The following is a 63,481-nucleotide window of genomic DNA, read 5'->3' on the forward strand; positions in this document are numbered from 1 at the left end:
TCAAAAACTTTCTTCACAGTGAAGAATTCCCATCCATACTTGAAATTATAGTCATTAAGTTGTATTTAGAAAACAAATTCTTTTCCATTTAGATTTTTCATTTAATTAATGCATATCAATCAATTCACAATTTTATAGTTAAATTTTGTAAAAGCAGGTCTATAGTACATAAAGCAATATTAAGGACATAATGTGATTGTTCAAGGTTTTCTTTCTTCTTACCTCATTATGAGAGTCGCACATAATTTTGGTTATTTCACTTACGGTTCTTCTGTTGATGTTCATCTCTTCTTGAATTGTCACTTGTGATTTAAATTGTTTTGGCATTTGTACTATTGGTTGGTTACTTTCCACCAGCCCATTATATTACATAAAGATATTACACATAGGATTGTAGAGACGGTAAATACTAAAATACATAAAAAGTGTGAATCCAAAACAAAACACTTACTAATCTTTGAAATTAGCAGTTTTAGGAATTTCCAAATTAATATGAACTCTTGTTCCACTTGTTGAAGATAAGTTATACTCTCCTGCATTTAATATATAAAATTTTATTGCCTTCTACAAAAATTTGTGAAAAATTGTGAACTTACACTTTTTCTAGTATGTAAACTATTCTTTTTCTCTTCCTTATTGATTGTTCATTTGGATTCCAGTTTCATAGTTTCTATCTTTGATATGAAACAATAAATTACTTAATGAAAAATAGAAATCAAACTTAAGTTTAAATTAAAATGAAGAATTAAATCATTTGCATCCTCAATTATCCATTAAATAAATGAAACACAAATTTAAAGAACTACTTAATCAATATTTCAAATAAATTGAAAGAAAACTTTAATGTGTTTTTTGTATCTTCTTCCTTTGTTGCTTCGTAGTAGTAACTGAATATGTCCTTTTGTTTTCCTTGATTACAGATGTTGGTGTGAGTTGCACAACACTTGATAAGTTGTTGTTACATTCATTTGAAGTATCACTAATGTAAGCTTGGCAATAGAACAGGTTGAGAAATGTATTACAACATATAGAAGTTAAAAATTAAATTTGTAATTTTGCTATATTAAAGAATACGTACTTTTGTCGTTTTATCAAGTTGAATTGCTTTGTCAATTTCTTCAAAAGATTCAAAAACTTTCTTCACAGTGAAGAATTCCCATCCATACTTGAAATTATAGTCATTAAGTTGTATTTAGAAAACAAATTCTTTTCCATTTAGATTTTTCATTTAATTAATGCATATCAATCAATTCACAATTTTATAGTTAAATTTTGTAAAAGCAGGTCTATAGTACATAAAGCAATATTAAGGACATAATGTGATTGTTCAAGGTTTTCTTTCTTCTTACCTCATTATGAGAGTCGCACATAATTTTGGTTATTTCACTTACGGTTCTTCTGTTGATGTTCATCTCTTCTTGAATTGTCACTTGTGATTTAAATTGTTTTGGCATTTGTACTATTGGTTGGTTACTTTCCACCAGCCCATTATATTACATAAAGATATTACACATAGGATTGTAGAGACGGTAAATACTAAAATACATAAAAAGTGTGAATCCAAAACAAAGCACTTACTAATCTTTGAAATTAGCAGTTTTAGGAATTTCCAAATTAATATGAACTCTTGTTCCACTTGTTGAAGATAAGTTATACTCTCCTGCATTTAATATATAAAATTTTATTGCCTTCTGATTTCATAATATGGGATGGTCAATTCATCTTATTAACATTTGAATAAACCTGCAACTTTCTATTAACGTGAAGCAAGCAAACACAACCTGTATTAATATTTCTCACTATTCACTAAGTCCTTTTTTAAGAATCTGCCAAATATCTACCAAAACATCCTAAACTTTGCATCAATTCCTAGTACAATGCCAATAACTACCAATTATCACAATACAACTAACACTAAGTTTCTGCATCATCTGCTTTAATCAAACATGAATTCAATTACTTCCTTGAGAGATAAAGAGTGAACCTCCTGAAGAATTCCCATCCATACTTGAGATTATAGTCATTATTCTGCAAGTAAAGGCATCAGTTTTATATAGATAGAATACATAAGTTATATAATGATCGAACAATATTAAAAGCTATAAAAGAAAAACAAACTTGCTCATCAATTAAAATCATATCTAAACTAATAATTTCATTATTTTTTGAGTTGATTGCATCCCACATCCTTGATACTCTGATTTTGACTTTCTAATTTTCTTTCTGTTTGTCTATATAATAATTCAAACTTTCATTTAGATACTCGATAGAATAAATACTACTCTGCAAATGTAACACAACAAAATTGAACCCAAACAAAACAAAGTAATATAACAAAGATACAAAAAAGTAATTAGCTTGTCAAAGATAGAAAACAGTAAATGATGAGAATTTGGAAGCAATTTGGTAGAGAATCATAGTTGTGGTTAGTTCTATGTTCTTTGTTTTAATACTTCTTCATCTAAAGAGTAAAGAAGGTTAGGCATCAAATTTAGCACCAACTTTGATAAGACAATAACAACTATAACAATTACAGCCCATCGTCAAGAAAATTTCCTCAAGAGTAAAATTGTTTTAGAAACCACTTTAAAGAAACTATACAGAGCTTTAATTTTTTTCTTAAATATTCAAGAATGGAGTGACAATATGATCAAATAAAAGATTTATTGCATACATACTAGAAATTATATAACTCAATCACAATATAAGCATTTAAAACCTATAGGGACTTATAAAAAAAAAACTATATGGATTCGCAATGAAATATGTTAACTATATATGGTTTCATATGATCTAAAGGATAGGTGATTAGAGATGGCATCACAAAATTGTCTCTAACAGCCATATATGAAAGAAAAGCCAATAGGCAATAACAAAATGCTATTCTAAAAGAGAACCAAGTAATAGCATTGTTAAATATTATGTAGCATGTCACCATAAAAGTGTTTTTTAGAGCATCTAAATCTATAGTTGATGATGTCTAAGCCCACCAAACTCCGAAATTGAAGCAAAAAATATATATTGATAATTTAAAAAAAAAAAAAAAATATATATATATATATATAGGCAAAGATTCCTTCAGAAAAAATCATTATAGGTTAACACAAAGAATCTTAAAAGAAAGCTAGAAACTATTAAAGGAATTAAAAAGCCTTCCCTCCACAGAGATTCATGTTACTACTTATATAGATTAAGGGAAAATGCCTAATTTACTTTTTCATTCCCACCTGATTTGAATTGCACCTGATTTAAATAAACTCCTGCTTTATTTCAATATTCAAAGTGCCCGAAAGAGACCAAGACTCTCTTAAGTTCTTTAAATCCACTCCTCTGTGTTTTAACCCAGTCACCATAGATAGATAAATATGAACAAATTAACAAAAATAACTAAACTAAATCCAATTTTACTCAAATACCTTAATCAAAACCAAATATAACCTAAAGACCTAAACTGAAACCAATCCATACAAATATCAAAAAACTTGATCATATTTAATGCACAAACCAAAAAGCAAAGAGAAAAACATAAGTCAAAGACCTAAATAGAAACTACTCCAAACAAAGTGGCTAAATCAATTTGGAGAAGGAGATAAACACAATAATAAATAATATAAATGCAAAGCAATTATGAGTGACTTTTACAATATAAATTATGTTACCTCTATTAGTTGGTTCCTTGACTCAGAGATTAGTAAAAACTTCTTTATACACAATATTTTTTGTTTCGGAAATTTTAGTCCATTTCTACTTGTAACCCTAGAAACTTAAATATGCAATCACATTCCAATTTCATATTATTTCTAGAAACATATTACCAATAAATATGCAAGAAATAGTACTGAATAAAGAAGAGACTGGTAAATACCTGACTGTCCTTGTCTTGTAGTCGTATTACCCAATAACCCAGATAACAAAATGCCAAATCCCTACTTGCAAAACAATTAGAATCAATTTTCAGCCAACATTCAAGAAACATTAATAGAAGAGAAATAGTGCAGTGTAGAAAGTTTGAAACGGTGCAGTGTAGTGCAGATTTTTATGAAACTCATTGCATTAATTAGCTGACAAACCACCAGGCGCTATTGAACCACTAAGCTGTCCTTAGCAATGGGTTTGAAATTATGACCATGATACCCAGAAGTCTTCCAATATATATTAAAAAGACAGTTTTATTTATGATCACAATTAAGCTCTTTAAGATACATGATGCACAAATTATTCTAGATAGTGACAATAATAAGTTCTTAATTTTTTTTTTTTGTTCACAATAATAATAATAAAAATATGTGTAATAAGTTTACCTTGATGAAAAGGTTGTATCTTTGACCCCAACTCTGCTATTCTTGATGCAACCTAGTATTGGGAATTTAGCAATTCCCAAGGTCTCAGCCTTCTGTAAGCCAAGAAAACATGATGTGAAATTAGCTGTAATGCAGATATGGTCACGTACACCTTAACCTCGGCACTATATAAAATTGTAACAAAAAAAAACAAATAAATGATTTAAAAAAATAAAAAATAAAATAAATAGAACAAAGCAACACAAAGGTAGGACTAATATAACCAAAGAGAAGACTATGAAATTCTGCATTGATGATGAGAAAGTTAAATATTTCAATTACATCAATAAGATAAGGAAAATCAAGAGAGCCCCATTCAATCTATATATATATATATATATATATATATGCTAGTGTTAGTATAGCCTCGCATGTGGAGCCTTTTCATACATAATTATAAATGTTCATTTAAGAAATCTTCAATTGTTTTGCAGAAGATTTACATATTGATTTTTTTATTTATTTAATTTTTATGTAAGCATGTTTATTTATTTAATCTGTTGAAACCATTATCAATAGTAGTTGTTTCACTTCGTAAACAATTGACATACACTCTTGATCAAAATTAATAGGGTTTTATGAACTTGATTTCATGGCTTCCATCAAATTTAAGAGGGAATCCTCTTTTTAAGTAAAATAATAAAACTTTCAAAAAGCTTTGATTCCTTTGAAGTTATTACGGGTAAAAAACTCTAATCTTAATGCACAAACACACCATGAAATAAATCATTAAAAAAATCAAACCTACTTCTCAGACAGAATCATATCAAAATCTCTTTCAAGACTCCACCAAACCCACATATCTATCATGCTCAAAATTGGGACCATAGGCACCTGAAACACCGACTTGTATTGATCATCCACACATCCAAACTTACATAAACTGAATAATTTCCCACAGCCCTATCAAATTTCTCTACTACTCTTCTAGTCCACAGAAATAGCAGCCCAACAGAGGCCCCTAAAGCTCCAAAGTGACACCAATCCACAAACTAATAATCAATATGGTAAATCATTGTTACAATAGTGCAGCCAAAAAAAAAAAAAAACATTTGTACAATACTATCAACTATTACCAAAACTATCTAAATGTTGTTTTCTACAATATAAACCTATCTCACCATCAATACCAATCCCAATATCTAACATATGAATCATAAAAAATTCAAACCCTTAATCTGTTGAAACCATTATCAATAGTAGTTGTTTCACTTCATAAACAATTGACATACACTCTTGATCAAAATTAAGAGGGTTCTATGAACTTGATCACATGGCTTCCATCAAATTTAAGAGGGAATCCTCTTTTTAAGTAAAATAATAAAACTTTCTAAAAGCTTTGATTCCTTTGAAGTTATTAAGGGTAAAAAACTCTAATCTTAATGCACAAAAACACCATGAAATAAATCATTAAAAAAATCAAACGACTTGTATTGATCATCCACATATCCAAACTTACATAAACTGAATAATTTCCTACAGCCCCATTAAATTTCTCTACTACTCTTCTAGTCCACAGCAATAGCAACCCAACAGAGGCCCCTAGAGCTCCAAAGTGACACCAGTCAACAAACTAATAATCAATATGGTAAATCATTGTTACAATAGTGCAGCCAAAAAAAAAAAAAAAACCATTTGTACAATACTATCAACTATTACCAAAACTATCTAAATGTTGTTTTCTACAATATAAACCTATCCTACCTGACCAATCCCAATATCTAACAAATGAATCATAAAAGAATTTCAAATACACAAACTCAAAGAATTAGAATTTAAAATTCCTAATGAATTTCGAATTTAAATCCCCAAACTATACACTAAAATCAAGTTTTTAAGTAGTAGCCACAAGAACCTAGATAAAAATTCACAAAATTAAATCCATAAAAACTGAAGAATTATAAAGAGAGCAATAAAAATTCAGAATTATAAAGCAAGCAATGTTGTTTTCTACAATATAAACCTATCCCACCATCAATACCAATCCCAATATCTAACATATGAATCATAAAAGAATTTCAAATACACAATCTCAAAGAATTAGAATTTAAAATTCCTAATGAATTTCGAATTTAAATCCCCAAACTATACACTAAAATCAAGTTTTTAAGCAGTAGCCACATGAACCCAGATAAAAATTCACAAAATTAAATCCATAAAAACTGAAGAATTATAAAGAGAGCAATAAAAATTCAGAATTATAAAGCAAGCAAAAAAAAAAAATCAGAAGAGAGGAATGAAAAATACAAATTTTCAGCCGTGAGTTGCATGGTAACAAATAATCCCTAAAAAAAAAAATACTATTTTATTATATAATATAGTATAGGGTTATGGATTCCTAATCAAAATATAATATAGGGTTATGAATTCCTAATCAATTCTAACACATAACTGAATATCCCAAATACAAATAGCTTTATTCGAACACAAAAACTATGATAATTTTTCAATAATGTTATGAAACACCCAGATCGAAAAATTAAACATTTACATTTATTGGGAAAATTATAAAAATAAAATATGTTAATGGTATAGAAAACTATTTACCAGCAGTGGCGGTGTCTGATTTGATTTTCTCTTCAAACTCTGTTGTGGTCCCATCGTCACCTTCGCTTCCGAAAAAACTCTCCAACTGTGAAACCATAGTTGTATGTATCGCCAAAGGATCAAACCATATGGTTGGTGATGCCTTCTTTCTATCTCGGACCTGATAGTGTGGGGATGGCTTCTTGGCAGGATTGATTTTCAGTGTTGGGTTTTAGGGAAGGAGTAGGTAGAGAAATAGAGAAGAGAGAGGAATGGCAGAGCGTGGGTTTATGTTTTGCGCTTATGTTTTTTTATTTTTTGGTTTTTATCGGGTTTAAGAAAAGTTTTTTTTTTTTTTTTTTTTTATAGAAAAGTTTTTTTTTGTTGCGTTTATTTATTTATTTTTTTAATATTGTGCTGATGTGAAAAACTGTAGGAGTTTCAGAGACTTCGGTTTTATAAATATAATTGATGAAACATAAGTTTAACTCACACCCATTATTAATATAGCAAAAGAAGAACAACGGTTAATAACTTGGGAGAAACTATCGCAGCCAGTCACTTAAGAGACTCGTATAATACAACACATATGCAAGGATAGTCATTCTTGTACAGTTTTTATTGGTTAGGAAAGTTCGTGAAATAGCACCAAATAAATTTGCAAAAAAATGGCATTAAGACGATTAATTTAAGTTTAGATGAATTTTGTGTTAGGATGACGTGAGGATTTATATGCAAAAAAGAAAGATATAGCATACAGGTAAAGCAACAGCGAAGTTAGTGTATTCAAAAATGGAAGTTTACTTTACTAGTTTGTTTTGTGTATATATATTTTTTTTCAATTTGATAGTTAAATTGGGAGTTGGAGATTTGAAGTCTAAATTCTATACAAAAACATTGTAATATATTAATTGAGTTATAAATCTTTTGGTCAAGGTTAACTCTAGCATACAAGCGAATAAGACAGTCACTTAAAGACCCCAAATAAAAAAAATGCCCCCTCTAATATTATATTATATTTTTATAAAGACTTATTTGCCCTTTTACCTAGATTAAAAAAAAAAAAATCGAGGCCCATTTTATTAGCTAATAGAATGCATTGTATATTAAAAAAAATTCCATTGTAATTTAAAACAGATAAAACTAGTTTGTACTTTTTTTAAAACACTTTTTTTTAGAAGAAAGTAAGCGAAATTTTGTTAAAAAGATTATGGTTAATCAGATTGGGAGATAGACTCCAAATCACAAGGTAGTTCTTCTACTCATACAATAGTATCTGCAGCAGAAACTGCTCTTCTAGCTAAACCATTGTTAGAACATATGTGAATCATGTTAGGAACATATGTCAGTATAGAATTGACTAATCCTTTGACAAAACGTACTTTACTTGTAATTGGGTAGATTTAGGATGTGTTTAATGCTTCAAGGAACAAGGTTTCAAGTTCAAGTGTTAAAACCATGCAAGTTTATCCAAGAATCAAGTGAAGAAGTGCTAGATTTTAAAGCTCGACAACTAGTATCTATTGAGGTTTAAAAAGGCTGTTTAAGCCCGATGCTCGACAGTTGCTCGATAGATAGGGTATCTGTCGAGGTTTATGAAAATCAATTTTTCAGATTTGATTTCACTCTAATCCGTGAATAGATGTTTGGGTTTTCTTTTCTCACAACTCTAACCATATATAAGGATTGTTTTAAGGGCCGTCACAGCTAATGCACCTCAATGCAAAAGTTTTTCACAAGCATATTGTAAGCTAGAGACATATGCCTTAGTTCATCTTTCTATTCAAGAAGCTGTTGTGTTTGTACATCGTAGGGTTTTGTAACCAAGGAGTTTTGTGATCTTCATCGTGTTGATGAACTGAAGAACTTTACAACCAACATCTTTCTCAAGTTGGTGTGTAAGTTGCATACTAGGATCCGTGCATTGAATTGGTTAGTCACGTACTGGGAGTCATGCATTGAAAGGAGAGATTGTCACTACAAAACAAGTCTAATTGGGTATTGGGGTAAGGGTTCAACTGTAGGTTGGTATAAAGCACTGGAATTCCTTTACTTGTAACCGCTTGTTGTGATAATAGTGAATTCTCAGGAGTGGTGACCTTAAAATCAACTGGTGCGGTTTTTGCCATGTAGGTTTTCCCTATTCATAAATAAATCACCGTGTCAAATTATTTTCTGCTGCATATTAACTTAGTTGGTGAATTATTTGTGCTACCATGCTTATTGCATGCAAATTGAATTAATTAATTAACTTGGTTAATTAATTGGTTAATTCATCATAAGGGGTCAATACATTCTTGGCTTATCAAGTGGTATCAGAGCAGGCGCACTCTAATTAGGTTTTAATCTTTGCTGTGTGATCCATTAACTCTTGTGAGATCCATTGACCCCTGTTTGTCATGGATAGAGGATAGTCTCTCATTATACCTCCTTTATTTGATGGTACTAACTATGCATACTGGAAAGTACGCATGAGAGCTTTCTTGCAGTCATTAAATGAAAATGTGTGGCATGTTGTGGAGATAGGCTGGACCAAGCCGAAGGAAGCGCCGACCGATTGGGATGATGCTAAGATCAGGGAAGCAAATTTCAACAGCAAGGTGATGAATGCGTTATTCAGTGTGGTCACAAATGAGGAGTTTAAGAAGATATCCTTTACTGAAATTGCTAAGAAAGCATGGACCATCCTCTAGACAACCTATGAAGGAACTAAGGCAGTCAAGGATTCAAAACTTCAGAGGCTTACTACGAGCTTCAAAGAGATTAAGATAGAGGATGATGAGTTATTCGATGAGTTCTATACCAAGCTCAAGGACATAGTGAACTCAACCTTCAATCTTGGGGAAACCATTCCTGGACTCAAGATTATTAGAAAGGTGCTCAGATCTCTACTCGAGAGATTTCATGCCAAGATCATTGTGATTAAGGAATCAAAGGATATTGATAAAATTCTTTTGACAGAGCTAGTTGGCAATTTGCAGACCTATGAGTTGGGTTTAACAAGGATAGGGAAATCTAATAAGGGAAAGAACAAGGTATTGAAGGGCAGGAGCAGTGATATTGAGAGTTTTCAGATGATAAAGATTCTAAGATGAAATCCTATATCACTAGGCAATTAAAAAAGTTTATGACGAATGCCAATGCTAAAGGATTTGATAAAGACCGCAAGCAGTCCAGTTCGTCTCAGTTCAAGAATCAGGACAAAGGAAAGAAGGATGTTAGGGATGGCGGTCAATACACTATTCCCTCAAGACCAAAGTGCTTTGAGTGTTAAGCCTTTGGTCATATGAAACAAGAGTGCCCTACGTATCTTAATACCATTAGGAAGAGCAAGGCACTTGCTGCTACCTTGAGCGACACCGAGCCTGAAGATGATTCTGACAATGAGGATGATGGAATCCTAAATGCTTTCACTGCCACTGTAAATCCTATTGAGGGGATTGTTGAAGATGTGGATGAAGAAGAGGACTTGATGGAGTCTAAATTTGAGAAGATGGATGAACAAGATGACATCTACATAGCTTATGCAAAATTATACAAGGTCTTGAAAAAACATGAGAAGTTGTATAGGTTGGCCACCAAAAAGCTCAGTGAAGTGGAGTTTAAACGAGAAGAAATCTCCACGAAGTTTGATGAAGCAAATCAGACCACTGGAGCACTGAGATTTGAGAATAATTTCTTGGCTGAGAAGACCAAGAAGCTTGAGGTAGAATTGTTCCAAGTCAGAGCTCAGCTAGAAAGGACTTTAAGTGCAAAGTTTGACGAGATGCTTAGTCTTCAGAAATCTGCCTATAATCGAACCGGTTTAGGGTATGATTTCTTCTCTCCTAGTATTGCTTCTATTAGTATTACTATTTTTGTTTCTCCTACTAATAATGTTGAATTTGAAAACAATGATATGAAAAATGTGTTAGCTAGTAAGAACATAGACAAAGGTAAATCTAGCACCCCCTAAGCAGGATAAGAAAGAGACTAAAAATCCTAGGGCTAAGAAGGGAAACACTCAAAATCCTAAACAGAAGAAGCAACATCTCTGTGGAGTAGCTGGACATATCCGACCTAATTGCTATAAGTGGTTAGCTACTTAACAAAGCAACAGTATGATCTCATCGAGAAACCAGAATTAGTTTCCATCCTCCTCTGCTCCTCTTGGAGATCTACTCAAAGCCCTTATGTTCCTTTCGAACTTGAACGGTTTCAATTCTTCTCCCTTATAGCCGGATCAAGGGTTTGCAAAACGGAAAGGTTCCTCCAAGGTGTGGAAGGCAAAAGACTCCAAGTGATTTAGTCACTTTTTCTCTCTCCTTCTTGTTTTTGATTTTGCATTACTTGTGTGTTTTGCTTTCATATTTTGAGTTACTCTAGTTTTATGCATTGCTTTGTTGAACATGTTTTTGTTTGTTTATTCTTCAGTTTTGCTTTATTTTGTTTTTCATAAAAATAAATATAAAAAAATTGAAAAATCAGAAAAATACAAAAACAGTGTGTGTTTGTATACATTGGTGTATCTTGAATGGCCATTGAAACAAAGTTTTCTAAACTTTGTATCTTTTGTAACTTTGATGAGTATCTCTATGCACAACTAAGCAAGTGAGTTTTGTGACTTGTGTTTGTGATGAGTAAAATTAAGTAATCTCTTGTACTTAACACTTGTATCACTCTTTTTGATGGGAAGGACTAGAAAATCCTAAGAGAAATGCATAAATAATCATCTCACCACTGTTGCCCGCCAATCATGAAATGACGTCTGTATGCTTCAACATAGCAAAAGTGCAATGTTAAAAGCTTAACATCATTAGGTATTTCTTTTTTCTCTTATATGCCCATGCATGGTTTGCTTAAAAGCAAAAAGAATCAAAATGTTTTATATATAATTGCAAGCATGTCTTCTAGGAGATATGGGAGTTATGGGATTACCTTAAAGATAATAGTTCCCATCAAATAATTATGATTGTGTGTGAGTTAAAGTGATTTTCTCATATTTCAAATCGTCATAATATGTAAACACTTATGCAGTCTTGCTATGTTTTTCACACACAACATGCAATATTCTTTGCTACTCTTGATACATGTGCAGGTACAATGTGATTTGACTATCACAAGAAATACATGTGTTAATGTATGTTTACTAAATTGTCTTAACTTGTTTTTGAAATATAAAATTGGTTAGACTTGTTTAGTGTGTGTGTGTGTGTTTTGGATCTAAATGCTTGACATTTTTTTCTTGTTGAGAGATGATTTTGGGAGCTTAAAATGTTGCTTGGATCTTTGGTTGAGTAGCATGTTTGATTGCATTTATGTCTGTGTTTTTCTCTTCTTTGAAAAACTCTTTTGATGCAATCTCGATAGCTTCTCGATACCTCTTGATAGCTAGGTTATCTATCGAGCCTTTTGAGCTTCTTTTCTCGATAGCTGTTATCGCAGACTCGATCCATCGAGATTCTTGAGATTCAATCTCGATAGCTGCTTGACAACTTCTCGATCCATCGAGGAAGTTTCTGTATGCTCAATAGCTTCTCAACCATCAAAGTTTATTTGCTGTGGACACCTCTTGATAGCTCCTCGATAGCTATTTCTCGGTTTTTAATTTTCGACAACTCTCGACACCTTTCGATCCATCGAGAAATTGGGATTTCTATATATAGTGTCCGCGTGACATTTCTCTCATTTCCCCTCTATCTCTCTCGATCGTTTTTGACTTCTTACCTTCCCAAACACCTCTCTCTCACTCCAAATCACTTCCCCACTCAATCTTTAGTCTCAAGGTTGATTTCTTCCTTTGGTATGATTTTATTTCTCTTATTTTATCATGCATTTCATCCTTTGTGACCTAACTTTTGGGATTTTTGAAAGAATTTGGGGTTTTTCAAGTTTAATGAGGTGTTTGCAAAATTTTTGGGATGGGGTTTTTGTTTAAATGATTTCAAATCATCATGCATTGCATTACATTTGCATTTTAACTATATTTTTATGCATTATAGATGTGTGCTATATATGTTGAATTGCTGTGTGTTGTTAGGTTTGGATTGGGCTGAGCCCATGATGATTTTTATGTTGCATATCACATGTTCATGCATTTTCATGCATACGTACTTTCATTTCTTTATATACTTATATTGATTTGTTTGGTGCTTTTTTGCATGTCTTTCTCTCTCCCTTTCTCTTTCTTGCGTTAGTTTGCTCTATGGCACCTAAACGCAAGTTTACTTCGTCTTGGAACCCTCTTCATTTTAGGGCATCTTCTTCTTCTTCCCCTTCTGACCCCACTCCATCTCACGTCTAGTTCTGTGATGATAAAGCCCGTAAGGACTTTTTGGAGAACTTCTCACGACGAGGCATTCATTCAGAATGCCAAGTCGTTCTATCTGATTTTTACGATACTAACCTTCCTACTGTCATCCACAATCGGGGTTGGGAGTTATTGTGTGGCATCCCGATCACTTGTCACTTCATGATCATACAAGAGTTTTACTCCAATATGCAAGGATTTGACTATTCTGTATCTCATTTTATCACTCGCGTTTGAGGTACGCGCATTGTAGTCACTTCGGATATTGTATCTGAGGTATTACACGTTCCTAGGGTAGTGCATCTTGACTACCCTAGCTGCGATCTTCTGAGGACTGTGTCCAAAGACGAACTCTTGTTTCTATTCCTGTGAGACACCTTCATCTTGGGATAATCGTCAAAACACCCCTTGTTTGGGCTTTACAAAAGGTCTGAGATTCCTTAACATGGTGACAACATTCGTTCTCCATCCATTGTCTCATTATAACTTTATCACAGAGCCTCGTGCTCAATTTTTGTTATCCCTTTTTGAGGGACTCTCTATTGATTTTCCCTTTCACTTCATCCTATCCCTCATAGATGTCTATAGGGATATGACAACTCGCGATAAGCTCATTTTTCCTTCGGCTATCACGCGGATTCTTTGCCATTTTTTTTGTCTCTTATCCCGAGTCTCATCTTTTTTCGGTCATGTGTGCCATAGATGCAGCTACTGTTAGACAAAGCGAGGCCTAGCTTCGACTGAAGCTGCCACGGACAGAGACTGTGACTCCTCCAAGTTCTTCCACTCCTTTCACATCCGCACCTTCATCATCGGAGGGTGGTGTGACCCTCGAGGCAGTCATGGCGCAGTTGCAACACATGGATGCTCACCTTAACACACTCAGTGATGAGTTGTGTCAGGTGAACACCCGTGTCAGCCGTATTGCTTGATGGCAAGCTTGCCTTGGTGGCTTTGTGGAGTCTCCCTCTCCTTCTCCAAAGGCATCTGAGGACTCTGACGATGATGGTGACTCTGACGACGACGACGATGATGATGAGGATAAGGATAAGGATGCTAACTCGCCCAGTGATGATGAGATGACTGCTTGATTTACTTACACTTTGTCATTCATAACAATAAGGGGGAGTAGTTTTGGATATGAGAGTAGTCATGTACATAAGGGGAGAGAGTTAGCATATGAGATTTTTGTTAAGGGGAGTGTTTATATTTTGAGGGATGTAGTGAGGTTATTATGTATTTTTCTTTTATTTCTTTTACATTACCTCATATATACCGTTCTTGTGACCATTTGACATACATTGTACTTATCTTTGGATAAATATATGTTGATGTATGTTATTCACCTATCTTTACATGTGTTGTTTTTTTTTTCTCTTTATGCACATGCTTCTTAGTAATTGTATGAAATCTTTTATTTTTGTTTCACACTAAGATAGCATGATGAGTTTTGTTTAAAGTGTTTCAGAAATACAGGTTGTCAAAGTCTTCTTGCCATGAACTATCTTCTTGCAAAATTTTTCAAGAGTTTGTGTTAGGATAGATTTTATTGTATTCAACAAGTGAGTATGAGTTGAGTGATTTATGACTTCTCTCATATGTTCATTTGTTTGTTGTGGTTTTGTCACGGATTGTCAAAGGGGAGAGTGTTAGGACATATGTGAATCATGTTAGGAGCATATGTCAATATAGAATTGGTTAATCCTTTGACAAAATGCACTTTACTTGTAATTAGATAGATTTAAGATGTGTTTAATGTTTCAAGGAACAAGGTTTCAAATTCAAGCGTTAAAACCATGTAAGTCCGTCCATAAAAAGAAAACAAAAAAAACTAAAAATGTCATTTTAGTAACAGTTAATTTGGTCAATTTTCTCAACCCACTAACAAAAATTGATTACAAATTTAAAACAAAAAAAAAAAAAATAATTGCTACCAAATGCTATTTTTGGGTAGAAAAAAAATCATGGGTAATACTGTGTCCGAAAATTGCCCGAAAACCGACACACGAACTCGAAGGGCCCGAAACCAAGAGACAACAGAACGTCCAAAACAGAGCAAAGTGAATTACTGACATCACAATTCACAAAGAGGAAAGAGCTCAAACGCCGCCACAAAATACAATGGGCAGCAGTAGCAGGCGACTGAGAGCGTTCAAGCGGTGGATGAGATCCCAAGGCATCGACTTCAGCGACGCCCTCCAATTCACCGACGACGGCGAAGCCATTTCCGTGAGAGCGCTTTGCGATCTCAAGGTAGGTGACATGGTGGCGAGAATACCCAAAACCACGTGCCTCACCGTCATGACGAGTGGTGCACGTGACCTGATAGAATCTGCTGGGTTGGGTGGTTCTTTAGGACTCTCAGTGGCTGTCATGTACGAGAGGAGCTTAGGCCAAAGCTCTCCTTGGGCTCCTTACCTTCATCTCTTGCCTCCTCATGAATCCTTGCCTTTGCTTTGGTCTCTCCACGAGGTCGACTCTCTCCTATGTGGCACTGAGCTCCACAAGGTCGGTCATCATCACCCTCCATTATTCTTGCTTCTAATCACATGCCCTTTTCTATTTGAATACAACCCAATTACCTAATTGCTTACGCGATTTAATTGACTGTGACTCAAGCACTCATTTATTAGGAAAATACATACTTAGGTACCCTGGAGTACAGTCACATGAACCATTCTCCGTACCTAAGAATTACTCCATTTATTATTATCTTGTTGAGTTGGCACTAATCTTGTTGTCACATCAGTTTATAAGCTTTTTATTGTAAAACTTTGTAGTGACATTTCTCATGTAATCTTGGGTAGAAGTGCCTATCACTCACAATTAACCACATTAACATGCCCTGAAATTGGGTGTCTCTGACATTATTGATTTGAATAATAGTGATGTTAGGTATATTACGAATTTTACTACCAATTAGGTTGTATCCAAACTTTCATTTTATTAGTTGGTTGAAACCCATCAATCATGCCAGTTGTTAAGATTTAGCATTTTCCTTTGAATAAACACACCCAATTTCATGACATGGTGAAGTAGTCGACTGTGAGTAATGGACACTGTATGCTCACCACTCTTTCCCACTATTCACAAACAATCAACCACTTTAGCAAGTTGTGAAATTGGACGTGTCGGTAAGATTGTTGGACCTATTTATATTGTGTTTTACAATTGTAGGCAGACTGTGAAAGAAGACAAAGCTATTATTTATGAGGACTGGAAAGAGAACATTCTGCCTCTATTGGATTCACAACTGCCTTTTAATCTCAATCCAAATTTTTTTGGCGTTGAACAATACTTGGCAGCAAGAAGTCTCATTGCTTCTCGGTCTTTTGCAATAGATGAGTTCCATGGATCTGGAATGGTTCCTTTGGCTGATCTGTAAGTTAGGCCTTCATTTCTCTTGTATATTTGAATATGATTCATCTTTTAATTGTTTCTAAGTTAGAATGTAAAGCTACTTAGCATAAACCATTGTCTTTTTTTTGATAGGTAAGAAACAAGTATATTCAATAAACTGCTAAATGCAAAGAAGCACTAGCATATCAAACGTACAAGAAAAGAAAGAAAAGTACAAACATAAAATAAGAAAAACATTATGAACAAAGAAGAAGACTGCTTAGGAAGAGCGGGAGAGAATTACTAGATGTGAGTCCCCAAGCCCTAGCCCAATCAAAAAGGTAACCAGAAAAGAGAGCGAGCATTTGGTCATCGGATCTATCCAAATCCTCAAAAGTCCGCTGATTGCGTTCCCTCCAAATACACCACATCAGACACAATGGAATTAAATTCCAAATGTGAGATGAATGCTTCCCCAACTAATTTCACTAGCTAGAGAGGAGATCTAATACCGTACCAGAGGGGACCCATGAAATCCCAAAGGTTCTATAGACAAAGCACCACAGCCGATAAGCCTTTCCACAATATAACAAGAAGTAATCCATTGTCTCCCCACAGCACCGACACATAATACACTAATCAACGAAGTCATAGCCCTTAAGCCTCAGATTATCTCCTGTGAGAATCCTATCCTATGCCGCTATCCAAACAAAGAGACACACCGGGTGCCTTAACTTTCCAAATACCTTTCCATGGAAAGACAATGGAAGAAGAACCATGAAGCTTGTGATAAAAGGAGCGGATAGTAAAATCCCCATTCTTTGTCAACTTCCATCTCATACGATCACCCTCAGTTACAGGGGGTTGATTGGATGCCAAGAAACGGAAGAAATCATCCACCACATCTGCCTCCCAATCATTAGGACCTCGAATGAAGCGAACATCCCAAATTCTCCTATTCCCCTCTCCTTGGCACAACAGAGATGATTCTATGGAAGCTTCTTTGTTTGCAGCAAAAATGTAAAAGATCGAAAGAGCCAACTGGAGAGGAAGTTCTCCACATCACCTATCCATCCAGAATTTCACTCTATCCCCCACCCCAACCTTAAAGTGGACATTTTTGTGAAACATTTCCCATCCCATCCGAATACTTCTCCACAGACCACACCCATGAGCACCCCTTCCCAACTTAGAGATCCATCCCCCCATTCTTCCCCAAATTTCAAAGCTACCACCCTCCTCCACAGCCTATTTTCCTCGATCCCAAAACGCCAAAGCCACTTTCCAAGTAAGGCTTTATTGAACATGGTTAACTTCCTAATACCCAAACCGCCATTAGCCATAGGCATGCACGCCTTATCTCAACCCAACAAATGTGTCTTAGTGTCACCCCACAAGAAGTTTCTTTGCAGCTTCTCAATTTTGTTCGTCACGTGTAGGAATGGTGAAAAGAGATAAGAAATAAGTAGGGAGGCTAGATAACGTACTTTTAAGCAATGTCAGTCTGCCACCTTTTGACAAAAACAACTTCTTCCAACCTGCTAACTTTCTTTCAATTTTTTCTAATATAGGGTTCCAAATAGAGGGGTCTTTATGGGACGCCCCCAACGGCATACCAAGATAAGTCATTGGTAGGGTCCCAACCCTACAACCCAATATCTCTGCCAAAGCATGCACATCATTTACCTCTCCTATAGGAACCATTTCGCTCTTAGCTACGTTAATCTTCAAACCGGTCACAGCCTAAAGACAAAGTAGCAACAAACGAATATGTAGGATTTGCTCCACCGCTACCTCACAAAACAAAATGGTATCATCCGCAAACAGCAAATGCGAAACACATTCCCCTCTGCCCCTCCTGCCATCTGCCCTAAAACCACTAAGTAATCCTGCCCCTTCCATTCTCTTCACCGTCCTACTAAACACCTCCATCATAATTAAAAATAACAAGGGAGACAGTGGATCCCCTTGTCTCAAACCTCTAGAGCTGCCAAGGAAATTAGCTGGTGACCCGTTAACTAACACAAAAAATTGCATTGTCGAGATACAAGTTCGAATCCAGTTGCACCATTTCTCCCCAAAGCCCATTTTCTTCATCAACTTCAGAAGTGCCTCCCAATTCACATTGTCATATGCTTTCTCAATATCTAACTTATAGATTACCCCAGGAATCTTACTCTTTGTCCGGCTGTCCACACACTCATTGACAATGAGAACTGAATCAAGGATTTGTCTACCTCCTACAAAACTATTCTGAGATTCAGATATCAGTTGATCTAACACCACTTTTAGTCGATTGGCCAAAACCTTGGTCAAGATTTTATACAAGCTCCGCACTAAACTAATAGGTTTGAAATCTCGAATGTTAGAGGCATTATTCTTCTTAGGGATTAAAACTAAAAAGGTAGCATTTAGAGATTTCTCAAACTTATAGTGCTGATAGAACTCTTCAAAAACTGCTAAAACATCACTTTCTACCACTCTCCAGCAGTGATGGAAAAAGGCCATAGAAAAGCCATTTGGACCTGGAGCTTTATCCCCTTCCATATCTCTAACCACTTGTATTATCTCGTCCTTCTCAAACCTCCTCTCCATCCAGCCCCTCTCTGCCTCTTCAATTTGATCAAACTCTAGACCTTCCACAAAAGGTCTCCACTCTTCGGACTCTTGATACAGAGTTTTATAAAATTGAACTACTTGAGTAGCCACTTCTGCTCCTTCCTCATAAATCACCCCATCCACTTCTAAGAAACTCAAATGATTATGCCTTCTACGGGAGTTAGCCATTTTGTAGAAGAACTTTGTCTTATGATCACCCTCCTTAATGCACAACATCCTCGATTTCTATCTCCATGAGATCTCCTCTAGAGAAAGAAGATGCTCTATTTGCGATCTCACTTCATTTCTCTCACACAACTTTGTTTCAGTGAGTCCAAGAACCCCATCCTTAGCATCTAGCGACTCTAAAGCCCCTAATAATTCTTTCTTCTTGCAGTCAACGTTGCCGAATTCTTGGCGGTTCCACTGAATAATGTCTTCTTTCAAAGCTTTCAATTTTTTGGTGAACACATAGCTAGGTGTACCCGAGAAAGAATGGCGATTCCACCATGAATCAACTCTGTCAACAAACCCGTCCGTTTTCAACCACATATTCTTAAATTGGAAAAGACTTTTCCCCCTCACCATACCCCCTGCCTCCAAAAGAATTGGGAAATGGTTTGAAATAGGTCGTGGTAGAATCTGCTGGATCACATCCAGAAAGTGTTGCTCCCAGTCATGCGACGCTAGAGCTCTATCAATCCTAGACATGGATGGCTGGCTAGTACCACTGGACCATGTATAACTCCCTCCCTCCAAGGCAAGTCTATCAAATTTAGGTCCTCGATAAATTCAGAAAACTTTTCCATAGCTGAAGTAAGCCGAGATCCACCCCTTTGTTCACTAGGAAAGCGAACAATATTAAAATCCCTAAAACAGCACCAGGGAACATTCCAGTACTGCTGAATACCAACCAACTCATCCCACATATAACCCCTCATATTGTTGTCATTTGGGCCATACACCCCTGAACAAGCCCAAATAAAACCATCTTCCACCCCTTTCCATTGAACCGACACCGAGAACGAACCTAGCATCTAGAACTGCGTAATCCACATATGGACAACTCCACAGGCTGCAAACCATCTGTCTATCAATGCCGACAAGTTTTGTTTCTTGAAGGCAGATAACAGCACACTTCCACTACCGTAACAAATGTTTGACTACCAAATGTTTCTGGGAGTCGTTTAGTCCTCTAACATTCCAAGAAATCATTTTCAACTTCATTAATACTATCAATTCCCCACAACTTCCTCTACTACACTACCAACACCCTCTCGCCCATCATAATTTACTGAGGAAATTAAATTCCTCAACTCTCTTTTCCCTTTACCCATTGAGGAGGTTGCCTTTTGGTTAGCTGCTGCTTTCTTCTGTCGTTCAATAACTACCTCCATCTCCCTTTCTAACCTTTGAAGATAGTCAATGCATAACCTCTCATGACGGTTCACAGAAAGCCCAACCACTTTACTAAAACCTGGGATCCTATGCTTCACCCAACTTGAGACATCCAACTTACTACCCAGACCCAACACCTCATTATCCTTATACATTTCCATTGACAATTCTAGCCCCGGAGGAGCGATAGAGGATAGCGGCTCACAGTCTGTCAAACTCTCCTCCTCACCCATACAAGCTACTTCTGAGATAGCCCCTCCCTCCTCCATCGAGACCCCCAGATCGGGCTGATTAGTCTCAAAAACAACAATCTGCCTGGTGCACTTGTCATCCACCCCCTGAGACAAATGCACTCTACTCCCACTTCCAGCCTTATCCATACCATAGACACCATAATCCACCAACCCAGAACCCAATCATTCTAAGAAGGGCTGCTGCCAAGAAGAAACCCATAGAAATTGGCGTAGCTACCCAATCGGCCTTACCCTGAAGCATAACGGAGTCACCATCAGAGACATTGTGTGTCCATCGGAGTTAAACCCATCATAGGGACTACAACCAATTTCCATCGGAGCCCCCCCAAGGCACAAAGAACCATTTCTAGCCACCGTCTCAGGCTTCTGAGTCACCACAAGGCCGTCGGAGGTGAACCCATCCAAGTCGCAGCAAACTGCCTCTGTCCGACCCACCGTGAGGCTATCGGAGCTGGTTGGAGACGCTGCCTGATGATCTGCCACCTCTTTAGTGGGCGTCGGAGACTTGGGTATGTCTGAGGAGACTTCTGCCGTTGTCGCAGATGGCTCGCCCAATACACAAGTGCTTGGGCTTAAGAAACTTACCTCGGGCAGCTGGGTATGTCCCAGACCAGGTTGGGCCAGCTTGGTTTTCACATTTAAACCCACATTTAAGCCCATAGTTTGCGTTGTATTACTTTCCCGTGAAGCCCACTCACTATCAGAGCCCACCACAGGAAGTAAGTGACACTATGAACTCCTATAGGGACCCACCACGTGTTCCCTCTAACTGACCCACTTGGGTTGCCTCAATCCACCTTTATACACCTCAGGATTTGTGTGAACCCGTGATCCTCTTGGAGTACTCACCACCTGCACCCTCTGATTTCTTTTCACCCAAATAGGACTCCTTAAATCACCTTTATAAGAACTCCATACCACCCTCCTTTTTCCTTCCCCATTTACCTCAATAGTCAAGCCTATTGCTGCCCAGTCAGGATTCCTCAAATCACGTTTATTTCCATAACCATGTACACTCTAATTTGACTTGAATTTCAATGGAGATCTCTTATTATTTCCTACCGGATTTTGCTCACCAAACTCTGTCTCCACATTAATGCCTTGCTCCCTCCTATCCCCTCCTCCCACCACCATCTTATCAGACTTGCCCACCGGAAAATCTCCTATCTTGGCACCTGACCATCTCTGATTCATCACCAACTGTGTCATCTTCCCCTTGTCTGTGGTACCTAATTGCTTTAGTTGCTTTCTATCCTCTATTTTTCCCTGATAACCTTGTACAACTTCAGCAAAAGTTCTATAGTTTAGAACCTCCGAATTATACCTATGCACCTGAGGGATAAATTTTGGATGACCAGTTCCACCTATCGCAAATTGGGCAGGATGCAACATCTTCCTAAGTTCAAGCCCAAAAACCCTCCAATCATATTTCTCTTTGCCTTCAGGGATAATAATCGATCTCCTAGACCCGCCAACTTTAAGTTCAGTCAAAAGTAAGAACTGACCAGAAAAATTGGTGCTCCGTTGGAGAGTATAAGCAATGTCGCCATCTCTGAATGTAAAAAACTGTTTGGAGTTTGTCCCAACAACAATGTGTTCAATATTATCCATCAGCCATTGTGCTGCAATCTTGCCCATGAAGACTGATCTCATAGAGTATTTGCCCCTCTCAAAAATACGTAGCAAGAAATAACATCCCCCTTCCTTTACAGCTAATTGAAAAAACTTGGATTCAATGAAAAATCTGCGAACTCCCCCCATGACTGATCGGAAAAAAAAAATGAGAGAAGAATGTCTGGCTAATCAGAGGTCGCCGGGCCTCAAACACTGTCAGCATAAACCATTATCTCCCTTCTTATTTATGCATTCTTGGTTATTTATGGTTATAACAAATAATTGGGGTTCAATTGTTACAACAAGTGAAAGAGGGGGAGATTCAAACCTTGGTTCAACTTATATAGAGACTAGACAATGCCACTAAACTACTTATATTTCCCAATATCATCATTTGATAAATGAATGATTATATCCTACGCCCATTTGGTAATGTTGCTACTCAAGTACAAGGGCTATATACATAGAGTGAAATACTGATTATAAAAGAAAGAAAACTAAGCAGGCAAAAATACAAAAAACAGTAAGATACAACACTAGTGAAAGCACAAGGAATCCAGAAAATCTAGGAGTCTTGCCACTGAGAGTGAAGGAGACAGCAAAATCAAGTCATATATGTACTTCATAAATAAATATTTCAGCTTCACCATACTTAGTTCTTTTCCCTTGAAGCACCGATCATAATGTTCCCTTTCAATTTAGAGGAACTTTTGCCTTTGTTTATCCCCTTATAATCAAGCAAAATAGGAAAATGATCAGACAGTGGTCTTTTGAGTAACTTTTGATTCAGCTTGGGAAAATGTGCTTCCCATTATGTTGAAACCAAGAACCAATCTATCCTAGACATTGATGGTTTTTTTGTTGTTGGGGGGGGGGGGGGGGCGCTGATTGTTGGACCAAGTAGAGGCATCTCCCTCCAAGGCCAAGTCCAGCATAGCATTCTCTGAGATGAACTTTGAAAAGTCACGCATTCCTGAAGTTAAGTCTAGTTGCCCACCTCCTTTCAACCAAAAATCTAACCATGTTGAAATCACCCCAAGGCACCTCCCCCTCCAACTAATTATCCCTGCCAATTCCTCTCATAGCTCCCTTTGAGAGGTGTCTGTGGTAGGCCCGTAGACTCTTGAAAAGCCCATTAGAAGCCATCTTCAATGAAATTTACTATTACACAGCATGCTAACAGCTTCTTCAACTTTTCTACTACGTTTATCCCATATCAACAAAATGCCACCATATGCTTCCTATAACATTAGGCATTGACCCCATTTTAGTTTCTTGAAGACGTATGACATCTGCTATCCATCCCCTTAACAAGTTTTGAATTTCAAGTCACTTCTTCCCATCATTCAACCCACAAACTTCCATGAAACGATTTTTAGCTGCATGATCATGGTAATGTTAACCCCCTGGCTCTTCTTTTGGTTGTATCACTCCCCTCAAACTTTTTGGTTTCATAATTGATGGAACAAGCCAGATTCTGCAACTCCCTGACCCCCTTGGACAGATTGCATGAACACTTTTCTTGGCACCCTTCATCCTTGTTCGATTATATCACTCAATTCTAGAAAACAATTCATAGCATTTTCTTCAAAACCAGTCATTGATACACCCTTGGTAACTCAGTTTTAAATTGCACTGTTCAAATTTAAAAAATTCACTTCACTTCTCTAGTTTTATTTTTATTTTTAGTTTTTTAGTTATAACTTTTTCAAACAATCCCATTTTTAAAAAGCTGAAAAACAAAGTATACCAAACGGGCACTACATCATTATATGATAAATAAACTCTTAATATGCTCCTAGCCTTTTGCAATCTATAAAACCCTTCGTAGAAACTGTGTAACCAGGGCAAATCTATTACTATGGAATATAACAAGGGAGTAACCTCCTACCATTGTCTGTGATTTGTCTCAGCGTTATGTCAGATCTAGACTCTCGAAATGAAATGCCTATGCCTTTTCCAAGTTTTCTGTTGGAGTTGCACTGGCAACATGGGCTTTGAGTTGACTTTTTCTTACTTAAGATGTGAAGACTGGATTTTTTATACCTCTTATTTTTAAAGGAAGATTTATCTTTATGTCAAGGAATGGCTAACTTAAATCCTGATAAAGTCATTGGTATGCTACCATGGAAGCTCATGCTATATAAAATATTAGGGGAAATTACACTTTACCACCCTAAACTATATCTCAGATTACACTTTGCACCCTAAACTTTTCGGATGCACATTTTGCACCCTAAATTATGACATCTGTTACACTTTGCACCTTGGACTTAAATTTTCTGTTATATTGGACGGAAATCTCAACCTCATGAGTTTGCATGTGACTCTTGCTTAAGTGAAACATGGGTCAAAGACCCAAATGCCCTTCTTCCAACCCAACAACAAGCCACTTTCTCTCTCTAAACTCTTCCACTGTTTTTGGCCACACACAGTCACAGCCAATTTACGGGCATGAGATCCGCAATCAGAACCCACACATTGTTGGCCGTCTCACAATCAAAAACCAGATCAAAAACACAAATTCATAGGGATACAAAATCATAAACACAAATTCGGACCAACCCACACAAGATCCACAAACACAAATCTCATTCAATCTATCACCAAGATCTGCCATGAAAGTGAGAGAGAGAGAGGAGCTAAATCATACACAACCAAAACCCAAACCGAATCTGAATCGGGAACCAAAAAAAACCCAAATCGGAGAGAGAGAGAGAGAGAGAGAGAGAGAGAGGAGCTAATCATACACAACCAAAACCCAACCCAGATTTGAATTGGGACCTAAACAATCCTAAATCAGATATGAATTGCAACCAAAACAAAACCTAAATCGGAGCTAGCCACCATCACCCACTACCATATGCGACCCAGCCACCGTACCACCCTCAAAGTCCGCTGATCTATGCATGCAAAAGACCCAAAACACCAAGTCACGTGTGAGAGAGTGGGACTGTCTGAGACCGTGATCTGTGTAAAAGAGTGAGGAGGTTCTTTTGAGTTTTGACTTGGAAGAGGGCATTTAGGTATTTTGACTTGCTGTTACTTAAATAATAGTCATGTGCTAGTCACGTGATTGAGCTCTCCGTCCAATATAACAGAAAATTTAAGTCCGGGGTGCAAAGTGTAACAGATGTCATAGTTTAGGGTGCAAAATGTGCATCCGAAAAGTTTAGGGTGCAAAGTGTAATTTAAGGTATAGTTTAGGGTGGTAAAGTGTAATTTCCCCTAAAATATTAATGACACATGTACTTTGAGCGAAAGCAGAGAGAAAAAAAAAAATGTAGTACATATGAACACTTGAACAGTGGACATTTACATGTATTTTTCAGCTGTACTAGTCATTTATCAATAGCACTGCCTGTTTTTGGATGTGTTTTTCCCCATATTTAGTAAAGTTTATGTCTTAAATAAAGGATATAAAGAGTCAAATACCATTTTCTTTGGGTTATGGTATGAAACACATTATGATAGGCGAGATTTTACAGCTTAATGCTTATCATATAGAATGGTTACTTCCTTATGCATAGTTTGGAAGATGCAATCATGTGTATTAATTTAATTAATTATATTTAGTTTTGCCTCATTTATTGTTGGTAAAGAATTCATTGATAGATCCCATAATGCTTTCTACATCTTGCTTTTTACCTTATTATTTACTAATCTCTTTTACATGAAATCAGTTTTAATCACAAGACGGGAGCTGAGGATGTTCACTTCACCTCTGTATCTTTTCATTCTGATTCCATAAGCGATACTGACTGCAGCAAAAATGATCTCCAGGCCAATACTGGTGATAATGAACCATCGTCTGAAAATTCCTATTCGGATCGTAGAGGATCAGATATTAGTGGTGGTAGTGACTTGGACAACTCTTCGGTCTTGGGGGATCATACCACAGCATTGGAAATGATTATGGTGAAAGATGTCATAGTTGGAAACGAGGTTAGAATTTGCTTCTGTTCATAGAGTAGCTTTTTCAATCATTTTTTCCTTTTAGCGATTTTAGTATTATGTGTGGTATCAGGTATGATGTAGATTTTGAATCTTAAGGTGCATTTTTTATTATTAAGTTGCACACACAGCTAATGAGTTTGGAATCCCTGACCTCACCCTCTACCTTGGTCTTAAAAGGAGCAGCGATGTAATTTGAGCTAGATTTAACTTTGAATCTTAAGGTACATTAATTTAATATCTTCAGCAAAAAAGGGTTCTGTTGAAATGGGTTGACTTGTCAATGGTTAATCTCTCTCTAAAGCTGGATGATTTACCTTTTTCATTAAAGACCCAACACATGGACCTTCTAGATTAATTTGGACACGACCATCACAGCCCCAATCCTGAGATTGATTCATTTAGGTAGGGCACCATTTATGTTGCTGGCCTTAACTATTTTATAATACTCTGCTAATAGTTCTTGTGGTAAAAATCCAGTTTCCCATAGATTTAAAAAGATGCTTTTCTCAAACTGTTTCTTCATTTTTTTTCCCTATCTTCTCTCAGGTCTTTAATACATATGGGTTGGTAGGTAATGCTGCATTGCTTCATAGATATGGATTTACAGAGCCAGATAATCCATTTGACATTGTAAATATTGATTTGGAACTAGTATCTCAATGGAGTTTATCTTTGTTTTCTGGCCGGTATAGTCGAGCAAAGCTGTCCCTCTGGAGAAGATTGGGTTACTCTGGATGTGTAAGCGAGAACACTGAATATTTTGAGATCTCATCTGATGGGGAACCCCAAATTGAGCTGCTGATATTGTTATACATAATGCTGTTACCAGAGGATACATATCATAAGTTGGATCTTACATTGTCAACTAAAGGGAACTCTAATGGATCCATAGGCATGATTTTGTCTGAAAAAGGCAAGTTCATGTTGGAAAAAGCTTCAGAAGTGAGTAAGGATTTGTTGCTGACAAAGGATGTTTGTAATGCTCTCCGATTGCTGGCAGATATGCGCGATAGTTTTTATGGTTCTAATTCAATGGAAGATGATATTGAAGCACTAGGGAATTGTTGCATAAGAAGAGAGAGGAAGTTGTACTATTCTCTGATATTGCGTATCAGTGAGAGGGGAATCCTGGAGAGGCTCAGAACTTACGCTACTTCTGGTGCTCAGTCTTTTAGAACTGCTAAGCGATCCTCAGTGAGAAAGAAGTTGAAGAAGATATGAAACTTTTAACTCTCTTTATACCTCCTTCATAGCGTTACTTATAGCTGCTTATATCTGTGGTTGCTCCAATTTCTGTGCCAAATCACAGAACAGAGGGCACACCACCATCATTTTGCCCCAAGGTTTCTACTTGATGACAATGTAATCCATTATGTAACTTTTTGTAGTGAGTAGGGAATCTCACAATTGGTGAAGTAGATGGCTTGACTTTTTATTCAAACCCAATGGTGAAACTTTCATGTAACACTTTTTTGGGATTTTTGATTTTATTGGTCTGTTTATTTTGCTTTAGAGTTAAGAGGAAAATGTTTCCATTGAAAATATCTCAAGTGGCACTGACAATATAGACATGGCCAAAATGTGTACAAGACTACCATCTCAAGCTTGGAGTGAGGAAGACAGTGTTAGTACTTGGTAGTCCAGTTTGGGAAGAAGCTAGAACACCTCTGCTTGCTGCTAAAATGGAGTTGGTTTCTATGATAGTTTTTTGAGACCTTCCTCTTACACCATGTGTCAACCATTATTGCCAGCGTCTTGAGGCCACTCTCAGTATAGCACCAAAGTAAACTGAGGCACACAAGGAGTTAGTAGGGCGTCAGCCCATCTCTCTCCCAAGCAACAACAAAGCCGGTTTAGAGGAAATGGGATGGACTCAGGGAGTACAAACATCTGTCCGCAAAACTAAATTGTGAGCTTCAAAATTATAAAATCCAGGAACATGAACAAAGTCCATACCAAAATTTTGCTCAAAGCTATTTAATGTCCTGAAAATATAATCTGCAATTCTGCCAAAGCTCTTCTCCCTGCCCACACTTTACAACTTCCACAACTTCTAACAAATTATCTTCGAAAAAATCAAAGTTGATTATATTATTTTGAATTCGTGTTGTACTTGTTTCTCTGTTAGTTTTGATGAACATAATATTTTGAAAAAAAAAAAAAAAAAACAGTTACTTTGATGCCATATTGAGGTGTGAGTCAGAACTCGTTAGGGGGCGGGTACCTGACCTAAATGAGACTGGTTTTACCTGCCCCGTTAAGGGATGGAAAATTGGGGCGAAATTTTCCCCATGCCCGAAATTGGTTGGTTGGATATGGGTATTACCCGACTCCGACCTGTACAAGTTTTTTGTTTGTTGTTCTGTTTTGTTTTTGTTTTTGTTGTTGTTGGTGTTTTTTTATTTAATATATATATTTTTTATTTTAGAATTTTTAAAATTATTATTTAAATGAAAAAGACAACTCTTTTTTTTTTTTTTCCTCTAGCAAAATCTTTAAAAAAAAAAGTGAGTGGAGCCAATGCGTTTAGTTAACTAGAAAAGAAAATTCTTAAATGTGCATATTATAATTTATAACATGAATTTTGATTTCATTTGTATCCATTTATGATGATTGTGTTTTATCATTAGATTAAGACACCAATTGATTTTTTGGTGTAAGCAGAGATTGAATGTTAGATATCTTATTCGACCATAAAAGACTTTACTAGTTGAGTTAACTAGAATCCATTACTAGTTGTTCCTTCTTTATAAAGTCAAATCCCTTATATCATCACTTCCCATAAAATGCCACACTCACGTAATTTGCTCACACAATTTTCTTGTGGGGTGGGCAACGACTTTAGGAGTGAGCTTCACACACATATATATTTAGATTAGATTAGAGCAGTGGCGATGCCACGTTGAGGGCAGGGTGTTCCCATGAACACCTTGACTCGAAAATAATTTTTTTTTTATATATCATAATTTAAATTTTTTTTATTTGTTTACCCTTAAAAAAAAAAAGGAATTCCCTCAAGCAAAATCAAGAACACCCTAAAATAAAAAAAAATAAAAAAAAATTATCTATTCTACTTTCAAGCAAAAAAAAAAAAGCCCAATTTTTTTTTAAGCTAAAATCTGAAAAAAAAAAATGTAACAGAGTAAGCCCACTGCCTAAAGCCCAACATCAATCCTAAAGAACAAATAGGAAAGCAAACCCAATCTAAAGAAAAAAAAAACATATGGTAGCAAACCCACGGGCCACGGATTCTTTAAAAAAAAAAAAAAAAAAAAACCAAAACCCAACCTAAAGACAGATGGTAGCAAAACTAACCCACGAATGGTAGCAAAAACTGAAATCAGAAATAGAGAAACATAGCTCATTGCCTCCGCCTCAAACTCGAGCAACAGAGCTCATCGCCATCGATCATCGCCAGCCGAATCGAAGATCGGTCATCATCTTGGCCTCGCCAGTCGGATCGGAGATCAGAATAGCACAGATCAGATTGGAGATTCCTTCCTCGCCAGTCGCCTCGACGTGCTGCCTAGCCCGACGGTGCCACCCCTCAGCCTCAGCCTCCCTGCTCCCTTAACCTTAAGGTATTTCATCTTTACTTTACACTTTTCTTCTCTCTGACTCTCTCTTTTTCTCTAATGGGTTTACTCTCTACTCTCTTATTTCTCTCTGTCTCTTTCTCTCTTTTATCTGAAGACTGAAAGTATGAAAGTGAAATGAGAGTCTCTCTTTTTAAGACTAAAGACTTAATATGATTGGTTGATTCTTTTCTTTTTTTTTTTGGGTGAAATTGCTTAGCTTTATTTTATTTTATTTTTTTGATATGGGCTTGCTTAGCTTTATTGAACTGTAATTGCTTAGCTTTATTGTAACTTTATTAATATTTGTGATTGGCTGATTCTCTTTTTTGTCTTTTAGTGTATTGTCTATTGTGATTGGTTATTGTGAATTTCTGATTGGCTCTTGTGATAGGGGCTTGTCTGTTGAGTGGGGGGAGGGGTGAATGGGGCATGGGACCGGGTGGGAAGTAAAGGCATGAGAGGCAGGCAGTGGATAATGCACATGGGATGTGTGCTAATAGTTAGTAAAGAAAAATAATGAAGCAACTAATAAACAATAATTAATAATTTAATTAACTAATACATTATAAAAGATAAACAAATTAAATTATGTTAGGCTAAACAACAATTAATAATTTTATAATTAATGAAACAACAATATAACAAATTATAGTTTATAAAAGACAAACAAATTAATGAAACAACTAAACAACAATAATTAATAATTTTATTAATATTTCAAATGAACTTATAGTTTATTGTATAGGTAACTTTGTTCATTTCTTTTTTTTTCATTTTTTTTTTTCCTTTTGAGGTTTTTCCTTGTACAGAATGCAAATTTGTTTTGGTTTTAAGATTTTTTTTTTTTTAAAATTTTTTTTAAGCACAAATTTCATGCCGGCCAAATCTTGAATTTCGGCCGGTATTTCCCGAAACACCCAAAATAGACTGAAATGACCCGAAATTTTTTCAAAGTAGAATAGGAACACCCTAGACAAAATTCTTGGAGTCACCATTGGACTAGAGTAAGATTTCTATCTCAAAAAAAAAAAAAAAAATCCTTAAGAATTTATGAGGAAATATGTTAAACAAGCACATTTTACATCAATCTTCCTATTAATCACTAATTGATTCTCTTTGTGCATATCATTAGTATCATTTTAAAATCATTTTTAATGTTGTTAAACTTTAGAAATAAAATGTCATTTTTATTGCTTTGACTAATCAAAACTATAGTAAGAAAAATGACAATCTATTTCTAAAATTTAACAACATTAAAAATGATTTTGAAACGATACTAATGGTACGCACAAAGAAAATCAATTAGTGATTAATAAGAAGATTAGTAACAACTTTAGAAATAACATTTTTTTTAAGCCTAAAGGTTAATAAATTCTCTTTAATTTTCTTTGATTTCATTTAAAAAAAAAAAAAAAAAAAATCAAATCAGGTCGAATGTAGAGAACCCGTTACTTGATGGGGCAATGAGGGAATACTTACAGTTGAAGTAGGTTGAATATCAAAAATAGGGTTCGATTAAACTCACACGGTACCTGGCCTGTGGCCTTCCTTAATGTGATGCTATAGGTATAATGCCATATCGAGGGGGAAATTTTCATATGCGTTGGTGTTATGCGCATAATTCTGGTTTATATTTTTGCTTAATGTATTTCTATGCCTTTTCCCAACCAAAAAAAAAAAAAAAAGTAAAAAGTAAAAAGTAAAAAGTTGCAACAGTGCTATTTATTTATTATAGAGGCTAAAACATAAAAAACAAAATTAGCAATGCAAGTCACAAATTATAAATACACTAAAACTAAAGGATTAATTTGAAACCAGCCTTTGAGCACGCGTGTGAGGGTTCTTGTTTTGTTTTTTTTTTGTTTTCCTTGTATGACAGATGTGTTTTTTTAACAAAGAAATGTGTGTTTTTTTTTTTACAAAGAAACGTGTGTTTGTTTTAATTTTTATTTTTTAAAAAAATGGATAAAGCAATTTGAAAACTATCAGGAGAGTGATCCTATTTTGTAGGCAACATTTTAATGGGAGTTAAAGATGTATCTACTTATAAAAAAAAAACAAAAAAAAAACGTGTATATATTTATTTAGTTTAGTTTTTTTTTGTTGATAACTATTTAGTTTTTTTTTTTTTTTTGGATATTTAGTTTAGTTTTTTTTATTTTTTGGATAAAATTAATACTAATGTTTTTGGATAAACGTAGGGCTTTTTTTTTTTTTTTTTTTTTAAAGGAAAAAAACAACGGAAATGTAGGTAGTTTAACTAATTTTTCTATTAAAAAAAAACAATAAACGTATAGTTGCTTTGAAGAAGTGGGTTAATAGAAGAGTGTTCCTATTTTGTAGGAAATGTTTTAGTGTAAGTTAGATATGTATTTTTACCGGACTATTTTTTAATTTTGTCTCTACTTAAATTTAGGAGTGTAGAAGTATTTTAGAAAAAAAGAAAAAAAATTTGGTCCAAACAAAGGAAGCCCGTAGTATAGATTAGCCTTCGAGCACGCGCTCACGCGCATACTCAGACGCTCTTTTATTTTTTGGGAAATGATTAATTTAGAGTATTTATTATAATTTGAGATTGCTACATTTTCCAATCACAAAAAAAAAACCTAGGGGTGTGATGAGTATTATGTGTGGTGAAATAATTCTTCATCACACCCCTAGGTTTTTTTGTGATTGGAAAATGTAGTAATCCCAAAGTATAATAAATGCTCTAAATTAACCCTTACCCAAAAAATAGAAGAGCTTCTAAGCACATGCGTTAGCGCATGCTCAGAGGCTAGTATTCTGTAATTATTATCATTTTTTGCCAATTTTGTTTATGTAGTAATCAACATGTTATTAATTGGAAGATAATGCTATAATTTAGTATTAACCCATAGGGGGAGGAAAAAATGATCCATTGAATAAATCTTATAAATAATGCATATAATGAAAATGCATAATGAAATCGTAACAATAAAACTACTTACAAAATACATGTGGTGACCTTGACAAAAGCTATTATGCAAAGTTGATGGATCAATGTAGAAAAGTGAAATATTTACATTAGGTAAAACTGTAAAATAATTCACTACATCTGAAACATGGAATATGTGAACTTATTAATATTATGCCGGCTATGGTGGAGAAGTTGGTGGAGCAATGTTATTTGTTCCACATTCTAATTGCTTTCCAACAACATTTGCCATGAACCTGTGATACAAAATGTGTGTGTCTGTGTTGCAAAACAATATTGCACCCTTATTTTTGAGTTGCAATGGTCTGACACTAAAAATATGTAAACACAATATTTTAGCCATAATATAATTTTTTTTTAAAAAAATAATAGCTGAATTGGTTGAAATTTCCCTCCCCTAACTATTGAAGGATTTTTTTTATTAACTATATAAAAAGTGGCTATGCCGCTACAGTGCTTCGGCACTGTGCACTCAGTGTGTTTGCACTGTAGCAACAACAGTGCTTTGGTTTCGTGAGTCCTTTTTTTTTTTTTTTTTACTCGGTTTGTTTTGTGCTTTTTGTTTTTTTGTCTTTTCCTTCTTCTTTATATACAGTGCTTTTGGTTTAGTTAACTGGTACTGTAGCTACCGTTCCTAATTTTAAAAAAATATATATATATTTATGTAAGCTGGTATATATATTGTTATACTAATGCAATAAATTTCACAATTATTGACTGGAACTGTAGCTACAGTGCCAAAAGTTTTTTTTTTTTCCCTAATAATCGGTTTGTGTTTTTTTTTTTTAAAAAAAAAAAAAATATATATTTATGTAAGCTGGTATATATATTGTTATACTGACATACAAAGCGCATGCACTGTAGCACTGTGTGTTTTTGGTTTAGTTACCGGCACTGTAGCTACAGTGCCTAAAGCTTTTTTTTTTTTTTTTAATTTTTTTTTAATTTTTTTAAATATTTATATTTATGTAAGCTGGTATATATATTGTTATACTAACACAACAAATTTCATAATATTTTCACAATTATTGACCGGCACTATAGCTACCGTGCCTAAAGTTTTTTTTTTTTTTTAATATTTATGTAAGCTGGTATATATATTGACACAACAAATTTCACAATTATTGACATGTCAATTTCTTACAAGTCGAAATAAAATAATAAAATATGAGACTATGACTAACAACAATTAAAAATAAATATTTTGAGAAAATGTTACAACACTTATTGTGTAGTGCTTTTTCTTTATCGCAAATGCATGTATGCACGATAGCTACAGTGCTTTTGGTTTAGTTATCTGGCACTATAGCTACTATATATAAAAGCGCGAATGCACTAAATTAATGTAGCTACACTGATTTGGTTTTGTGAGCCAATTTTTTTTCCAAGTTTTGAACAGTAAATACAGTGCCACTTCTACAATAGCTACAGTTTTTTTTTTTTTAGTAATCGGTTTGTGTTTTTTTTTTCTTTTAAATATTTATGTAAGCTGGTATTTATATTGTTATACTGACAACAAAAAATTTACAATATTTTCATGATTATTGACATGTGCGAATGCGCTAAAGCACTGTAGCTACAGGGCTTTGGTTTTGTGAGCCACTTTTTTTTTCCCAAGTTTTGAACAGTAACTACAGTGCCAAGTGGCACTATAAATACAGTAGTTACAATTTTTTTTTCCTTTTAAATATTTATGTAAGCTGATATATATATATTGTTATACTGACACAACAAATTTCACAATATTTTCACAATTATTGACGTGTCAATTTCTTACAAGTCGAAATAAAATAATAAAATATGAGACTGTGACCAATCACAACTAAAAATAAATATTTTGAGAAAATGTTACAACAATTATTGTGCAATACTTTTGGTTTATTCAACTGGCACGGTAGCTACAGTGCCTAGTTTTTTTTTTTTTTTTTTTTTTTTTTTTTTTTTTTTTCAGTAATCGGTTTGTGTTTTTTTTTCTTTTAAATATTTATGTAAGCTAATATATATATTATTATACTGATACAAAAAATTTCACAATATTTTCACAATTATTGACGTGTCAATTTCTTATAAGTCGAAATAAAATAATAAAATATGAGACTGTGACCAACCACAACTAAAAATAAATGTTTTGAGAAAATGTTACAACACTAGCGCTTTTGGTTTATTCAACTGGCATGGTAGCTGTAATGCCTAAAGTTTTTTTTTTTTTTTTTTTTTAAATATTTATGTAAGCTGGTATATATATTGTTATACTAACACAACAAATTTCACAATACTTTTATAATTATTGACGAGTCAATTTATTACAAGTCAAAATAAAATAATAAAATATGAGACTGTGACGAACCACAACTAAAAATAAATATTTTGAGAAAATGTTACAACATTTATTGTGTAATGTTTTTGGTTTATTCAACTGGCACGATAGCTACAGTGCCTAAAGTTTTTTTTTTTTTTTTCCTTCTTTTAAATATTTATGTAAACTGGCATATCTATTAACAATATGAAAAGAGCCAAAGGCTCATGAATAGTGTTTTTTTGGTTTATTCAATTAGTGAGGTGCACTTTTTCCCCCCCTTTAAGTATGCCAGTTGGTTTGAGCTTTGTTTTTTTTTTTTTTTTTTTTAAGATCTTTATATGTTTGCTTTGTACTTACAATGCAAGTTTACATTGTAAATACAAAAAAGTAGTTAATATTATACACATTTGCACAAAAAATTGTAAATATTGTACAAATTTTGTAAATGTGTACAAAATTTGCCATTTTTTTGGTGTCTACAATATAAATTTACAATGTAATTAAGTACAATGTATACATTTTGTTGTTATTACAATATATTCACAACTATTGAGGTGTAAATTATAGGTCAAAATAAAATAATAAAATATTGGACTGGGATCTGTCACGGTCTTATACGAATGAGATTAACTTTTTATGACATAATTATCAAAATTCTTAAAATTAATATATCTTTTGATTAATGTAAATCTCTATGTATTTAAAAAATCAAATGATTTATATATTTATTTTGTGATAAAAATAAAATCTAAAATTGATCCTAATCACTACTTTTTTTCCCATGGCTAACACGTGCTGCCTTGACTAGTTGTATTAAAAAGGCTTCATGTTATTAATTGGTTGAAAATCTATAAAACGTGGTTTTTATTTTTTCCTCTTTTCTTTAAATATATAAGTATAAAATCATGGGAAAAATTACTTCTAAGTAATATCTAAATAATAGGCAAAATTTTAGGAATAAAAATACTTAAAATTTTTTTTAAAAAAAATTTAAATGTAAAACAGTGCTGGCATATTATTAAAATACCTAAAACATCGTTTTTTTTTTTTTTTTTTTTTTTTTTTTTTTTTTTTTTTGTAAAAAAATAGGAAACCAACGTTGAAGGACTCACCACCCTCAAAAACAAAAAAAAATTTGATGCAAATTTATTAACTGAGTACACGTAACACTTGATGCAAATTCAAAAGGCATGGTTTGTTTGGAGTCTTTTTGTCTTTGGGTAAGTTATTTTGGATCAAATTAAATTTTAATAATTTTTAAAATTTTAAATGAAGTAACATTTTAAACTATCAAATATAAGGTATATTTACGGGTGTAAGTTTTTACCCCTAAAAATTAGTCTATTATTTATTTAGAACAATGTTATTAATTCCGTTCCGTTCCGGCCGGAATGGCCAGAAAATACCATTCTAGCAAGTAAACTGGAATGGTATACCCCCTTGTTCCACCTCGGAACAAATTCCGGGTCATTCCGGGGTGTTCCGGCCATTTCGGGTGATTTCGGGAAATACCGGCCAAAATTATGGATTCGGCCGGAATGAGTTTCATGCGAAAAAAAAAATTGACAGAATACAGGGAAAAATCTTATGAGCCACAGTGAGGGGGAAAAATAAAAGGAAGGTTGAGGAGGTGAGAAGAAAAAAATCAAGAGAAAAAAACAAAAGGAAAAAAGAAGATAAGAAAGAAAAAAAAATCAAGAAAAGCTCACGGTAATGAGATTTATCATTTATGTAGGGCTATATGCTTCCTCTTAGAATTTAGAACCCATGTCTTTGCAAAGACTCCACTAGAACCTAGCTGAGAAGATCTTTGAGAAGTGAACTTGAGATGGCGTTTCAGACTTTTAGCAAAGTAAGGGGTAGTGTTTTATTTGTTTTGTTGAGTTGACCACACAATCCAAGTAATAAGTAAAAAAAAGATGAAATAGTATAAAAAGAAGAAATAGGAAGTCATTGAAAAGACAATCACGTGGGGTTGGTAATTTCTTGGAAGCTTCATATTTTACAATGCCCAACATCCATGTTTATTTACAAAAAAAAAAACCCAATTATTCTGATTTAATATTTTTTTTGTTAAAAACCATCTAACTAGTTGGATAAGTTGACTAAGATTTCTTTTCAAACCTCTCTATTGAGTTCATTAGTTAATGTCAAAATAATTGTAATTATATATATATATATATATATATATATTAGCGGGTAATTCCGAAACGGTATAAAACGGTACGACGAAATAGGCCGGTACCGAAATATTCCATTCCAATAGACAAACCGAAACGGTCACCGAAACGGTATTCATAACATTGATTTAGAAGCAATTTTCAGCACAATTTTAAAATTTTATCTTTAAAGATAGGTTCTCTAGTATCATTCTTGCTTTAGTGTCTAAATAATTGGCAAAATTTTAGGAATAAAAATACTTAAAAAAATTAAACGTAAAACAGTGCTGGCATATTATTAAAATACCTAAAACATAGGGATTTTTTTTTTTTTTTGAAGTTGCAAAAAAATAGGAAACCAACATTAAAGGACTCACCACCCTCAAAAAAAAAAAAAAAAAAAAACCGTTGATGCAAATTTGTTAATTGAGGACATGTAACACTTGATGCAAATTCAAAAGGCATGGTTTGTTTGGAGTCTTTTTGTCTTTTGGTAAGTTATTTTGGATCAGATTAAATTTTACCAAATTTTAAAATTTAAAATTAAGTAACATTTTAAACTATCAAATATAAGATATATTTAAGGGTGTAGGTTTTTACCCCTAAAAGTTAGTCTATTATTTAGAACCAATTTTCACCACAATTTTAAAATTTTATTTTTAAAGATAAGTTCTCCAGTATCATTCTTGCTTTAGCAAATTTGCGTATATAACAATTGCTTACAAAATCATCAAATGTGCAATGAAAGGCACAAAAAAGGATGTGAGAGTGCTTTTTTTTTCTAGCACTCAGGCCCAAGGATCCTGGGCCAAATAGTTGTAGTTCGGTGGACTGGGTTTTGATTCACCGCAGCTAAAGGGCTATTTAAGAATCAAGTGGTGCACAGGGCATACTTCCTACAATACACATAAATTAACAAACAAGGATATTTGTATTGAACAACAATCAAAACATCAAAGTAATGCAAAAGCAAACAGTAAATACACAAAGTAATGGTTAGGGATCCTCAAATCAATAGGGAATGCTTCATTGAATTTTCTTTATTATGATTACAGTGTGCTCGCTAAGACATGATACAAGGTTCAAGTAAGCTCAAAAATTACAGTCTTAGATGGCTATTCAAGCCTCTAAGACTTGCAAAGTTTGATTCTTTTTGAATCCGAGTATGTGCTATAGTGGCTTTTTCTGGGATACTGGGAAGTAATTTACTAATTTCTCTGAGTTTTCTTCTCGACAGAACTTTCTCAATGATTCTGTTGTAAATTTTTTTTTTCCTTCTTCGCAATCCTTCCCCTCTTTTTGTAGTGTTATTTTGGAGTTTCGGAGAACTATTGATTCCCCTATTTTGACCCCTGTGTACCAGAGCCTGTGTTGTGCCCATCGCCCAGAAGGTTCAGTTTTTCCTGTTCTTCATTCTTTCCTTCCTTTTAGTGTTGTTTCTTTGAAAGTCCGTGGCTGACTATCTATTTCGGAGTGCACTAAGGTCACGTTCTTCACGGTTCAGCTTTTGGCCGTCCTTTTTCTTTATCTTTTTTCTCAAATGGGCGGAATCCCACTCTATTGGTTTGAAAGTCCTTTGCTGCTACTCCCTTTTTTTATACCCCTTCGTTTTGGTTCCCCGAGGTACCGCCCACTTGCGCTATGAGAAGTCACTCCAGGTTTTCTTCTTTTCTTGCTAGATCATTTGGTACTTGAGAAGGACGTGCCCATCCTCTGTTTCTTGTGTTCTTTTGGCTTTTTCCTTTGAGCTGTCTTAATCCTTTCTTGACTATATTACATGCCTCGGGGATCCCGAGCCTTTTGGCAGTCTCTGAGGATCCCGACTCAACTTTCTTTTCACACTAGTAATTCTTTAATCTTCTGATCTGGGCTTCTTTTCTTTTTTTTTTCTTTCTTCTTTTCTCATAAACTTCCGGGCTTGTCTTTTTTTTCTTTATGTTTTTTGGGCTTCAAGCCTTTTGGGCTTACCATTTCTTCTCTTTTTCCATGGCCCCTTGTGCTTATTTCTTTGGGCTTGGGTGCTGTGATTTTTTGGACCTCAACATTTAGCCCCCTGAGTTCGTGGGTTGCCTGAAGCCCACGCGTGAGTAATTCAGGATTTCTTAGATTCTGTAGGATTTTCTTTTAATTATCCCTGGGTTCCCTTCTTCCTTCTTCAGGATCCGGGCCTTTCCTGCTGCTTTTTGGTTATCCTAGTCTTTTCTGCGTGTCGTGTTTCTTTATTTTGCAATTTCCCCTTTGCACGGGACGTGGCAGTTGAGTATTTGGAGTAAAACTTCCTTTACCCACCTTTTTCGTTCCCCGTAACTTCCATTAATAACTGCTAATTAATCTCTTCTTCAAAATTAAATATTTTGGCAACTGGCGCGTCTTTCTATACACTGTCTTCTCCAACTGCCCTTTGTGCCTTTATTGCGGGCGTTTCACATTATCTCTTTGCTTTTCCGAGTCTTTCATTCTTAGGTCTCTTTTCTCTCTTTTCAACCAGTCTGCTATTCCCGTTTCCCTTTTCCATTCTTCCAATCCTCCCTTCTTCTCATCATTCCCATTACTTTAATGGCTTCTTCTTCTTCTCGAAAAAGAAAAGAGCGTACTCCCAGCCCCTTTTGAGGGTGAAGGCTCTTTTGGTTCTGCTCAGAGTGAATCTCATGAGGTCACTGAGCACCCGACTTTTCCTCTACGGGACACCTGGTACTCTCCTAGTTTATCTTTCCCTCAGGTGTCTCATGGTGAGGCCCCTCCGTCCCCTCATGCTTGGGTGTTTTCTGGTCAGGCGGGTTTCGCTGGTTCCGCTCAGGTTCCAGACCTTAGAGAAAATTTTGATCTTTAGATCAGGCAGGGACTTCGAGAGTCGTTGCCTATCTTCTTTGATTTCGTTCCGGGGAATCCAAGGTTGGCCCATCTAGGTGGATAAGGAACTATCTGATGAGGAGTTTGTGGGTCACCTGAAGCGTGCCAGGATTCTGAAAGCGGTGGCAATTTCCAGGAATCTTGAGGGTTTCAGAGACGCTAAAGGTCTCAGGCATCTGGTATGCCGTTGGTGCCCTTCTCTTCATACCTTTTTCTTTTCTGTTGGTGAGTTGACAATTACCCTGGAGGATGTGGTCAACAACTTCATTCTCCCGGTATATAGGGATGAGAATCCTTTTGACATTAGTCTTTTTGAAGAGGATCTCACGGTAGAAGATAAGTTGTTTAGCCATTTTGGTGGTCGCACTGCTTCTCCTGGTGGTAAGCCGGCCAAGATGGGGAGATGGGTCATGACCCTTTCTCGTGAGAAAGATAAGGAAGTCAGGTGAGCTGGTTTCCTGGCATTCTGGCTTAGTAAATTTCTGTTCAGTGAGTTCCCGGGGTACGGGGGTAAGTCTACTTTCTTTCCGTTAGCAATTAATTTGGCTTGAGGGGGCCATGTTTATTCCCAATTAGATCAGCTCCACGGAGATGAAGCCGAAGGCGATTCTTGTTATGTGATCACTTCATCTCTTCACTGTGCCATTCTCCAGATATTTATGTGGGATCGTTCTTCAGCCACTTTGGCTAAGTGCAGGAATTTGAAGTTTGTGAAGGACAAATTCCAAAGATCCCCTGATATAGTTAAGGGTCTTTGTGGTAATTCGACTGATACTTTTCCCATCATCTTTCGTTGGATTAGTCTGAAAGGTGGTGGTCTTAACCTGGTTGAGTTGTTTGATCAAGCAGGAAATTTACACTGGAGATCTCCCCGGGAGTTTGGTCCTGGTTTTGCTTGCGACTCTGTGTTGTCTTCTTTTCTAACTTCTATCGGAAATACTTTTGATTTGCGCTGCGGTGATGAGGGTAGTTTAGCCTACTTAGCTTGCATTAGTCTCTCTTGGCTTCCGGTGCCTTCTTCGAGCGGCCCAAGGTATACTCATTACTCGGCACACCGGGTACTTCGGCAGTTCGGTTTCAACCAGGATATTCCCCCAGTTTTTAAGGAAATAGTACCGTCTCTCCCTTCTTTGGATCCTTTTTTGAGGCTGTAGGCCTTCTCCTATTGGTCGCGGAGGAGCCCTCAGTTTGCAGTGCCTAATTCCTAGAGAGGAGTTTTTGCAGCCAATGGCTATACTGGCTACTGGAGGAGAATACAAAAATCTTTTGTTGATTACGTTGGCTCTGGCACAATTAGGGAAACCTCTAATCTTAGTATTTCCTCTGCTCCAACATCCAATAAACGCTTATCCCTGCCCACTGCTGGGATTGTATCTACTGCTATAAGTAGTAAGACGGGGTTTGCGGAATGGCATGCCTTCAGGGGAGGCTGGGTAACATATGCACAAGATTTTCCAGCAACTTGGTCGGGCTGTGGTCTTATTATTGGTACTTCCTCCGAGTTACCCATTAAGAAGGGTGCAATAGAGACAATAGGCGCTACCACTCCTGCGGGTAAAGGCAAGGAGATTAGGCTGAAAAAATTGAAAGCAGTTGATGTTGAAGAAAGTACAGAGGGCATGAAGGTTGGTCCTGAGGCAAAAAAGAGAATGACTGGGAAATCCCAGAAACAGTTGGTGACTTCGGAGGAAAAGGAAGTCGGGCAACCTTTGGCTACAAGGACCCGGAAGAAGACTAAGGTAGAGTCTTCTTTTTCCTAGGTTCCTGTGACTTCTTCAGTCCATGGTCATTTGGGATCCTCTGATTTTGTATCTCAGCCCCCCTTAGGACCCTCTGGGCGTACTCGTAGTAAACAAAAGACCCTCAAAGAATCTGTAGAGAGAGAGAGAAGGGCAAGACCTCTTTCCTTCTTCTCTCTTTTATATTTGTTACTATTGTTGTAGTCACTTCCTCCTTTTAGCTAATGAGTGGTTGTTTCCTTTGCAGTCCAAACGCAAGTCGGACTTCAAGAAAGGTAGAAGTCAGTCGTCCGGTGATGATGTGGTATGGCCTTTCCCTATTCACACCTCTCCGTTTGCTCTTATTCCTTTCTTTGGTACTGTGTGTTTGGGACACCCTGTTGTCTTCACTTATTATTGTTTGTCTTCCCCTTTTTTTTTTTTTTTTTAGGTGGAGGTGTCTCCTCCCATGGCTGATAGGGTTTTGGAGGAAGAGACGGTTACGACCCTTTCTGTTGTGTTTCCCAGTATGGAGGAGGAGCCCCCTAGTGGTGGCATGGCTGAGGAGACTGGGATGCCAATGCAGGGTGTCCAAGCTACTCAAGATCCTGAAGCTTCCCAACTCCCTGCATCCCAAAGTCCTCAGCTTGAGCGGATTCCCAGTCCCATCAGAACCGCGTTTCCTCAGACAGTGTTAAGTAAAGAAACTTTGGGAGGCACGCCTCTATCTAAACAAATAGGTGAGCCGTATTTCCCTTTATAATAGTGGACCTTTTGAGTTTCTTCTTTCCTTTCTCCTTTTAGGTCAAGCTCGTGTGAGGTCTGTTCCTAGCGTTGCCTCTTCTTTGGAATCAGAGGATTCTGAAGGTGAGTGTAGATCGTTCTTACTGTGTTTCCTTTTCTTTCTTTCTTTTTCTACACCTTTTCCCCGCCTTCTTCTTCTATGGTGAAGCCCTCTGCATCTCTACCTTCTTTTAGCCATTTTGCCACAGTTTCCTCACCCTTTCTTCAACTTGTTTTGTGTCATTTCCCAGAATCTTCAAAGAAACCAGAGGGGCAGGAGGATGAGGTTCCGCCTCAGGAGGCTGATACTAGTTTGCTCTTTTTCCTTCTCTCTTTCTTTTTCTTGCTGCTCCCCCCCTTTTTTTTCTTGAGCTAAGCTTGTTTTTTTTCCTCTTTTGTGAGTGTTGATACAGGTGTTAGGGATTCTGAGTCTATTGTACCTGAGGGAGTTGTGAGATCCGTTCAGATTGCTGATCTTCAAACAAACCAAAAGGCTGAAGGTTCCCCAGTACCTGCAGGTGGAGATACAGTGATGGGAGACATTCTAGGAGTGGCTGCTTTAGATCTTAATTCAAGGCTTTCCACCTTCTTAGCTTGTTTTGATCTTATGGAGTTTAACAGCCTTCCTGCTAGCCACTTCTATTCCTTTGGGTCTTCTTATGGCAGCTTCCTACGTTTCTCCGTGCCTGTGGAGGGTCTATCGTTGCTAGAAAGTTTGCTTAAGAGTCATAGAGACTTCACCAATGGTTTTAGGGGAGGTGTTTTTCTGGGTAATATTTTGATGGAATTGCTGTGTGCTGTTTATCTGAAGAAAAGCTTTTGGAGTGGAGGGGAGTGGTTCAGGACCTTCTAGAGGCCAAGTTTAATCTGTCCTTCTTGCTGGATCATTTGCGCCTACTGGCCCGCGTGCTGTTCCAGAGGCAAGCTTCCAGGAGCATAGATGCTGAGATTGCTGCTGCTGAGGAGGCTTTGGCTCGTGCTCACAAGGCTTTGCAAGATTTGAAGGTCAAAAGGCAGGGAATCCTTTCTTCTTTGGCTGTGCTTGTTATTTCTCCAGATGGCTCTCTATTGGCCGGCCTCATTTTCTAGCTTTTCCCCTCTCCCTTTTTAGATGCGTATAAACAATTTGGGGTTGTATAAGTTTCTATTTTTTTTTTTGAACACTACTTTTTTTTTTCATAGATTTGTGTTTGTGTTTCGAGGCTACTTCTTTGCATTTTAAAACTGTTTCTCAGTGTTTGTGTTTCAAGATTGCTTCTAATTTCTCTTAATAGCATGTGGATTTGCTTGTTTCCCTTTGATACATTGCTTTTCTTTCCCCTCTTTTCTCTTTTTCTTACTGAGTCTTGGGCCATGGTTCCTACAAACCTTACTGTAGGTCCTGGATTAGGTACCCGGTGGTTACTTTGTTATGCAAGTACTGAACTGGGTACACTGGGTATCCCTTTTTATTATTTTATTATATATATATATATATATATATATATATAGATATAGATATGGTCCTAGTTCATGAACTTGACAGGTCCCCCTTTTGTCAAGTGATAGGCTAGGTATCCTGGACGCTTACTTTTGCTTGTGATCCTAGACCATGCACTTGAAACTATTTGTGGGGTATTTGGAATCATCTGTGAGGTGGATCCTGGGTCATGTGTCAAAAGGTATTTATATATATATATATGTGTATATATATATATATATATATTTTTTTTTTTTTGTCTTGACCCAGATATCCTTCCTTAATTCTGTCCAAATTTGAACTTTGCAATATTTAAGACTTAAAGGCTGAAAGAAAGAAAACTTCATTAAAATATGGTTATTATTTAAGGAACATAGGAAAAGTCATTAAAGATAGTACGGACCACAGAGTGTCATTCTATCATAAGTTCCTGAACAAAATCATTTAGGCAAAAATTCATAGCAAAAGTGAAGAAATGATAAAAGAAAAACACTTAGTGAGTTGTGAAGTTTGCAAAAGGATCCTGGCATGCTGAGACCCGTTCTTTCTTATGCATAGTATTGTTTCAGCCATTTCCCGTTTATGGGTTCTGTCAGAACTGTCCCATCTTCTTTTGTAAGGTAGTAATATCCACTTTCATGAGCTGTCCTGATGATGTAGGGTCCTTCCCATTTTGAGGTGAATTTGGAGGGCCCCAGCTGGTTCCTCCTTACGTGTTCTGCCATCCTTAGTACCAACTGCCCTTCAGTGAAAGTTCTTAGGCGTACTGCTTGTGCATATGTTTTAGTCATTCTTTGCTGGTACCTCTGGCTTCTCTTCTTGGCCAGTTCTCTTTCTTCTTCTATCCCTTCCAGATCTGCCGATCTCTTTTCATTGTTTGTGTCCTTGGTTTCTTCTTGGCTTTCTTCAAGGACCACTCTTGGTGTAGGAACAACTAATTCCATAGGGCTGATAACTTCTGTTCCATAGACTAGGAAAAATGACGAAAATCCTGTGGCTGTTTTTACAGAGCTCCTGCATGCCCAAAGTACATCTGTCAAATGGTCACTCCATTTCCCTCCATACTCATGCTTCATCTTTTTCAGGATCTTCAGCATCACCTTATTGGTTGCCTCAGCTTGGCTGTTTCCTTGTGGGTAGTATGGGGTAGACCTTCCATGCTTGATGTAACATGCCTCAGTCAACCCCTTCATGTCTTTATTTATGAATGGGGTCCCGTTGTCATTGATCAATCTCCTAGGGATCTCGAACCTTGTAATGATATGTTCTCGAACGAAGTTTGCTACTTCTGCTCCAGTGGCTTTTTTCCAAAGGGATGGCCTCTACCTATTTTGTAAAGTACTCTGTGGCTGCTAAGATCCATATGTAACCATTGGGTGGAGGGTTTATAGGCCCTATGTGAAAAGGCCATGGTGTCAACATATCCTGCAACACATTTGGGTGAGTATGGATCACATCTCCAAGGACTTGACAGGCGTGGCAGGTTTTGACTAGCTCTTCGGAATCCCTTTTCATCGTTGGCCAGTAATATCCCAACAGTAATAACTGCTTATAGAGCCTTCTTTTTCCCGGTGACTCCCACAATCACCGGAATAGACTTCCCTGACTACTTCTCTAGCTTCCCTTGGCCCCAGGCATCTTAGGGGATCCCCACTGTATCCTCTTTTGAATAGGATCCCGTTCTGCAAGAAGTACCTGTCTGCAAGTTTCTTGAGCTGGTGGGCTAGTGTCCTGTCAGTTGGTAGGATCCCTTGAACCAAGTATTCTATGAAGGAAATTCTCCAATCTTCTACAACAAACACAGCATAGCTTTCTTCCTTATCTATCGCAAGTCGACACTCTTGACATTTTTCTTGTATAGTTGCTGCCTCTTTGTTCATATTCGGCCAGTAGTATCCCATGCGTTGCATTCTTCTATATAGACTGATCTTTTCTACGATCCCACAGGCTTGGGTATGTAGTTCTTCCAGTTTCAACTTTCCTTCCTTCTCGTTGATACACCTGGATAGGATTCCCTCTGGTAGCCTTCTGTACAATTCCCCTTCTATCAGAGTGTAATCCTTCAGTTCTTTGATGTTTCCTCCGGGTCCTGCCTTTTTCATTTTTTCTTTGACTTCGCTCTAGTCCTACTGCTTGGACTCTCTGGGGTACATCTCATGGAGGATCCTTATGATAGAATGTTCTTGCTTTCCTATCCTTACCAGCGTGTCCCTTCCTTTGAATGGTATCTGGGATCCCAGGGTGGCAAGCGCATCAGCAAACCTGTTTTCACTTCTTTGCGTGTACTTTATGCTAAAAGTTTGGAATTCCAGCTCCAGCCTTTGCGCCCAAGTCCTATAGGCTGCTAAACTTTGTTCTCTTAGTGCAAAGTCACTTTTCACTTAGGAAACTACAAGATTGGAGTCTCCCAATACTTTCATATGCTTTACTCTTATACTAAGTGCTATAGTCAGCCCGGTCAAGTACGCTTTATATTTAGCTGCGTTATTAGAACATGAGAACCCAAGCTTGAAAGACAAGGGTATGGTGTCCCCATTCTCACAGCTTAGTACGACTCCTACTCTATTTGAAGTTGTTGTAGCTGACTCATCGAATCTCATTGTCCATTTCTTTCCTGGGATCTCTGTCACTGCCACCTTGCCTGGGATTTCTTCACTCAGTGGGCTTTCTTCCTTTCATAGGAACTGAGCAGCAGATCTACTATGGCTTGGCTTTTGACAACCTTGGGGGTTCTGATGCCTATGTCATATTGAGAGAGCAGGACTAGTCATTGTGCTATTCTTCCCGTGAGAAGGGGCTAGTGCAGGAGTGCCTTTATGGGGTGGGACTTAGTCACCAAAAGGATCTGGTGAGCTGAGAAATACATTTTCAGCCTCTGGGACGCGTAGATGATTACTAGGCAGGTTTTCTCTATTTTGGGGTACCTGGTCTCGGCGTCTTTGAGTGTCCTGCTTACGTAATAAACATGTTGCTCGTGCCCATAGTCATCTTCCTGTGATAGCAAGGCTCCTATTGCCTGGGAGTTTGATGGTAAGTACAGTAATAGAGGTCGCCCATGCACTGGCGCTTGGAGGGTGGGCAAATGATTCATGATCTGCTGAATCCTCTAGAAGGCCTCCTGTTGTTCCGTTCCCCAGGTGAACTCAGTTCCCTTTTTCAACAGTTTGGATAAACCTGTCGTAACTGAAGCTAACCCAGGCATAAATCTCCTAATATAGGAGACCCTTCCCAGGAAGCTTTTGAGCTCCCTCACCATTGTTGGTCTTTTCATTGTGGCAATGGTTGTGGCTTTGGCTGGATCTACACTTATGCCTTTGTGATGTACCAGAAACCCAAGAAATTTTCCAGCAGACACCCCGAAGGCACATTTCATGGGGTTCATGCGCAGTTTGTACTTCCTGCATCTTTCAAAAACTTGCTCAAGTACCCGAAGGTGTCCTGTCCTAGTTTTTGATTTGACCACAATATCATCTACATAATCCTCCATCTCCTTATGCATCATGTCGTGAAAGATAGTTGTCATGGTTTGCTGGTACGTGGCCCCCGCATTTTTTAGGCCAAAAGGCTTTACAGTGTAATAAAATTTTCCGATTAGAGTTCTGAATGCTGTTTTCTCTGCATCTTTGGCAGCCATGTGAATTTGGTTATACCCACTGTGCCCATCTATAAACAAGAACATAGAGCTTCCTGCAGTTGAATCTACAAGGAGGTCGATATTGGGCAAGGGGAACTCATCTTTTGGGCATGCCTTATTCAGGTTGCGAAAGTCCACACAGCAACGGATTTGACCATTTTTCTTTTTCACAGGTACTATGTTGGAAAGGCATTTGGGGTGTTGGATGGGTTTGATAAAACCAGCTGTTAGCAGCTTTTTGACTTCTTGAATTATCTGAGCTTCTACCTCGGTGTCAAAGACCTTAGTCGGCTGAACTACTGGTCTTACTCCTGGGTCCACGTTAAGAGAATGAACTACCAATCCCGGGTCTAAACCAGGCATTTCATCATAGGTCCATGCAAACACATCTCTGTACTTCTGGAGTAAGGCCACTAATTGTTCCCTTTCTTGTGCCATCAGCTGACTGTTAATAAAGACAGGCTTCTGGGATCCTAGCTCAGCTCCCAAATTTATTTCCTTTAATTCTTCCTCAGGCTGAATCTGGGCTTCCCTGATTGGTTCCTCTAGGATTTCTTCTTGGGCCATCATGCAACCTAGTGGTCTTGGACCTTTCTGCGTGATGCGTTCAGGTTTTGCGCATCTTCACAAGCGATAAATCAACCTTCCTCCGGGTTCTCGCACCACTACACATTCTCGGGATCCTGAAGAGCTGAGCTCCCTCTTTTGCCTTTTTTTTTTCCAGAAGGTTTCTCAGGTCATGGGTGCCTTTTTCTCCTTCTTCTTCATCTTCCAGGATAAGTGCTCCTGGAGTACCTGGCGTAGGGCTCTCATCATCTGGCTCTAGCTCATTGCAAAACATTGTTTCTGCAAAGTTCACTTCTCCCTGGCTGAAAGGGTTACGGTTGGCAGGGATCCTCACGGGCCTCCCGTTCAATCTCCCTTTAATGCACTGATGGTATGTAGACGGAATAAGGCAGTGTTTATGGAGCCATGGGCGTCCCAACAGTACATGGTAGGATACCTCTACGTTAATTACATGAAACCTTGTCAGGGCCACTATTGGTCCTACTCTCAAGGCCAGCTGCACGTATCCTTCAGTTGATTCCACCGACCTTCCAAATCCTGTTATCTCCATGGGAGCCCCCAGGATCCTTCTGTCAACCAGGCCTACAGCTTCTAGGGTACTCAAGGCTATGAGGTTGAGTGATGCCTCTGCGTCCACCAATGCTCATCTGACTTGGACACCATTTATGGTGGCCATTAGATAAAGGGGCCTACGATGGTCTAGATGCTTAACCTCCATGTCCTCATCGGTGAAAGTTATTGCATTGGTCGTCTCCAGGAAAGCTCGACTAACATGTGGCTCTACTATGAAACATTCCATTCCCAAATCTGTTGCTATATTCATGAGAGACTCTATGGCCACCCTTCTTACTTCTGGTCCAAATCCCAGTTAGTTGAATAGTGACCTGAACTTGGGATTCTTCTGGAGGGTCCTGACTGTGCTTGGGTGGAAGGATCCTTCAGATTTTCCTGCTTCTGTCGGGTTCCCATGGATTACTATCGCTACCATCCCTTTCCTTTTGTGGTTAGGCAAGGGGTTCCTTTGCACTTCTGGTTCCTTCTGAGTGAGTTCCAGGATTCCTTCTCTTAGCTTTTTGTGGAAAAGTCTACTGAGAGTCCAGCAATCCTTGGTGGAATGCTTGACATAATTGTGGAAGAAAGGGTTCTTCCTTTCTTCTTTAGTTGGCGGCCTGGACACAGTAAATGGCCTAACAACTCCATCTCTGATCCACTTGTCCAGGACATGGTTTAATTCCTCAGCTGTACATGGGATCACCGGTGGTTCCTCGAACACCTTCCCATCAGGCCTTTTTCTTTTCTCTCCCACTGATGCTGTCATGACTTGGGATACTGGCATCCTTTTTGTCCTCATAGTTTGTGCTGTACTTCTAATTCTCTATAACAGGTCAGCAAACTGTGCGATGCATAGATTTTTGAGGTTGAGTCTGTAATCGAAAAGCATGTTGGATATACAACTTTCTACAAGTTCTTTTTCTTCGTGGTCCCTATAGCAATCTAGGGACACATCTTCAAACCTTTTAATGAACTAGACGGGATCCTCCCCAGGCCTCTGTCTTACCATTTGGAGGTTTTGGAAAGTGATCTTGTCCTCACCGTGGTAATACTTAGCACAGAATCTTTCCATCATTTCATCCCAGGTTTTAATGGACCCAAGTCTCAGCGTGGTGTACCAAGTGTATGCCCTATCCACTAAGGATTTAGCAAATTCTCTTAGACATAGTTCTCTGTCTCTTGCGTAGGGGCCCATAGTATGAATGAACCTACTCACATGTTCCACAGCGCTTCCGTTTCTTCCGTCAAAAGGATGGAACTTTGGGGGTTCATACCCCTTGAGGTATGGCTTACCAAGAAGTTCTAGAGGGAACGGGGGATCTTGAGAGAATTGTTTGGGGATCCCCGAAAGCTTTTCCCTTTCTTGCTCCAGGAGGGCACTGACATCTGCCAGTGTTAAGTACTAGGGGTTGGTTCTCCCTTCCACTGCTGACCCTCCTTCTGGTTGAGTTCTGTCTTGGTTACCAACAGGGGGAACATTGTCTCTGATTTCTTGTGTTCTGCCTTCTTTGAGAAGGCGAACTTCTTGCTCCAGATCCTTCAACATTGTTGTCATCTGAGCCATGGTGTCTGGTTCTTGCCTTGCGTGCCTTTGTCCTGACACGACCTCCTGCTCTACCAGGGGTACCTCGCCTCTCTGTCTAGAAGCTACCTCGTTTTCTCCCACGGGCTCAGAGGCCGCAAGTGGCATATTAGTACCTTTGCTGTTCCTTTGTCTTGGAGGCATGCTCTGCGATGGGATTGCTTCTTCCTTCTTCGTTACCAAGTCCCCAACGGAGTCGCCAAAATGTGAGAGTGCTTTTTTTCTAGCACTTGAGCCCAAGGATCCTGGGCCAAATAGTTGTAGTTTGATGGACTGGGCTTTGATTCACCGCAGCTAAAGGGCTGTTTAAGAATCAAGTGGTGCACATGACGTACTTCCTACAATACACATAAACTAACAAACAAGGATATTTGTATTGAACAACAATCAAATCAGCAAAGTAATGCAAAAGCAAATAGTAAATACACAAAGTAATGGTTAGGGATCCTCAAATCAATAGGGAATGCTTCATTGAATTTTCTTTATTATGATTACAGTGTGCTCGCTAAGACGTGATACAAGGTTCAAGTAAGCTCAAAAATTATAGTCTTAGATGGCTATTCAAGCCTCTAAGACTTGCAAAGTTTGATTCTTTTTGAATCCAAGTATGTGCTATAGTAACTTTTTCTGGGATACCGGGAAGTAATTTACTAATTTCTCTGAGTTTTCTTCTCGATAGAACTTTCTCAATGATTCTGTTATAAATTTTTTTTTCCTTCTTCGCAATCCTTCCCCCCTTTTTATAGTGTTATTCTGGAGTCTCAGAGAACTATTGATTCCCCTGTTTTTCCCCTTGGGTACCAAAGCCTGTGTTGTGCCCATCGCTCAGAAGGTTCAGTTTTCCCTGTTCTTCATTCTTTCCTTCCTTTTAGTGTTGTTTCTTTGAAAGTCTGTGGCTGACTACCTGTTTCGGAGTGCGCTAAGGTCACGTTCTTCACAATTCAGCTTTTGGCCGTCCTTCTTCTTTATCTTTTTTCTCAAATGGGTGGAATCCCACTCTGCTGGTTTGAAAGTCCTTTGCTGCTACTCCTTTTTTTATACCCCTTCGTTTTGGTTCCCTGAGGTTCACCCACTTGCGCTATGAGAAGTCACTCCAGATTTTCTTCATTTCTTGCTGGATCATTTGGTACCTGAGAAGGACGTGCCCATCCTCTGTTTCTTGTGTTCTTTTGGCTTTTTCCTTTGAGCTGTCTTAATCTTTTCTTGACTGTATTACATGCCTCGGGGATCCCGAGCCTTTTGGCAGTCTCTGAGGATCCCGACTCAGCTTTCTTTTCATGTTGGTAATTCTTCAATCTTCTGATCTGGGCTTCTTTTCTTTTTTTTCTTTCTTCTTTTCTCATAAACTTCAGGGCTTGCCTTTTTTTCTTTATGTTTTTTGGGCTTCAAGCCTTTTGGGCTTACCATTTCTTCTCTTTTTCCATGGCCCCTTGTGCTTATTTCTTTGGGCTTGGGTGCTGTGATTTTTTGGACCTCAACAAAGGACAATATTAAAAATCATCAAATGTGCAATGAAAGGCACAAAAAAGGACAATATTAAATTTCATAACGTAGGATATTTACAAAAAATGTTTTTTAACAACTATTTGATAGAATGACTACCACTTTGCTCACCCGAATTCATCTAATGTGTCTGCTGTGCAATCTAACCAAATTGTTGATATGTCACCCTAAAAAAAATACAAAAAAATAGGGAGTAAGGCTTAAACGTAAGAAAAACAACAAACAAAAATAATAAGAGGAAGAGAGGGCACCACTTAGAACACATACACTAAAAAAATGAGTGAAACCCGATAACCACAAAAAAAAAAAAGACAAATCAATATATATCATTCCTATTCTTTAAAAAATAGTCATTAATTAGAGAAAATACTTAAACATCCATCAAACTAACCTAATAAAAGAAAAAAAAATAAAAAAAGATAAGATAATGATATGGAAAGGATAATGATAACAAAGTGTAGTCCTATTTTGTAGGCACTATTTTTCGTGGGAGTTAAATTTTTTTTTTTTTTTTTCCTTTTAGAATCTAATTCATGATAAAATAATAAGTTTTTGTTGGAGATAAAACAATCATTTTTTACAAATTAAGCAATAATTATCCTATGCTTGAAATCTACCACATAAATTTAATTTCTCATTGGTAAACCAACACATGGAGAAGAAAATTAACACATAATCGGATAACCCTAGAATTTTTTTGCTAAACGATAATCCAAGACTTAATATATTACTTGCTGCTACTTGTATTAAGACATAATATATTACTTGCTCCAAAGAGAAAAATAACCTCATAATTCTTTAAGTTTTCTTAACCTTTGCAGAGAAAAACTGTGCTAAAATCACCAATTAATTTATCATCAATTCATCACACATCTACTCACTTTATGTACTTTAAGTTAACAAAATTAAAGTTAAGAATATATGAAGAAGTGAAGAAGTGCTCGACAAAACATTCACATTTCTTTTCCATAAAAAAAAAAAAAAAAAAATCCCTCAAAAAGGTAAAGACTACAAAAAAAAAAAGATAAAAAAAAAAAAAAAAAAAAAACTATAAAATCAACTATTAGGTTGCCTCTGATTGTTCGTTTATATATGTGTGTTCTTCTCAAGAGGAAAAACACAAACGTACAGCACTACTATTTAGATCCCTCGTGAGATGAGATTAAGGAAAACAATAAGCAAAACATGGCCAAATTGGTTTATATATATGTGTGTTCTTCTCAAGAGGAAAAACACAAACGTATAGCACTACTATTTAGATCCCTCGTGAGATGAGATTAAGGAAAACAATAAGCAAAACATGGCCAAATAGAGAGAGAAATTGAAGTCAGAAAGAGCTTACCTCAAATCTATTTGCTTTTGTTGTTTGTAGTGAAATCTGAAGCAAAGAGGCGAGTAAGAGGAGTTTCTTAACAATGATGATAATGGTGAAAAGAATAATAACATAGAATTGAGAGAATTGAAGAACTGAAGAAGAAGCAATTTGAGTTTGAAAACCAATGTGAGTGTATTGGGAGTGTGTTCCTATTTTGTAGATAGTGTTTTACGTGGAAGTTAAAGAAGCATTTTTACCAAGTTTTGCCTCTACTTAAACATAGGCTGTAGGGGTATTTTGGAACAAAAAAAAAAAAAAAAATTCGGTCCAAACAAGTTTAGTCTAGTATAGATAGACTAGCCTCTGAGCACGCGCTCATGCACGTGCTCAGAGGCTCTTCTATTATTTTGGGAAATAGTTAATAATTTGCATCTATTATAAATTAGAATTACTATATTTTTCAATCACAAAAATACCTAGGGGTGTGATGAGTGTTATGCGTTTGTGGATGAAATATTTTTTTCATCACACCCCTAGGTATTTTATTATTAGAAAATGTAGTAATTCCAAATGATAATGGATTCAAAAAATGTAACACAGATTAGCATCATGTCTAAATTATGCAATTATATTTCAATGCACTAACCATTATCAAAAGAAAAACAAAATAAGAAATAGGGATTCAAAATCCCCATAACACTTGCGATGAGTAAAGGACAAAACTTTTGAATACCTTTCAGAAAATTATTTAATATAATTTGGAAAACTTGATAAGAATCAAAGAAATTGTGATGTTTGTCAGATCAATGAAACAGTTAAACATTGATATGATCCAACGAGAAAATAAAAACAAAAATAAAGTACCCAACAACCGAAATCAACGAAAGAATAAGGAAAAAAAAATTGCTAATGGAAGAAACAAAAAACTTACCAACGACTTTGTTGGGTTTGGAGGCAGACTCAGATCAATGAAGAGAGAGAGCATGAGAGAGAGAGAGAGAGAGAGAGAGATTTGTTTTAATTTTTTAATAATACTTTTTTCAGAATTTAATTTATAAGTGGATAAAACAATTTGAAAACCAACTGGAGAGTGGTTCTATTTTGTAGGTAATGTTTTAGTGGGAGTTATTTTGAGAGAATTGGAGAACTGAAGAAGAAACAATTTGAGTTTGAAAATCAACGTGAGTGTACTGGGAGTGTGTTCCTATTTTGTAGATAGTGTTTTATGTGGAAATTAAAAAAGTATTTTTATCAAGTTTTGCTCCTATTTAAACATGGGTCATGCTAATGAGTGCCCTAAGGGCACTTGTTAAGAATCCATTTTAAGAAAGTTTTGACATCACTTTTATGGAAAATGAAAAAAGCTGTCAAAATATTAATTGTTTTTTTTCTTTTCCCTTTAAACATAGGAATGGCAACGGGTCGGGTTTGGGGCGGGTTTTTTGATACCCGGACCCGACCCGTGGGCCTTCCCCTGTTACCCGGACTCGGCCCGTTTAATAAATGGGTCTTTTTTTTAGCCCCATACTCGCCTCGTCGGGCATCCGCAAGCCCCGTCCAACCACTTCTGGGCCTAATCTGTGGCCAAATCCGACCAATCATATTAATTAAAAAAAAAAAAAGCACAAGCACAAGCACAAACACAAACAGCAACAGCAACACAAATACAAATCAATCAACATTGAAGCATCAGTTTTGCTGAAATGAGATTTTTAGACAATAAATAATAAATAAACATAAAAAATAGAGGAAACAAAACTCCATTTATGGACCGATTCTTACATGAATCCTCAAACATCAAACACCCAAAAACAAAAACTACCGAGGAAATGAACCCAAAAAAAAAAAAAAAGAACCAAAAAAAAAATGAAGAACTCAGACGGTAGCTTCGTCGACGGTGGTTTCAACAATCTTCGCCTAACCTCACAAGATCCGTGCTCCTCCGTGACAAACGACGACCACCACAAGATTCGTGCTCCTCCACGAGGGTGAGGGTGGGTCGGTGAGTGAATGAGAGTGAGGGTGAGGATGAGATGTGAGTTAGAGTGAGAGTCAGTGAGGTGGTGAGGGGCGAATGAGATGTGAGTGAGGGTGAGAGTGAGAGTCAGTGAGGGTGAGAGTGAAAGTCAGTAAGGGTGAGGTGAGACTTGAGAGAGGCGGCTGAGTTGAGAGTTGAGAGAGAAATAGTTTTAGGGTTAGGTTTATGATATATATATATATATATATATATATAGGTAGGGTTTTTTGTAATTTTATATTTAGTTAACCGGGTCGGGTCAGGGTTCGGGTCGGGTTTTTTTCAAAACCCGGACCTGACCTGGACCCGCTTTGGGTTTTTTTTTTTAAAAAAACCCAAACCCGACCTTATTCTTTATCGGACCAGGTAAAATCCGTCCCATTAGGGTCGGGTTGGACCGGGTACCCGCGGGTCGGGTCCAAATTGCCATCCCTATTCAAACATAGACGGTAGGAATATTTTGAAACCAAAAAAAAATCCGGTCCAAACATGAACAAACCTTAAATAGTAATATAGAAATAGATAAAGATAGAAAAATGGTCAAAGTTGTTGGCTGGCAGTGGTATAAATCATTGGAAAGTCCTCATTCGTCTCCCTTTTCAATTCTGACCGTCTGTCTGTCTGTCTGACTGTGTCTCTCGATTTCTCATCATCTTTACCAAACGTAGGTGTGTTGGGTTGCTGTTATTCAAATTCACAAAAAGAGCTTGAGATGGACACGTTCTACATATCTCATGGATCGCCAACGCTGTCAATAGACGACTCGATTCCGGCGAGACATTTCTTGAAGGCGTGGCAGGAAAAAGGTTTCTGCCAGCGCCCAAAGGCCATTCTCGTTATCTCTGGACACTGGGACACCGCTGTCCCTTCCGTCAATGTCATCACCGGCTTAAACGAAACCATCCACGATTTCTATGGCTTCCCCAAGGATATGTACAAGGTATTCTATACTATACTATACTATACACCCATACATAATAATATCTTTCTTTTCTTTTCTCAAATCCTACCTCTTTGATCAATAAATTATAAACGATTATTTGATATCTTTTAAATTTATTTACAAAATAATTATTTGATATATTTTAAATTTATTTACAAATATAGTTCTATATTTGTACATTTTTATTCATACATGCCCATAAACATAAACATATAACATTATATATATAAATCTCATTTTTGCAAGCTTGTTTACAGTCACATTATATATTTAAGCTTGGTTCGATCAATAGTTGAGCTTAAATTTGGATTTGAATTTGACTCTTGTGGTAATAAATAAACATAATCGGCCCCAAACAAACATAATTTGGATTTGAATTTGATTCTTATTTTCCAATTTGAGTTCGAGTGGTTCATATTCGGCTGTAATTATTTTACATATATTTTAAACAAATAATTATGGATGGGTTGGTGTGCACGTTGGTGGGGTTTGGTGGGTGATGTTGACCTTGAAACTAATATTGAAAGTTTCGTTGTCTTGTTGTGCATTCCTACCTCATCTCTGTTTTGGAAGTTTCGTTAGTGCATCTCCGAGAGCTAAATATAAAATGCATTCTACTTTAGAGAGCAAACTAAACTCGTAAAATAGTCTGTTCATTTTTCAACTCTCTATATCCTAAATATTTTTGGCTCATAAACAGGAGTTCGTCAAGTCTGATGAGATACTGTTTATTCTTTGAATATTTTTTTCTATTATAATAATAAGGTATTAAATAAAAAAAATATTGGAAGATATGTAGTTGTTAAAAAAAAAATAATAATAATGAATGAGAAAATAATATTTAAATGATATAAAGAATGAGATAGAGAATTTGTTGGAAAATGTATTTGAAAAAGTGAGTAGTTAAAAGGTAAAAGTCACTGTTCATTCTACAAACAATACAAAAATTTGCCTAATCTGCTGGAAACGTTCTTAGATTACACTTTTTAAATTTTTTTATTTTTATTTTTTATTGCTGTCCTTGGGATTGGGATCCATGGATAAAATAATTTAAGTTCCTTGAGTGCCTACTTTTATTATTTTGTTTCCAAGAAGCAGCCCTATGTAGAAAATTTTACTCTCATACAGATTTGGCAGTTGTAATTCAGTCATGCTTTTAAAAATTTTGCAACCGTCAACTGGCATGACAAGTTTTTTCATGACTACTACAAAATTAGCATTCTTCCTTTCCCTTTTGATTGCGAATGGAATCATAACTGAGCTGAATTGTCAGCTGGGGGTTTGCATGTGTTAATTGTCTTACCAGCAAAATTATGAATTTGTTTGATATCAGTAGTTGATAATGAAAGTTCTATATTCTTTTCTAAATCTTGAACATGGACCTTAAAGTTGTCACACAAATACTTATGCTTGACTGCTTATTGGGTCATAATTAGTAACTAACACATAAAATGCATAATATTTGTTAAGTTCTTGTCCATTGTAAGCTTAGACATGCTCCTAAACAAGAATAATAAGGTCATTAATTGGACTTGGAAACAAGAAGCTTTAACAAAAGTCAATCTTTTAATTTTCATGACAAAGTGCAGGGGAAGACACCACCTGAGCAACTTGGCTGTGTAAAAGATTTATTTTTTAGAAAATTCATTTATGTTACTGTCTTTTTTAATTCTTTTCCTCATTGCCAGCTCAAGTACCCAGCTCCGGGTGCTCCAGAATTGGCAAAGAGGGTAAAGGAACTGCTCATGGCATCAGAATTCAAGCATGTTGATGAGGATAGAAAACGAGGGCTTGACCATGGTGCATGGGTTCCCCTCATGTTAATGTATCCAGAGGCTGATATCCCAGTGTGTCAGCTCTCTGTTCAATCAGATAGAGATGGTACTTATCACTACAAGTTGGGCAAGGCATTGGCTCCTCTTAAGGAAGAAGGTGTCCTCATCATGGGTTCTGGAAGTGCTACTCACAACTTGAGGAACATTGGGGGCAGTTCTGTTCCTTCCTGGGCTATGAATTTTGATACCTGGCTTAAAGATGCTCTTCTTGAAGGAAGGTAATTGATAAGTGATTTGCCACTTTCTTTCTTACTTTTTTTGTCGTACATCTGGGTTATATTATGATTTTGGTATGGTTTGCAAGAAATTGACGGCATCCTATGTTGACATACATACTAGATATAATTATAACTTCATAATTGGGCAAGTAATGGCTAGGAGTTTATTAACTTCTAATAATGAGGCGTTTGCTTATATTTTGTGTAGATTGGTAAACTGAAAAGGTAGGTAGGGCGGACCTGGTGGTACGTAATTTGCATTTGGCGCTAAGTTTCATATGGTAGAATAGCATTCCATTTCTAAAGCAATGGCTTAAGGCTTTTTTGTAGTCTAACATTCATTTTAGAATGATGTATTTAGGCTTTTTAGTCCATTTTAGGAGTTACTAGGCAAAGTACACTTAAAATTTTTTTGGCATGATTTAAAAATATGTACCTTCTTTAGTGATTCAATGATGGTTTAAATGACAGTTCCTCTCACAAAAATGGGTTGAGGGTGAAGGCATTATTCCAAAAACCCACTAGATGCATGTGGAAGTTAGCAATAATTATAGAAAAGAACCTGTTATTAGATATGGAGAAAAAAGAGCAAAAGAATTTTCATATCAATTGAGAATGATCAATGATATTTGTGTGTTGGGGGTTTTCTTATTCTCCTCACAAATGAAAGCCTTCTCATCAAGGTTGAAGGTTGCCTTCTTACTCTCTAACCACTAGGGCATAAATGAGTCACAAAATGCTAGTCTTTTTGACTTTCAGTGTCATTTGGATGGTCATTCCGGATCTGAGTTAGATTTTGATATTATTTGCACGAGGGATGTTCCTTTGTGAGAACCAAAGTTGGTATCAAACAAAGTTGCTTATTATTGGCAGGGTTTGTCAAATACCTGAGAATGCCAACCACCCAATATATAAGGTAGTAAAAAAATACACACCATATGGTTAGCTTCTTTACTCCTCTTTTTTGATTCTTGCGTGGATGTAGAGTATATCTAATTTCATTAACTTTTTGTAGAATGAATTAAGTATTTAACTCTTGCTGTAGATATGAAGATGTGAATCACTGGGATGAGAAGGCACCAAGTGCAAAAATGGCTCACCCTTGGCCAGATCACTTCTATCCATTGCATGTGGCCATGGGTGCTGCTGGTGAAAATGCCAAGGCCAAAACCGCCCACCACAGCTGGGACATGGGTACTCTTTCTTATGCCTCTTACCAGTTCACAACAGCCACCAGTTGAATTTCCTTTGCAAAAGTGTGCTATTATACCGTATGTGCTGTATCTCCAAATAAGATTGGATACCAACCGGAAGTTCTTGAAGACAAGTTAATCTGTGTTTGTATAATATTGTAACTACCTTATGATAAGTTTATTATCTTAAAACCATAAAGATTTCACCTTAATAATGGCTTGCTTTTGGGGCCCATATATTTAATACTGATTAGTATCTGGTTGGCAAAAATTTGTGGAAAAGTACTTGATTTTTGTTTTGATATAACATACAAAACTCAAGTAGAAGTAGACATGGGATATCTCAACCCTCCTTTGCTTTTCCCTTTATATTTCCATTTCTATTTATTTCAACTTCCTAATTATTTAGTTTCAACCTTTTACCAAAGATAGCTTCAACTTGTTCTAGATTTCAAGGACTGTATTTTTTTTTTTTTTTGATAGGGAACAAAGATTTCATTGCTTCAAGAAATTGGAATACAACAGGAAAGACAAAAGGGAAACAGACCCATAGGATCTAACCTGCTGGCGCAGGATCAACAAACCTAAACATAAAACACAACTTAAAAACCAGCCAACTAAGAACTTAACAAGAAAACTATCCTGTTGAACTCCCTTTTCAAGAAGACAAAAAAGTACATTTGTAAAATTCCATTTGACGCTCGTATATGTAATATATACATACCCTGCATGCGTATAATTCACATTTTCAAGTTACCTGTGTTAAAATTCTTGGATCCACAATGAATAGTTGGGAAATTTGCAAATTCACTCTTCAATATTGGACTAGATGACCATTTCCAAAAAGAAAAAAAAAAGGACTAAATGAGAGGGCTTCTTTTCTATTCAAAAAAGAAAAAAGAAAAAAAGAGAGGGGTTCTGAAATAAACAAAGAATTAGACAACAGGTTATAGCACGCCAATAAGTTGATTTGATTACAAGAATAATTGGGGGCTATGTGGATGCCCCACAAACGGAAAAAAAAAAAAAAGCTGATTTAGGGCTTTTTCTCTACTTCTTTTGGTTTATTGCACATTGGGTTCCTAGCGATATGACTCTTTGTATGCTTGTGTTTCTAGGGTGATGCGTGTGTTTGTGAGTTCATTTTTCTTATTTCTATTTTAGGAATCGCTACCAACTGTTGGTTTTTTATTAGGTGTGATTGGTCACCTATTTGTCTAATTCTTTTTAAGTTACTTAATTAACAAAACTGATTTTTAGGATTTATTAACTAAGGTAAATCAGAAGTCTCGAACAAAAGATTTTGGACTTGGAAGTTTGGTTACATGTGGGGAAAGTTTTAGGCACTCCACAATGTCTATCCAAAAAATTGTACCTTATTTTAATTTAATTCAAACATTATATTTGTGAGAGACCTCGATGAAAAGCGTCCCTCAAAAAAGAGATTTAGGTACCTTTTAGTGCACCTCTCTTTTTGGGTAAGTGGTATGGAGTCGCCACTTATTTTTCTATATACAAAAAAAAAATTAGAAAAAATACTAATTACAAAATACATGACTGAATAGTTTCATTCATTGATTGAATAAAAGAAATTACATGTCCTGAAAAACTTTAAAATTACATAGATTCGGGTCCTAGTTACAATCTACCAAATATTTACATGGTTTGTTGTCCTAGTTACATTCTACCCAAAACAAACAAAGACAAGGCTAGATCTATTAAACCAAAAACCTAAATCTGAAGGCTAGGGTACGAAATGGGAAGGTGTTAGGCACCCATTTCGCCTAGACAGAGTCTAGTCTTCTAGACTCATGTGACCAATGTACTATGTTATGCATGTTATGAATGATATGTTGAACATGGGAAACAAAAATTAAATTACACAAATTTATTTATGAATGAAATCTCTTCTTTTGTTTAAGAAAATTTAGATATGTTTTGGTGATTAAGAAAATTGATTTTGGTTTGTCAAAATACCAGATCTGTTTTGTGGGATGTAGAAAAAAGTGGTTTGTGATGATAAAAATTCAAATCTTATTATATAAAATAAAGTCTTTTAATTTGAAAAACATCAGATTTGTTTTTGAAGAACTAAAAAAAAAATGGTTTTTGATAACAACGTTTTTATGATGAAATAAAAAGGGTTTTTTGACAATAGAAAAACATGATCTGTTTTTTATATGTTTTAAAAGAATGAAAAAGATTTATTTATTTATTTATTTATTCAAAAGAGAGTTTCACTCATAATATGAATTTATGCAATCATGAATTAAAACAAATACAAACAATACATGATCTCTATCTTTATTTCAAAAATTTGCATGTATTAAAAAAAAATCAGATTTGTATCCTGAGAAAGATATAAATCAGTTTTGATTTGAGAAAATTTAGATTTGCATCTTATAAAGATGCAGATCTCTTTTTGTTTGAAGAAAAAGTCAAATCTACATCTAAGAAAGATGCAGATCTGTTTTGTTTGAAGAAAAATTTAGATCTGCATCTAAGAAAGATGCAGATCCGTTTTATTTGAAGAAAAATTCAGATCTGCATCTAAGAAAGATGTAAATTCGTTTTATTTGAAGAAAAATAGTTGACTACATGCAGATCTTTAAAATTAAGAAACAGATTGTATCAACAATAAAGAAATCAAGAACATGTTTTTATAAACAAGATTAACAAGGAAGAATAAGAATATTTGAAACAATTAAACATACATTATCATGATAAGAAAAGCATAGAAATAAAAAGGGTTAGAAAACAACCTCTTGCATGAGCATTCTTCTACTTCAGAGGATGTTTTAGGGTTCAAAGAAACCAGGGGCGGCGCTATAGCTTAACCAGGGGGTTCAAATGAACCCCCTGACTTCAAAAAAATAATAATTTTATATATGTAAAATATTTTTTTGTTAGTTTAATACTTTAATTTATTCTTAAAAATATTTTTTTGTACACCTTGACTTAAATCTTGCACACCCTTATTACAAGTATTTTCGACTCTAAGAGTAAATAGTACATATTTGTGAATTGTAAGTGTAATTCTTTTTTATAAATTTATATTATATATGTGAGTGTGTCTAATATTGATTGTGTACATTACTTTTTGTTATAATGTTATTTGTGTAAATTATGATGTATGTTGTTGTTTGTGTGTACAATATAAATATAATATAACTTTATAATAGAGATGGTTTTTTTACATGTGTGTGTATTGTTATCGTATTATAATAACTTTTGTTACAAAGGAAGTAAAATTCAAGAAAAAAAAATTGTAAAGTTAGTGATTGTTCAAGCATTTGATTGGTTAAGTAGACATGTAGTGTATAATTTTATGTGTGAATGAGTGTGATTGTGTGCGTTAATAATTAATATGGAGCCAATGAGTTGAGATTAGTCATTTAGTCTAAAATATTTTTATGAAAACAAAGTCAAATAGATAATAACAATTGTATAAAAAAAATATTAGACAAACTTAACAAAATAAAATGGTCATAGGCTCATAGCTATCCACATTGGCAATAGATACTCGTAATGAACTATCATGTAACATTCAAAATTTGAAAACTTGTAGAATAAAATTATAAAACTTCACATATTATTATTATTTGTTGATAACTTGATATATTTAAGATCTCTTTTTATTAAAAAATTTTAATGAACCCCCTAAACAAAATTTTTGGAGTCGCCACTGAAAGAAACTTATTCAGTTATCTTTGAAGCCTGAAAACCCTAGCTTCAACAGAAATTCAGAGAGGAGATCAGAAAATATGAGTTGTTTGGGAGCCCAAAATGTGTGCCTCTCAGAGCGTAGAAAAAAAGGTGCTGAATTATGAGGTTCAGTCTCTATTTATAGATGCCAGAAGACTCTAAAAAATAGGTACGGGCGATTAGGGTTCGAATCCGGACGCATCCTTTTGCGAAAAGGGTGTGCCTTATCGTCACCCGAAGGCCATTGGGCCAAAGCCCACATCAGGTAAATTCGGCCCTTTTAGAGTGCTGTTCGGCACT

General features: G+C 36.2%; 2 protein-coding genes across 2 annotated transcripts; both read left to right on the forward strand.

Annotated features, from left to right (window-relative positions):
* The first annotated feature begins 15,141 nt into the window (after positions 1 to 15,141).
* On the forward strand, positions 15,142 to 27,859 carry LOC115965278 (ribosomal lysine N-methyltransferase 3). Its single transcript, XM_031084450.1, has 4 exons — positions 15,142 to 15,663; positions 16,337 to 16,536; positions 26,042 to 26,303; positions 26,862 to 27,859. The coding sequence occupies exons 1-4, from the start codon at positions 15,277 to 15,279 to the stop codon at positions 27,534 to 27,536; spliced, it is 1,524 nt and encodes a 507-aa protein (XP_030940310.1). The 5' UTR covers positions 15,142 to 15,276; the 3' UTR covers positions 27,537 to 27,859.
* Positions 27,860 to 55,839: 27,980 nt separating this feature from the next.
* On the forward strand, positions 55,840 to 59,800 carry LOC115965829 (extradiol ring-cleavage dioxygenase). Its single transcript, XM_031085124.1, has 3 exons — positions 55,840 to 56,227; positions 57,919 to 58,283; positions 59,329 to 59,800. Exons 1-3 carry the CDS (start codon positions 56,000 to 56,002, stop codon positions 59,522 to 59,524), a joined length of 789 nt encoding a protein of 262 aa, XP_030940984.1. The 5' UTR covers positions 55,840 to 55,999; the 3' UTR covers positions 59,525 to 59,800.
* Positions 59,801 to 63,481: the final 3,681 nt, after the last annotated feature.

This window comes from Quercus lobata, chromosome 10 (assembly GCF_001633185.2).
Source record: "Quercus lobata isolate SW786 chromosome 10, ValleyOak3.0 Primary Assembly, whole genome shotgun sequence".
Taxonomy (NCBI): Eukaryota; Viridiplantae; Streptophyta; class Magnoliopsida; order Fagales; family Fagaceae; genus Quercus; species Quercus lobata.

Bases quoted from the DNA above. Each gene is read 5' to 3' on its own strand.
- LOC115965278 (XM_031084450.1), top strand. From the start codon at position 15,277: ATGGGCAGCAGTAGCAGGCGACTGAGAGCGTTCAAGCGGTGGATGAGA. The intron at 15,664-16,336 runs GTCGGTCATCAT...AATTGTAGGCAG, and splicing joins GTGGCACTGAGCTCCACAAG to ACTGTGAAAGAAGACAAAGC. The intron at 16,537-26,041 runs GTAAGTTAGGCC...ACATGAAATCAG, and splicing joins ATGGTTCCTTTGGCTGATCT to TTTTAATCACAAGACGGGAG.
- LOC115965829 (XM_031085124.1), top strand. From the start codon at position 56,000: ATGGACACGTTCTACATATCTCATGGATCGCCAACGCTGTCAATAGAC. The intron at 56,228-57,918 runs GTATTCTATACT...CCTCATTGCCAG, and splicing joins TCCCCAAGGATATGTACAAG to CTCAAGTACCCAGCTCCGGG. The intron at 58,284-59,328 runs GTAATTGATAAG...CTCTTGCTGTAG, and splicing joins GATGCTCTTCTTGAAGGAAG to ATATGAAGATGTGAATCACT.